Raw genomic sequence first — 59,030 nt, forward strand, 5'->3', positions numbered from 1 at the left:
AACAATGGATATCCATATATCATATTCACTGCCTATGGGTGCAGTATGGGGATGTGTTTTCTGTCACATTTTATCCTGCAGTTGTTTCTGTTAAATAAATAATCATAATAAATCATTGCTCGTGTGGAGACAACCTTTGCTACTTCATTACTTTTGAGGTTTTGACAGTCTGACGGTTCTTTTTGAAATGGTTATATAACAAAACACAACGTAATAATCTTCAGGTGTAAACATTTCTTATCAAACACATCAGTGTGATTTTTATGTCTTTGGATTTTTATTTCCACTTTTATTGTTCATTGCTGTTTTGAATCCGCTCTATTTCTCCCCATTTCTGTCAAACTGGCCTTTTTGTGTCGATGCAAGAGTTTATTTAACCACACCCTGCAAGCAGGGCAGCCCACTCTCGCCTGTTGCTACAAGTTCCTCTTTCACGTTGCACAATGACAGCAGAATACAGGTTTTGGCTACACAAACATTAGGAAGATGCTTTTATTGTCATTTGTATGCAAAACCTTTTTCTTGTTACATTTTGTTTCCTTGGATCTTACTCAAGTTGGTCGAGGTTGAAGCGACAATATTGCATAGAAAGTTAAAACAATTTTACGACTTTGTAAATATACTTATTTGATTTACTACAAAAGATATTAATTTAGGATCTGGACATAAAGTATATTTCTTATTTATTATATTACTGTGAGAGAAAACAACTGTAAACACTGATAATCACAAATGATCAGACACCTGACAATTATCCTTCACTACATCACAAGAGGAAGGTGACAAATAGCACATACAATGATTTGTCTCTAATGTTATGGACTTAAAAAATAATAAAATGAACTCAGCAAAATCTAAAACTTGTCACTAATTAAATTCTGTGGTCATACTTAGGATTCAGTTACACTTTATTTGCTTGTTTTGGAGCATTTTGTCACTGAGGATCCGAGTTTGTCAGCCAGCAGAAATGGGTTGAGGTGGCAGAACTGAGGAAAAAATAAAGAAGATCACTTTCACACCAGACTGAAACAAATCTTCTATTACTATCAAAGCTTACACTGCAAAGAGTTATTATTCTGTAAAAAAATCTTAAATATTTGAAGTTGCACATTAAAAATTAAAGTATTTCACGGATTTTTAAAAAAAGGCAACCTGTGCTTAATTGGATTCTTCCATGCAAACGTCATTTCTAACTGCAGTCAGTAGTTAACCTTTCAAAATTAAAGCATTTTCAGCTACCTGTGTTGTTGACCCTGAGCTGGACTCTGGTTTATCCGATATCTGGATTTGGAAATCCGGAAAGAAACGGGAACTCTGGAGGATTGCTGCCATCTCTCCATTTACGTCCACAGCCACATCTTTCTGCGTGGCACACAAGAAAACATTGACCTCATATTAATTAATTATAACAGATTATTTTTAGATGTGAATATGCAGGATTTTCTTCTCTGAAATTGAATTTTCTTCTCAACACATATAGACTTACTTTTCTTCTTACTGGAACAATAAGCCACAGGTTAGTAAATAACCTGGGAAACATTGATGAAGCAATTCAGTATTTGCTTCATTCTCTGATGACTTTTATTATACCTTGAAACAGTGGGAGGAATCAAAGTCCAGCTGATCTGGGAAATCTGCCACAGTCCCTTTATAGGTCACTGTTGCCTCAGACAGGACTGGATGTTTGGGCAACTTAAAGAGCCGGAAAGTGCCCGAAGTATAACTGATGTCACCTGCAAAAGAAAATGAAGCTGTGGCTCATTTGCAGAATGAAAATGATTTGCACACGTCATCAAAAGTCAGCGTTGCCTTTTGGTACCTGCTTTTGCTTTGAGCTCACTGTTGTAGATCACAATGTGGCTTGCTGAAACAAGGTGTGGCGTGCTGAAACCGACGCTGTGGGCCAATGAAATGAGATCCTGCCAAAACAGAGAGCCGCCCATTCCTTCACCTGGGCCCGAAAACAAAGAGGTCACAGCCAAAGGATACTGTAAATCTGTGATGCAGGGATTCTGTATTCGTGCCTTTTACATTTAAGTTTTAGATGATAATATAATGTTATTTTACCCCACAGGACTGGATCTTGCTTCATGTGATCGGGAACGACTTTGCTGGCATACATGTCACTAAAGTACAGCTCACCTCCCTCCTGTGTAAAATGAGAGTGTGATGAGAACCATGAACAGTACGTTCCTGTACATCTTTCTCTTTAATGTAGTTGGTAGAAATTCTTCAGACTAACCTTTAGGACATTGTGAGCTTGCTGTAGCACGGCTCTTTTATCAGGACACAAACAGATTACACAGTTGGATCTGGATATATTAGAAGGAAAAACTGCTCATCAAATCTGTCTTATGTCCTGTCATGTAGAATCATATCCATGCTTTAAACCTACAGCACAACATCCATTGAGTCACTTTGAATGCCAGCTTCACTGAGCTTCTCCATGTACCCCTGGACAAAAGAGACGTTGGGCTCCTGATAGCCACACTTGTTTTGATGATACTCAATGTACTCACGAGACGCTGTGATCTAAAGAAATGCACGTTGAGTCAGTGGAAAGAACAGAAATCAAGTGTCAAATGGTGTGTGTGTACAGGCATGTGTAATCACCAGCTCCTCTGTCATATCAATCCCTGTCACGCGTCCGCTCGGTCCAACGAGTTTACTGAAGGCATAACAGTCTCTGCCAGAGCCGCTGCCGAGGTCCAGGACTCTGCAGCCCTCAAGCTTCGCTGGAAAGGGAAGACCACAGCCGAAGAATCTGGAGGAAAATACTGTTAGCGACAACGGAGCATAACCACAACATCACTGTGCGATGGAGGGAGGCATACAGATGTTAGAGAGATAGGTCTGTGCTGTAAAGGATGACCGCAGACTAAAAAAAGACATTTTAAATCACTACATTCAAGCGAATCAGTTATATATTCGAGTAATGTCTGAATTGCAGTGCCCTGGACAACACAGGTTTTTTCAGCAACATCTGTATGCTTTCCGGTGTGTTTACAGAGAGGTTCAATAAGGAATTTATCGGTGAAGCTGTGGCATGATCATGAATTGATTTTTGCCTGACATGTCTGCTTCATGTAGACAGCGACAGTGTGTGTGTGTGTTTGATTTGTATGTGCTCTGTCTGTGTTTCGTGCTCTTGTTGTCACTGAGTAATCAAATAGTACATGTAGTAGTCGTTTCAACTTGACATGTGCATGAGAAAGTTGTGAGCCTTGTGGAAAATATGAAAAAACTAAATGTTCAGTTTTTTGCTGAAGATGATGCAAAACTAAAAGGTGAGACAGGCTTGCAAAAACGTACTTTTTGATAACCTCCGGGTGAACCAGGCTCAGTGCGTCCGTCACACTTCTTGGCACCGGGCGGCAAGACAAACTGCAGGAGGTAGCACTTGTTTGCAAATCACAAGAGGACTCCAGTCGACTGCCATAGTACTTCTGCACACATGACAGACAACACACATATGGTCAACAAGTGTCTTTACAAACGCTTTAACATTGAACTGCGTTGCTTTACATGCTGCCGTAGGTCATTCCACGATCACATTGAAACTAGTATTAGAAAAATCACATCGTCAGAGCTGCTTTTGAAGATCACCGCTCTATAAACTAAACAACAAACTAAATAAAACTGAAAGGTGTCTGATCCAAACTGAAGTACCTTCACATTTTCCCGCACGTCGTCACTAGTCGCCATTACGTCCTGCAGAGTTATAAAAACACACAAACAAGTGCCTCCAGACTATATGAAAGGTAAACGCTATGTAGTAACAATGTGAAGCAATTTTTTCATCAGACCTTCGACTCTTTCATGCCCAGCGCAATATACTCTTCCGGTCAAGTTTTTTCAGAATAAAAGCGTCAGTACTCACTCATTTACAGCATAAAAACTTGTACAATTCTAAGACAAACAAAAAGTACAAAATAGTACAAAAAAATGTACAAAACATAAAGCAAATACTTTAGCAGCAAAATGTATCTATTTATTCGGCACGAAGTTTATCTATGATAACTGTAAAAGGCTCAAACAAAATATCGCATTAGTTCTTACTTTTCAAATAAATTGAACTGTTCCTTTCATATTAACAGGTGTAGGCCTGCACTTAAGCAGCAAATTAAAATGAAGGCCAAAGTAGTTTAAGGAAAGCAGGAAATAGCAGCCCTTCTAGAGGCAGTTGTAGTATTCGTAGTATTCACTTCAACAACTGCTGTCTTTTTTGAAAGGGATGTATTAATTCAGCCAGGTGGCTGTGATTTAGCTGTCAAAATTAAGCTAATATTGTGTCAAAATAGCCCATGGGTCTACAGGGTTTGAATTATGAGTTATTGCAGCAGATTAAAAGAACATTATCACCCAATGTCTGAGATATTTGCTGTTTCAAAGGTGTTGCAGTTGGATGGCAAACTTCTACATTTTTAATTGACACAAGAAATCAAACATCTCAACATGCTGGCTGAGAATAAGGAACCTGAGGAATATTCAGGTAAATGTCAGTAAAAGTAAAACATATTTGATATTCCACTTGGTAAGGCTACTGATAAGTCTACCTACTTGTCTAAAGAAGGAATGGGCTAATATGAAACCTAAAAATGCTTTTAAACAGTATGCTTTTATGTTTGTCGTTGAAACCCTGTAGGCTACACCCCAATACTGCAGGGGGCAGTAGTGCGCCGGAAACGGGATCATCCGGGTATTTGCAAAATTGCGCTTGCCCAACGTTTGCGTATTTTTCGACGTAGAGCCCTCGCTGTTTAGTGGTATGACGTACTTATATCCGGCGTACCGATTGTCTGTGATTTCCGCCTAACTGCGTTCATCGTGTGGCCACCGTCGTTCGCCGTGCGTGATGCAGCTATATGAAGACAAATCAATACAACAGTGAATCGGAAAAAGGAAAATACAGTGTTGAAAGAGAAATGTTGTGATAGCTGACTGTGTGTGGAACAAAGTTGTCTTCAACGTTGAGAAATTACCCTGGGAGTTAAGGTAGCAAGGTGTGTGGTGTTGCAAGCGTTTTCGTTTTTGTTACTTAGCTAACATTCAGTCGTTAGCTGCAATGCTAGTTTTAGCATTTGGCTAGCTTACCGCTTCATGCACGCTTGACTTAATCAACAACTAGAGTGCCAACGTCGGCTTAATGTTTTGCAAACTTGTTGTAAAGCACCAATCAATTGTAATTTAAACTGTAAAGTTGATCAAACGGGTATTGAATCTGCCGTTAAAGTTGTGCGCAACGTTACAGTTTGTGCCGCACGGGAAGCCATGTTGTTAAGCAGCTAGCCAACCGCTAGTTAACTATCGGTGTGGTAATGTTAATATAACGCAGCCAAGTTAATGTGAAATATCTGTATTGTTACCTATAGTCGCATACATTTACATATATTTAAATTTAGTCTAAAGCGATTTCTCCAACTCTGCATGGTTTACAGAGTATTTGTGTACAACGTGACATGTTGGGGAATACGCAACTGCTAAAGTAATAGAGTTGCCCACCAATTTAATGTAAATATTGTAAATTAAATTTTTTTGTTTTGACTTTGACCCCACTCCTCGGTGTTGATAACAACTAAACGCATACAACACATTTAGGGTTACTTTTATTTTGATTTCTTTGTTTGGTGTTTTTGTTTTCAGTGGTGAGGCGCCATGGCAGCTACCTTCCCCTACAGAGGGGTCCCTGCAGGGATGCCTCCTGGTGTACCCCCTCCTGCGCCGGTCCCTGACTACATGTCTGAGGAAAAACTGCAAGAGAAAGGTATGTTGGCTTTCACACAATGCAGCACATCCATCCTCAATGTTCTATCACAAATGGACATGATTAATTTTGTATTAAATGTTCTTCAACTCTACAGCAAGAAAGTGGCAGCACTTGCAGGCAAAGCGCTACTCAGAAAAGAGAAAGTTTGGCTTTGTGGATGCTCAGAAGGAAGACATGCCACCTGAGCATGTCCGCAAGATCATCAGGGACCATGGAGACATGACCAATAGAAAGTTTCGCCACGACAAGCGGGTGTACCTCGGGTAAAAATATGTCATACAGTAGTAAACTTGTTTATTTTAAATAGAAGCCAGTGTATTTTATTCTAAGCTTTGTAACGTCTTCAGATGTACTCTAGGTAGAATATAATGCACACACCTTTGTGCATAATTTCTTTATTAAGTTTTGTTACTTGTTTACTCATTGGTTAAGAAGACGTATCACCACTGCTGTAGCTCATCCTGTATCTTTCTTTTTGTTGAACAGTGCCCTCAAGTACATGCCCCATGCAGTGTTGAAGCTGCTGGAAAACATGCCTATGCCCTGGGAACAGATCCGAGATGTGCCTGTCCTCTACCACATCACTGGAGCCATTTCCTTTGTGAATGAAATCCCCTGGGTCATAGAGCCAGTCTACATCGCCCAGTGGGGGTAAGAGAGAGTGTGTCATTGGATGATGCTAAGCACTCCACTCTGTATTATTATCATGTTTGTAGTACGTGGTATTTACACATATGAGAAATACACATGGAGTGCATTGTGCTCATTTGTATTTCTAAAATATTCATAATCACGGTGTCCCTTATCCTCCTCCCAGCACCATGTGGATCATGATGCGTCGTGAGAAGCGTGATCGTCGGCACTTCAAGCGAATGCGTTTTCCACCTTTTGATGACGAGGAGCCGCCGCTCGACTACGCTGACAACATCCTTGATGTGGAACCACTGGAGGCAATCCAGATGGAGCTGGACTCTGAGGAGGATGGTTCGGTTGTGGAGTGGTTCTATGAGCATCAGCCACTCAAAGACACTGCCAAGTAAGTCATCGCGTCACTCTTTAAAGATACAATTTTAAGTTTTATATATTCAGTTGATGTGCTGCTGGCAAAATCAAACAATAATTCTTTTGTGCTCTCCAGGTTTGTGAATGGCACCACCTACCGTCGCTGGCAGTTCACGCTACCCATGATGTCCACACTGTATCGCCTGGCCAATCAGCTGCTGACAGACCTGGTGGATTTCAATTACTTTTATCTGTTTGACCTCAAGGCGTTCTTCACTTCCAAGGCCTTAAATATGGCCATCCCTGGGGGTCCGAAGTTTGAGCCACTGGTCAGGGACATCAACCTCCAGTAAGGACCTCCTGCCTTTTTAATCAATGATAGACCTACAAATGTTCACTATCAAGTAAGAACAGATGCGAGTTGATTTGTGCCTCAGCTGATCTCTCTGTTTCTCCCACAGGGATGAAGACTGGAACGAGTTCAACGACATCAACAAGATCATCATCCGACAGCCTATCAGGACAGAGTACAAGATTGCCTTCCCGTACCTGTACAACAACTTGCCGCACCACGTCCACCTCACCTGGTAAAGAATGACTGAATTGATTGTTTTTTAAAGTTGCAGTTCATTGTAAAGTAATTGAAATTAATTGAAGAAAAAGTAGTTCAGAGGTAACTCTAGTTGCTAAATCTTATACTTTGGCTGTAAGAAATGAGCAGATACTCATGGCTTTACCCTGCAGGTATCATACACCCAACGTGGTGTTTATCAAGACGGAGGATCCTGATCTCCCGGCGTTCTACTTTGACCCACTGATCAACCCTATTTCTCACAGACACTCTGTCAAGGTAAGTGTGGATGATTGTGGCTGATTATTCTTCTTCTACATTTTGGCAGCTGTGAAACGATAAATGTAATTCCCTCACAACAAATCATGTGAAGTTTTGAACAAAGTCCTCTTACAAAGGCGCACTTGCATTGGTCTGCTTGCCTGTGCGTAAGAACTGGAGGAATATTGAAATGAATGGTGACTTTTATTAATTACTGGCTGCAGTCGCAGTTGGCCCGTTACCATTCAGATATTGCTTCTAGTTATTTAAAGGTTAGAGTTTAAATTGCCTTGTGGAAAAACAAACAAAAAAAATGAATGGGACCCCCTTTCTTTACATTTAGCTGTTTTATTTACAAGTCAATATTCTTTAACTTCATCTTAAATTCTTATTGTAATTTCCTGCACCCTCTCAGAGTCAGGAGCCTCTGCCTGATGACGATGAGGAGTTTGAGCTTCCTGAGTATGTGGAGCCCTTCCTCAAGGAGACCCCACTCTACACAGACAACACAGCCAACGGCATTGCTCTGCTGTGGGCACCAAGACCCTTCAACCTCCGATCTGGACGCACAAGGCGTGCCATTGATATCCCCCTGATCAAGAACTGGTGAGTAAACATGTTGGAACAAGACTAAATGTGTCATAATTTACTGATTGAAAACAGAACTGTTGGTTTTGTGGAATATTTTTGTTTTATCTCATTCAGATGTGTAATGATCATATTTGAGAAATTCGTAATGGAAGGTGTTAAATTATTCTACAGGTACCGTGAGCACTGTCCAGCAGGACAGCCAGTGAAAGTACGTGTGTCATACCAGAAACTGCTCAAGTACTATGTGCTCAATGCGCTCAAACACAGACCACCCAAGGCCCAGAAGAAGAGGTGAGTAACATCATTAGACACCACATTTTGATTTCAGTTGAAGCTGGGTTTTTTGCTAATTGATAATTTTTTTCCTGTTGTCTTTCAGGTATCTGTTCCGCTCCTTCAAGGCCACAAAGTTCTTTCAGTCCACCAAGCTGGACTGGGTGGAGGTGGGCCTGCAGGTTTGCCGACAGGGCTACAACATGCTCAATCTGCTTATTCACCGTAAGAACCTCAACTACCTGCATCTCGACTACAACTTCAACTTGAAGCCTGTCAAGACACTGACCACAAAGGTACAATCTCTAGGGCAGATCCACTTGTTGTTTAACTCCTTTGACATTGTATTGTGTTTAAATGAACAGTAACATAAGTTAAGTGTTGCTCTGAACTTACAATATTCCCATTATCCTTTTGTTGAAGGCTTTAAAGACTTCAGAAGTTCAGTCTAAAATGTGGTTTAAGCTCTGTTTTTGTTGTTAAAAATGTCTTACTGTATTCTTCTGCCAAGAGCTCTCTGTAATGTTTTCAACAGTGTTGACCCACAGCTGTGTTCTTGTTTCTGCCCCCCAGGAACGAAAGAAGTCCCGATTCGGCAACGCCTTTCACCTGTGCAGAGAGGTGTTGCGTCTCAGCAAGCTGGTGGTGGACAGCCATGTGCAGTACAGACTGGGAAATGTCGATGCCTTCCAGGTTAGTTCTGCAACACATTTTGCACAGATCATCCCATCTGTAGCTAAGCTACACTAACCTGCATTCTTCCTTTTCCTTCTGGAAGTGTAATTTCATAAACCTTACTGACAACATCTCAGTGTTGTCTGTTGCAGTGGAAGCGAAAGGGCTATTCCACCATTATTTAGAACAAGGTTTTACTTTCACAGGGCAAGGTTACTAAGACAACTTAACTCTTTGTAATGTAGAGCACGAGGACGTACTTTAATGACATTACATGTTTTTTAGGAAGGTTTCATTTCTTTAAAGTTGGTCCTTTGTTCTTCACACAGTGTGATCAGTTTTTTTGTATTGGTTTCAGTGGTGGTTATGTTAACATTAGTTGGAAGTGATTTTTAAGATTATTTGACTTCACACTTGACTAATCCCTTCACCTCTGTGTTGTAGTTGTCTGATGGGCTGCAGTACATCTTCGCTCATGTGGGTCAGCTGACAGGCATGTACCGCTACAAGTACAAGTTGATGAGACAAATCCGGATGTGCAAAGATCTGAAACATCTCATCTACTACCGGTTCAACACTGTAAGTAAATTAACTGTTTGTGTATAAGATATTATAATCAATGTCCACAGAAAGAATTTTTTTAGTTTCCCACAAATTATACAAAATGCGGCGACACACCATTTTAATTCTGATTTTTCCGTGTTTTTGATCAGGGTCCTGTGGGTAAGGGTCCAGGTTGTGGCTTCTGGGCTCCCGGCTGGAGAGTGTGGCTGTTCTTCATGAGGGGGATTACTCCGCTGTTGGAGAGGTGGCTGGGGAATCTGTTGGCCAGGCAGTTTGAAGGTATGCATGTTCACCATTACATCATTTTTGTGTCTGAAACAAAATGGTATGATGCACAGAGGTTTGCATCAGCGGGAACTATTCTTTTTTTAACTGTTTTCGATTGCCCCAACAGGACGTCACTCCAAGGGCGTGGCCAAGACGGTGACCAAACAGCGCGTGGAGTCTCACTTTGACCTGGAGCTGCGTGCTGCTGTGATGCATGACATCTTGGACATGATGCCTGAGGGCATCAAACAGAACAAGGCCAGAACCATCCTGCAGCACCTCAGTGAGTCCTGGAGGTGCTGGAAGGCCAACATCCCCTGGAAGGTCAGTGCAGAGACCGCTTCCACACAAGGATTAATCACAGAGCCCTTAAAGCGCTGCTCCATTTGAATTTAGGATTTGTCTCACTCTCAAGTGCCTCAAGTACAATCTCAAGTGCATAAAGTGCTAGAGTCAGTTATGTCACAGAGCGCTTAAGCGTTGAAGTTGTATTCTGGTCTGTTTTTCTTTGCCTTGCACTTGTTGACTAATGATAATTTTGGCTTAGGAGACCGCTTACTGTGAAGTTTTGGCATATGCATTAGTTGTGGTTAGAGATGTAAATGTGCAATATTTTCCTTAATTTAAGACCCATGCAGGAACATTTTCCTTTTTAAAATACAGCAAGTTCACAATGAGAACATAAAAACTAACTGCATAATCGTGGTTGCAACAATGGTTCAATTTGTGCCACTTTAAGTTGTGTAAGAATTAACAAAATATTTATTATTTCCCATCATTACAGGTGCCAGGCCTGCCCACTCCCATTGAGAACATGATTCTGCGCTACGTGAAGGCCAAAGCTGACTGGTGGACTAACACTGCCCACTACAACCGTGAGCGAATCCGCCGTGGAGCTACTGTGGACAAGACGGTGTGCAAGAAGAACCTGGGGAGACTGACCCGTCTGTACCTGAAAGCTGAGCAGGAGAGACAGCACAACTACCTGAAGGTAACACAGAGAGAATATTAATTCAGTAATAACTGAAAAGGCCCTTTCCATTGAATAAAAAGCTGTATTTGTTTAGTTTTTTTGCACTGTAAGTATTTATAAACTGCCCACATTTGTATTTATAATGAGGATCACTGAGTGTCAACCTGCTGCCTTTAACAGATGAGGAAAGATAAATATAATGTAATATAAAGTTTTGAATGAAGTCCTCTTACAAAGGCGCACTTGCATTGATCTGCTTGCCTGTGCGTAAGAACTGGAGGAATATTGAAAAGAATGATGGCTCTTATTTCATCACTGGCTGCAGCTGCAGTTGGCCTGTCACCGTTCAGACATTCCTTCTGAAAATTCATACTATGATTATACAATTCTAACATTTACATTTTTCTTGTCTCGTTCTAATTGCTCACATCTGTATTTCCTAATGACGATCCATGAACACTAAATTATAAAAATGAGTGCCATTGCATCTGTACATAGAGCTCTTCACATTTGTTATATGTTTAATGAAGTGTATATATTCTGTCTACAGGATGGCCCCTACATCACAGCTGAGGAGGCGGTGGCCATTTACACCACCACTGTTCACTGGCTAGAGAGTCGGCGGTTCTCGCCCATCCCTTTCCCTCCCCTGTCCTACAAACATGACACCAAGCTGCTCATCCTGGCCTTGGAGAGGCTCAAGGAGGCGTACAGGTAAATGCAGTTTCACCATGACCAACTTTATCAGCAGACGTTTATTCACACAAGGCAAAACAACTGCCAGGAAATTTTCTTTCAAGTCATTAGTTTGTGTCTGTGTCCCCTAGTGTGAAGTCGCGTCTGAACCAAAGTCAGAGGGAGGAGCTGGGGCTGATTGAGCAGGCGTACGACAATCCTCACGAGGCCTTGTCCAGGATCAAACGTCACCTGCTCACCCAGAGAGCCTTCAAAGAGGTCAGGACCAGGATGTGCAGATATTTTGTTGAAAATCTCATTCAAAATCCAAAGAAAGTCTTGAATTTCCTTAATGTCGTTGTTGTAAACATATTTCTTACCCATCATATTGGATTCCTGTCTCTGAACTACTTCTTCTTTTGCAGGTGGGTATCGAGTTCATGGACTTGTACAGTCATCTGGTTCCCGTGTATGATGTCGAGCCCCTGGAGAAGATCACTGATGCCTACCTGGACCAGTACCTCTGGTACGAGGCAGACAAGAGACGCCTATTCCCACCCTGGATCAAACCTGCTGATACTGAACCACCACCACTGCTGGTCTATAAGTGGTGCCAAGGTAAGGCTCTGCTCGGGCTTGTTATGATGGAAAAGAACCAATAATACCTGTAATGTTGGCAGGGCCAAAAGTCAAACATTATCTGAAGGCTTTTTGTTAATTGTCCTCAGGCATAAACAACTTGCAGGATGTGTGGGAGACTGCGGAGGGAGAGTGCAACGTGATGCTGGAGTCCCGCTATGAGAAGATGTATGAGAAGATTGATCTGACCCTGCTCAACAGGCTGCTGCGTCTTATTGTTGACCACAACATTGCTGATTACATGACAGCCAAGAATAACGTGGTCATCAACTACAAGGTAAACACACCTGTTCATTTTAGATCTGATTTATTCCTGTAAAATCTTAACAGATAATTCCTTAGAATCTCTAGCTCGGTGTATAGACATACTTTAATTTTATGTACCATCGAGTAACTGCTTAAGAACCCATTTTGATGCAGTTAAGTTTTTATTGGTATTTGATCCAAACGTTCCTCTTTGTCTCGTGTCCATCTAGGATATGAACCACACCAACTCCTATGGCATCATCAGGGGGCTCCAGTTTGCCTCATTCATTGTGCAGTACTACGGTCTGGTGATGGACCTGCTGGTGCTGGGCCTGCACCGTGCCAGTGAGATGGCCGGCCCACCTCAGATGCCCAATGACTTCCTCAGTTTCCAAGACACGGCCACAGAGAGCGCCCACCCAATCCGACTGTACTGCCGCTACATCGACCGCATCCACATCTTCTTCAGGTGGGATCAAAATGATGAATTACTGACACTTTTAACACGTGGCTTTGGGAAATAATGCTCCGATGGACAGCATGAGCTTTGCTGATAAATTGAATTTGTAAGTCATGTGGCTTTTTCATGGGTCCACCAGGTTCTCTGCTGACGAGGCCAGGGACCTGATTCAGAGGTACCTGACGGAGCACCCAGACCCCAACAATGAGAACATAGTGGGTTATAACAACAAGAAGTGCTGGCCCCGCGATGCCCGCATGAGACTGATGAAGCATGACGTCAACCTGTGAGTTCCACCTCAAGATTTAGACTCTTAAACTAGTAGTTTATTTATTACATCTTGTTCTGTGTTGAATATTATACTTATTTTAGCAGATTTGTGAAACAAATAGCGTTTGTAACGTTACTAATCTTATTCTTCCCAGTGGACGTGCCGTGTTCTGGGACATCAAGAATCGCCTGCCCAGATCAGTGACCACCGTCCAGTGGGAGAACAGCTTTGTCTCAGTGTACAGCAAAGACAACCCCAATCTGCTGTTCAACATGTGTGGCTTTGAGTGTCGCATCTTGCCTAAGTGCCGCACCAGCTATGAGGAGTTTACTCACAAGGACGGTGTGTGGAACCTGCAGAACGAGGTGAGCAACTGTTATGCTAACGATTTCCCTTTGACAGTTTTAGACTACTAATATTTGATATGTATCTGATTACAGTACTGACACTGTCATCTTACAGTAGCATAGCTGCTGTCTTTCTTCAAATGGTCATGATCACATTCCTGTTTTTAAGTTCTCGTATTGCGTTTGCATGTGTAGGTAACCAAAGAGAGGACCGCGCAGTGTTTCTTGCGTGTGGATGATGAATCGATGCAGCGCTTCCACAACAGAGTGCGTCAGATCCTCATGGCTTCTGGATCCACCACATTCACAAAGGTCAGCAGACAACCTTCTCCCTAAAAACTAGAGCCTTGACATGTAATGTTAAAAAAAGGAAAGTGGGGATAATTACCATGTCCGAATATTTCAATATGTCCCGTCTTTATCTTCAGATTGTGAACAAATGGAACACGGCTCTGATCGGTCTGATGACGTACTTCCGTGAGGCTGTGGTCAATACCCAGGAGCTCCTGGACCTGCTGGTGAAGTGTGAGAACAAGATCCAGACACGTATCAAGATCGGCCTGAACTCCAAAATGCCTAGCCGCTTCCCTCCTGTGGTCTTCTACACTCCCAAAGAGTTGGGTGGCCTTGGCATGCTGTCCATGGGCCACGTGCTTATTCCACAGTCAGACCTGCGGTAAGTCTGCATTTAGGCTGTTGTTGTTGTCTTGATCTCTTGTCAGTAAATCAATTCAGAAAACGGGGCTGATCACTTCTCCCTCTCCACCAGGTGGTCCAAGCAGACAGATGTGGGTATCACTCACTTCAGGTCTGGAATGAGCCATGAAGAAGACCAGCTGATTCCTAACCTGTATCGTTACATTCAGCCATGGGAGAGTGAGTTCATTGACTCCCAGAGAGTTTGGGCCGAATACGCCCTCAAAAGACAGGAGGCCATCGCCCAGAACAGGTATTGATCATCACCTTAATCAGTTCAGCTTGCCAATGATAACATATGTTTGCAACTTCTACAAGAACTAGGATTCATAGGATCTGCTGTTCCACACTGATCTATCAGTATTTATTTTAACAAGTGTGAGCTGAAACTAGACAAGGCAAATACCAGTGTGCTTTCTGTGTTTCAGGCGTTTGACCCTGGAAGATTTGGAGGACTCATGGGACAGAGGAATCCCCCGTATCAACACACTTTTCCAGAAAGACAGACACACACTGGCCTATGACAAAGGCTGGAGAGTCAGGACAGATTTCAAACAGTACCAGGTATGATGACGACACTACTGACATGTTGATGGGCAAAAGTATTTTGACATAACAATTAAAAGTTTAAAGCCTTGCTTGTGACTTGCCTTTGGAGACCCCTTGAGGATTTTACAGGGCAAAACCATGTAATGTTTGGGGCCAAAGGAAAGACCGTGATTTTAGCTAAATAAAATTGGCTAAACTTTTGCAGCCCCAGATGTACCAGGGATCAGTTGTCTTGATTTTAATTTTAACATTAATGTATAACGAAGCTTACAGTTCGGTTGTTAACATACTGAAATTTGTCTCTTAATATATTCAAATGTTGCATTTAACATTTTCCACCAAAATGCATATATCTATCGATGTCTTTGTCTTGATTGAGTGCAGGTGCTGAAGCAGAATCCGTTCTGGTGGACTCACCAGAGGCACGATGGCAAACTGTGGAACCTGAACAACTACCGCACAGACATGATCCAGGCTCTGGGCGGTGTGGAGGGCATCCTGGAACACACGCTCTTCAAAGGCACTTATTTTCCAACCTGGGAGGGTCTCTTCTGGTAAGGGTTTGATAATTTTAGGGCTCAAACAACACTCAATTAGAGAAAGTACTTCAACCTTGTTCTCTGCCCCAAACTGTGGAAATGAACAACCAAAACAGTGTTGTTTTTTTTTCTTCATTTGGAACTGCTTTTTCAAGTTCTGCATTTGCTTTACATGTAATTCCTTGAGTTAAAAAAAGCATTGTCTGAATTTCTGGACTTTAGGGAAAAGGCTAGTGGCTTTGAGGAGTCCATGAAATGGAAGAAGCTGACCAATGCCCAGAGGTCGGGTCTGAACCAAATCCCCAACCGTCGCTTCACACTTTGGTGGTCACCCACCATCAACAGAGCCAACGTCAGTACAACCTGAGTTTTATAATCCTTTTTTATATTCCTGAAAAACAATCTTAATGGTTTAAAGATTTCTGTCTTGGCCTAATTTTCTTTTTTCTCATCTGTCTTTAGGTGTACGTGGGTTTCCAGGTACAACTTGACCTGACAGGAATCTTCATGCACGGCAAGATCCCCACACTGAAGATCTCCCTCATTCAGATCTTCAGGGCTCACTTGTGGCAGAAGATTCATGAGAGTGTTGTCATGGATCTCTGTCAGGTAGGTTTTATTCATTTAACGTCATTATGGACTAACTTTTAACTCTGCAAAACAGCAGAAATATAGCAACCTGAAGTTGGTTCTTGAAATTGCTTTTAACCTGGTTTATTATTGACTTAATGATAACAACTTCTAACGTTCTGCTTTTGTTTTCAGGTGTTTGATCAGGAGCTGGATGCTCTCGAGATTGAGACAGTGCAGAAGGAGACCATCCACCCCAGGAAGTCGTACAAGATGAACTCCTCCTGTGCGGACATCCTCCTCTTTGCATCATACAAGTGGAACGTCTCTCGACCATCTCTGCTTGCTGACTCAAAGTAAGACTTGTGAAGCTACATTAGCATGACTCATATTTTCAAAAACCTCACTGTCTTTAGAGCAGCTCGCGTAACTTTAATATATTCAGTGTGTTTCCTAAACTCTGTCATCATTGAAGCATTTTAAAAGTCCTTCATGTAGTCTTTTATGAATTACAATGTGCACCTCCTCCTACAGGGACGTGATGGACAGCACCACCACACAAAAGTACTGGATCGACATTCAGCTGCGCTGGGGTGACTATGACTCGCATGACATCGAGCGCTACGCCAGGGCAAAGTTCCTGGACTACACCACCGACAACATGAGCATCTACCCCTCGCCCACCGGGGTGCTCATTGCTATTGACCTGGCTTACAACCTCCACAGGTTAGGATTGTTACAAGCATAGATACATGACCAGTATGATGGCCGATATTAGCTCATTGATGTAAAAGACAAACATGAAAATAGGGTGCCACAATTATTTTTGCTTAATTATGTGATCCAACGAGCTAACAGTTATTTTGGGTGCAGGTAACAAAGTAGAATGAATTGGTGGTTGAAAAAGGCAAAGCAGTGTTTTCTTCCTGATTTAAAGTGAGCCCATGTTTTTTTAGGTGTGTCTAAAAATAAACTAGAAAATTGTCAGGCAAATACTTGACAGCATTGCATGGATTTTGGCATCCACTCGTTCACGTCAACAAGTATACTCTGCAGTAGCTTTTGAAGTCTTCACACTAGCTTCCTAACTTGTTTTACATGAACGCAACTGTCTGCAATATATACATCAGCTCAAATGGTGTTGTTGTGCAGACTAACTCTGACCTCCCTGATGTGTTTTTTTTTTTCTGGGTATCTAGGAAATCTGAATACAATCTCAAGTTAGTATTTAACTCTATATGTCACTTAATCTGCTCCTCATAGTGGCTATGGTAACTGGTTCCCTGGAAGCAAGCCTCTGATCCAGCAGGCAATGGCCAAGATTATGAAAGCCAACCCTGCCCTGTACGTGCTCAGGGAGCGCATCCGCAAAGGTCTGCAGCTGTACTCCTCCGAGCCCACTGAGCCCTACCTGTCCTCACAGAACTACGGTGAACTCTTCTCCAACCAGATCATCTGGTTTGTAGATGACACCAACGTGTACCGAGTCACCATCCACAAGGTGAGGACTGGCTTTTTTTACTCCTCAATATTAATTTAATGAAGTCGTTATGTCCTAACAACGCAGTTTGTTTCTGAATGACTGCTTCTTAATGGTGTAAATGAAGTGTCTGAATATGTTGCTTTTGCAAAGGAATATAAAAAGAGTATCCTTTTGAATTTAGTCACATGTATTCTTCTATTGCAACAGACCTTTGAGGGTAACTTGACCACAAAGCCCATCAATGGAGCTATATTCATCTTCAACCCGAGGACTGGCCAGCTCTTCCTCAAGATCATTCACACATCTGTGTGGGCTGGACAGAAACGTCTGGGACAGGTACGGTGCTGCTCTACCACTTTAAAATCACCAGCTTGGCTTTATGTATTGATTTATTCTGACTCCTTTTGTGTTTAGGGATTTTATTTGTAGTACAAACTCTCTTATTATGGTTATTTAATTCTGTGTTAAGGAAAAAGTCCTCTTACTATCATTGCATTTTTATTTTTGGTCTATTTTGTTCCACATTTGTTTTTGCTCATTTTTTTCATATTAAAGAAACAATGCAGCTCAATTACATGAAATTCTTAATTCCATAGTCCCTAACTAAGTGACACAAGCGCACACAAACACCTTCCCACCCCTTTGAAATACATATTTGGCAAGAACACTGAAGTTCATTCCTTCCTGAGTGTCCTTAACTCTGTTCTTGCTTTATCTCTATAGCTGGCCAAATGGAAGACAGCTGAAGAAGTGGCTGCCCTGATTCGCTCCCTCCCTGTGGAGGAGCAGCCGAAACAGATCATTGTAACCAGGAAGGGCATGCTGGACCCTCTGGAGGTGAGACCCTGTCATGTTAATAACTACTGTAATAATTACAAACCTTGAAGGAAGTTTGATACATACTCAAGTGCTTTCCAGTTCTAATGCCATTGTTCTCTCCATGCAGGTCCACTTGCTCGACTTCCCCAACATCGTGATCAAAGGTTCTGAGTTGCAGCTGCCCTTCCAGGCCTGTCTGAAGGTGGAGAAGTTTGGAGACCTGATCCTGAAGGCTACAGAGCCTCAGATGGTGCTGTTCAACCTCTATGACGACTGGCTCAAGACCATCTCGTCTTACACAGTGAGTTTCACACTCCCACAAGGGCCTCAGACTAGGATTAACTCGATTGCTTTTTTTGATTTCCCAATTAAACTCTTGTGTGCGTTTATTTTTGTTGACAACTTATTCCCCTGTGTAAATAGTTTGTTTGGTGGTCTGCTCCATCTCTAGGCCTTCTCCCGACTCATCCTGATCCTCAGAGCGCTCCACGTCAATAACGACCGTGCCAAGGTGATCCTGAAACCCGACAAGACGACCATCACTGAGCCCCATCACATCTGGCCCACGCTCACAGACGAGGAGTGGATCAAGGTGGAAGTGCAGCTCAAAGATCTCATTCTGGCAGATTACGGCAAAAAGAACAAGTAAGTATTAATTCATGGGTTGAATATTTTCCTGAAATAAATACACTATGTTGTAACTTAATAGAACAGGATAAAGCCAGACCTGTATTTAGTAATCAATGCTTCCCTCGTCTTCCTCCAGTGTGAACGTGGCCTCACTGACGCAGTCTGAGATCCGTGACATCATCCTGGGTATGGAGATCTCCGCTCCGTCACAGCAGCGCCAGCAAATCGCTGAGATTGAGAAGCAGACTAAAGAGCAGTCGCAGCTCACGGCCACACAGACCAGAACTGTTAACAAGCACGGTGACGAGATCATCACCTCCACCACCTCCAACTACGAAACCCAGACCTTCTCCTCTAAGACCGAGTGGAGAGTCAGGTATGCAGACATGAGTCTTAGCTTATTTTAGTAAATGCCTAACTTGTTGAGTGAGTTTCCATCTCATCTGACTTGTTCTTCACCTGTCAGGGCCATATCTGCTGCCAACCTCCACCTCCGAACCAACCACATCTACGTGTCATCTGATGATATCAAGGAGACGGGCTACACCTACATCCTGCCCAAGAACGTCCTCAAGAAGTTCATCTGCATCTCAGATCTGCGTGCACAGGTATGTGGGGGATTCATTGTACTACAGTTTATAGACAAACTGTTTCCTTTGACTTAAATCAAAACTATTACATTGATTCTTACCATGACGTCTGTATTTGAGGGAGTCCCTGCATCAACCAACTGCGTCTGTAGATGTTGACAGTGCACTGTTGTTCCAGATTGCAGGCTACCTGTATGGCACCAGTCCACCAGACAACCCCCAGGTGAAGGAGATCCGTTGTATCGTCATGGTGCCGCAGTGGGGGACACACCAGACTGTCCACCTGCCCAACCAGCTGCCTGGTCATGAATACCTTAAAGTAAGAGTTTCAGCTCATTATTACCATTTTATAATGGTTGCTTGTTACTTACAGTGTGCTTTTTGTTATCCCAGCAATTTATAACTTCATTCGTTTCCTTCAACAGGAAATGGAGCCCCTCGGCTGGATCCATACCCAGCCTAACGAGTCGCCTCAGCTGTCTCCCCAGGACGTCACCACCCATGCCAAGATCATGGCTGACAACCCCTCTTGGGATGGAGAGAAGACCATCATCATCACTTGCAGGTAGGTTTCATAACAAGACACCAGCTGTCTGTCTATTAAAATCAATTCACTGCTCATCATTAAACTAATCATGCTTTGTGACATGCTCTGCTCCTACATCTGTGTGCTGTTTCTTTGTTTAAGAAATATAATGTGTTGCCGTTATAACCACATAATAAAGTGATGGTTGTCAGTTGAATGGTACTAATTTGCATTTTACCTCCTGGTTTTCAGCTTCACCCCAGGCTCGTGCACGCTCACAGCCTACAAGCTGACACCCAGTGGCTACGAGTGGGGTCGGCAGAACACGGACAAGGGCAACAACCCTAAAGGCTACCTGCCATCCCACTATGAAAGAGTGCAGATGCTGCTCTCTGACCGCTTCCTGGGCTTCTTCATGGTGCCTGGCCAGGTGTCCTGGAACTACAACTTCATGGGTCAGTAGCCATAGTTTCTTTTATTTATATTAGATGAACTTTTGTTTTATAGTTTTATTTGAAGAGCTGAATGATTCTCCTTTTAACACAGGCTTTAAATCTGTGTGGCCTCTTCTGGCATATCCTTATGCATTGATATTTCCGCTCTGTCCCTGTGTCAGTTTGATTGATTTTACTGTGCAGTTCTGCTTCACAGCTCCAAATCTATTACCATCATGTGGAAATTCAAATAGCTTGTTCATTTCTCAGACTAATACACAGTATCTTGTTGTTTAAATGTTATAAACAATTGCTTATTAAGGCAAGACTGTCATACTTAAGTCATGTATGTCACAGTACTTAAACCACTGACGCCAAGTTGTAGAATACATACATGTTTGGCAGAATAGGTGAGTTCAAATAACCATTTTATTAACTTTGTGTTGTTACAGGTGTGCGCCATGACCCCAACATGAAGTACGACCTGCAGCTGGCCAACCCCAAGGAGTTCTACCATGAAGTCCACCGGCCCTCGCACTTCCTAAACTTTGCCTCACTGCAGGAGGGTGAGATCTATAATGCGGACCGCGAGGACATGTACGCCTGAGAGCCGACGTTCTGCTCTCAACACATTTGTAAATCATGTGGAGTCGGTCCAGAAACAGCCCTTGTAATATTTCTACTGAACATGTGTAACTCTGATGTTTGGAAATTCTTATGTAAAGGCTTTAGAACCTTTTTTAGTAATCTGTTATTTTTTTGGATATTTTCTACAAATGTTTTGTTCCCCTCTTTGTGTCCTCCTTTATTACAGTAAGGCTTCTTCATTTTTGTGGCTTCTGGTACATCTAAGTGTGTGCATTTGTGTGTAGTTTTCAGTACACAATACTTCGGTGTAATATTTGATAATTAACATTCTTTCGAAAGGGTAAAAACTTGCCCTTAGCCCTGTGAGAAATTAAACTGAAAGTTGTATTTTCATGCCAGTAATGCCCTGTTACTATGTTGTACTGTACATCCTGTGACATTTTAGCTTGGGTTTAAATAAAGATCACCATTTTTACAAACATTTGTCATGTAAAATCTGCTGTTATTCTGAACTTTAGACTGTGAGACTGTGCCAGACGTGTAACCAGAAGAGAAGTGACTTTACAGGGGAACTTTTTTTGGTTTGCTTCCCTCTTCAGAGTGGCCAGAGGTCAGCTCCGCCTACAGTAAAGCACTCTGGTTCCTGCTCAAGCCTCAGCAATTTGGATACCAGGCACTCGATAATAGCGACTGCTCTTCAAGGACTGTCTCTTACTGTTTTTTTTTATTTTTTATTCTGGTATAAGGAAGTTATACAGTAGTTTGTCTTGTTTTTAGATGTAGTTTTGTGTCTCATGCAACTGATTTTATTTTAGTCATGTGATTGACATTTATTGGACAGTTGTAGGTCAGCATTTCTGACTGCAGATGTGAAGAGGAAATTCAACGTTCACGCTCTGGTGCATGCATCAGTATGCTCGACCTGGCAGGCGAGTTTCTGCATGTAGTTGTGTGTGAATACTCGAATTACATTGGTCAGAAAAGTAGGAGGATCTTGCAGCGAGTAGGCTGCATGAGCCCTGTCCTGCACAGTCAAGCCTTGTGCTGCAGTGCATTATAGAGTACTCGATGTACTTGTATTTTTGGAAGTCTGTTAATGTGAATACTCAGTTAAGATGCATGACGTGTTGTTGGAAGAGGAGCAGGTCAAGTTCAGACGTGTCGATAGCTTGGGCTCAACAACGTACCCACTTTAATGTACGCAGCTCTAGTGTGTTGTTTTCACTTTTATAATCATCCGGTTTTACGGCTGGCTGTCATGAGGCGCTGACGAGCCACTGTCGGTTTCGATAGCTGGTACAGAGCATGTGAAGTGAGCTGCCCGGACTCGAGACATGGAGGCACCTGAAGCACATTCAGAGACCAAAAACGCCGAGGGCTGTTTTGACAGGACCTTCTCGGCTCTAACTGTGGACGATGTGTATGAAATTGCCAAACTGATCGGCACCGAGGTGGAGAAACTGATCGATGGCTGTGGCAAAGAGAGCGTGGTGGGTCTGGTGCCGAAAATAGTGAAAGTGCTGGAGCTGCTGGAGAGCTTCGCGTCGAGGAACCATGCTCACAAACTGAAGGAAGAAGAGCTGCTCAAGACCTTCGAGACGATACAACTGCAACAGCAGAAGAAACGTGTTGGGAAAGAAAGCGAGGAGGGAAACGATAAAAATGAAATACGGGTGAGAAACATGGGAGCTTTTAATCATCCCGGTATTTTGTAAACAATATATCAACGGCGCAAATGCCGTTTACCCACTCTGTGTGTGTGTGTGTGTGTGTGTGTGTTATACCAACGTTACAACTGTAACAGTGCTTCATGGTAGCATGAACGTTTCGGCTGTATTTCGTGTCGTGACAAACTGTTGACAGACAGACCAAAGGAGGAGACTAGCTAACCGAACGTTATAGTACATGGCCGACGCCTTCCAAATGTAGTCAAAACATATAACGTTAACGTTACCTGAAAGATACAGAAGACTTGTATTGAGCCTATTAAGTCAGCATGAAACGGACATTCTTACACTGTAATCAGTTTTGATTGTCTGAGTTGTTATTTCATGTAAACTGTACTAGCTTAGTTTATTCCAACGTTGACCTGGCATACCATCCCTGCCGCACTGTGTCGTCAAGGCAACCGCGGCATGCGTGACAGTTATTTGGCTAACGCGGTGTTGTAACTGAAATGCTAACAGTTGTATTTAACATTGTTAAACGTGTACGTTAACATTTTTTTACGTAACGGTGTATAGGTTACCAATGGTGTATGCTAGGTAATGCGACACAGTAGTGAATAGATAGCTAGCTTTGGTAGGATTATGTAGAATGTTTAACTAAAGCGAACGTTAGCTACGACGTTAGTTAAAAAGAAGCTAGCTAGCTAGCTAATCAGCAGTGCTTCCTATGGGTAGTCATACATTTACTTAAGTAGCATATTAGCAGTAGCCTAAATCCACTTGGTGTTAAGTGTCAAAGTTAAAGCAGACTACTCATTCTTTATTAATGATAAATGTGGATGTCCAACAATCATTAATGATAAAAACACTATTGTTTATGAGTTAGTATGGTACAGCATGAACTATTTTAACAGCTCATTCTAAGTTGTACATAGGACAACCAACAGAGCAAAGTGGGCCACTGTGTAGCTAGGTTAAGTGGTTTGTGGCAATTCAGTCAACAGAAATGTGAATGTGAATGTGCACTCTAAAGCATGGTATCAGGGGTTAATAGAGCCCCAGTAGCTTAATGTTGCCAGGGGCCCCCCAAGCAGGTTAATCCAGCCACATATGTGTTCCACATTGCTTAATATGTAAAACCTCATTCTACAAAGTAAACTAACAGCCACATGGGTGTCAAATATAGCTTACTATTTTATTATTGCTACTTGAATACTCTCCATCTGTGGTCATGTTATATACAGGTCATGCTACAGTGTTATAAAGTGTGAAATTCATATAGTTTGAACTAGCATGCTGCTGTGACACGAGTACAGTACACACAGAGGGAAGTTGGTACTGTGCTTCCACAGCAGGAGCTTGCCATTGTAGTAAATGTGTTATGGTTTATTAATACAACAATGAACTTGTTGTGAGATTGTCTGATAACCAATCTTTCAAATGGTTTTGTGAAGGCAGAGCAATTGTTTGAAGTATATTGAAGTTAATAATACCATTAAAGTCTTATCAAAGGATTTGTTGTATGCTATTTAACCTACATTGTTGCCAGTTCTCCATCATATGAAATCTCTTCAGCGTCCATCAGCATGTCTAACCCTTTAAGATTAAGATAAAATAGACTTTATTAATCCCACAGCGGGGAAATTTACAAGTCACAGCAGCAAAGACAGAAAGGTGCAGAAACACACAGCAGACAAGCACTGTGTCAGTAATAATTAGAAGTATTTTTAAAAAAAAGGAAAACAATATACAAATAATAAATACAGATATAAGAAATATGGGGGACAAAAATAAATATATACACAGAAAATATAAAGTATGTACAGATTGTGCAGATTAATGTGCAGTTAAACACTTTCATCCTTAATATCAGTGTATTCTATGGCTCTGTAGACAAGACAGCGTTGTTCTAATCATTGCTGAGTTCGTAAATGAACAGGTGTGGTTCTCAGAAGTCAGAATTTGCTGTTGAGATGTCTTGGAACCATTTCAACAAAACATCTGTTGTAACTTAACAACAAAATGACACACCCGCCTGGACACAACCTATTTTGCTGAAGCCAAATTCCTACATGCTCAAGAGATTTTAACAGCGCAAGAGGCAGTTACATCAGATTTTGTTTTGTTTTCCCAAAAATTGAATATCCCATTTCTGAGGTTATGGTTTTACAGTCTGTCTCCTATTGTCTCAAGCAGGAGCTGCAACAGAAGGAGGAGCAGTGGAGGAGGAGGTGTGAGGAGCTGCAGGTGCAGGTACAGCAGCTCCGGGAGGACAGAGAGGAGCTGAAGAGCAGGCTGAAGGGCAGTCATGCACAGGAAGGTATGTCCAAGGAATCGTTTTTTGAAATCTGCGTTTACTAAATTACTTCCCAAATCTGTTCCAAAAGACTTTGGTTCATTCCAAAAGCTACATACTGTTTACAGTACTCACATGAAAGTTTAGATCCCTCCCAAAAAATGGAGATATTACCACATAAACTGTTCCTAAAGCCTGAGGGAATCATAGGGATTTTTTCCATCCATGATAGTTGAGTGGACCCTGGTGTTTTTAGGATGGCTCTCAATCCTCAGTGTGGGTTATGATACATTTTAAATAACATAACACTATATAATAAGTGTGGATATCACAAAAACAACATACTTTATACCTCACTACATAAGTAATTCTCTAACTTAAACATAATTGGATAATTATGTGTGAGTGCCCTGATGATCCCAAGAACACCCCAAAGACTTATACAGGGTTGTTATTAGCTCTCCTTTTAAGAAGCAAACAGACCTCAAGGCCATTTGGTTATCCAGTTTTCCTACCAGGTTCCTACTCCAGATTCAAAGCAGTGGGTTTACAGTCATAAGTACTGAGGCTGAAAGCAGTTGAACTGGTTGTTGCAATGTTTATAGTGCAGTTATTTTGGGTGGAGAAGCAGCTGAAGTTCTCACAGGTAGGAGAGGACTCGGAGGAGGGTTGTGCTTACCCTGCAGATATAAAAATGATGCACTAAAAAAGATTTATTGTAATGTTTTTCCTTTAATCACAAAATTATTGTGTTTTCACTTGGTAGATAGTGAATATTTTGTAAGAAAAGCGTAAATGATTGTAATGCTAACTGGCTGCTTTGTTGGTGAACATAATTTACATTTGACTTGATCAGTTTTGTTTGATAATTGGTTATACAAAGTGAAACAGAAAATATATCATCCCATCTTCTCTTGTGTTTGCTGATACATTTCAGCATGTAGAAAACTCACCACAGTAATGTGAGCCAGAGGGGGGAGTCGCTTTGCTGACTCTTGTTTTCTTGTACAGACAGGAAAACATAATGTCCAAATACTCTTGTGATTTATTTGACAAGAGGCCATGTGGCAGGTGAATGTGATCATTCATTTTATGTGATGGATGTGACTGTTATCAGTGCTTCATTCAGCTGATGTGAAGTTCAAATGTGCTGTCGAGTATTTCAGTACAAGAATTTAATTTTGTGGGATTACAGTACATGGTGTAAAAGACACACCTTATTTTTTTGCTGCAGCGCCAGCATGTCTAAAGGCTCAGTTTTTCAAATTCAAATCATTAAAAAAACAAAAAGCATCTTGCCATGAATGGTATCTAGCTGTGCAAGGTTTCTCACACAACAGGTTTCTTTACCTGACCCTGTGTGTTTGTTTATGTGTGTGTGCGTGTGTGTGTGTGTGTGTGTGTGTGCGTGTGTGCGTGTGTGTGCAGACCGTGTCCAGCGGCAGGAGCGAGAGGTGATGCTGAAGCTGAAGGAGGTGGTGGACAAGCAGAGAGATGAGCTGAGGGCCAAAGTCCAGGAGATAACCACCATCTCCAAAGAGGTGGAGGCGGTAAGGAGACACGAGCGCAAACGTGTGACTGTTCGTCTGCCCGTGCACACTGACACATCCTCATTAGACTGGAGAGAAAAGTAGAGAGAAAGCCACCCGTCTTTGCTGGCGTGCTGTAACATGTGGACTATAATATTTATGGCTGTCGCTTCAAAGGCCGGTTTCCTTGAAGGCATGTTGGCTTTTCTCTTAGAAACAATAGTGTTTATTATATTACTGTCATGCATGTTTTTTTATATACTTGTACACGGAGCCTTTTAACACAGACACACATAATTACACAGTCTTGTATCACATGTAGCATTAAAAAGTTACATCATGTAAACCACACCAATAAATACACTGGAAGACAGGAAGTGTGCCGAGATTATCCACATAGTCACTGGTTGAGGATTATGCTTCACTTAAGACAAGTCTGGGCAGAGTTTTCACCTCCACACAGATACTGTGTGTGTGTGTGTGTGTGTGTGTGTGTGTGTGTGTGTGTGTTCTTACATGAGTGTTTGCACGTGTCTGTTTGTCTGTCAAGGCACGTGTACCACATGATTTAAATAGCAGCCATAACTGGGTGTGTATTTGTTAATGCTTTGCAGTCAGTTGACTTGAGTGAAAGGCAGAAAAAAAACGACTCATAGTCAACTGAACTAGTTTCTCTGTTTGCCTGGATGCTTAAAATGTTTTTCTTTTCTATAATGAATGCTACACTTGTGTTGACATTGTGTGGTTACATTCCTTGCTCTCTCCTTCCCCCAGACTTCTGGTCCAAATCCCATGCATGCAGGACCGCCCCCCCCCCCCCCCCCCCCCCCCCCCCCCCCCCCCACATCTGCACTCTCAGATGCAGATAGATTGTCTTTTTGGTTCAGTCCTGACTTGTTGGTTTTGGGTTTAACTATATGTCTATCTGATGGGAAATATGGACTTTAAACCTGAGTGGTAGATCTCCTTGCTAGCGCTCATAATTGTTGTCCAAATGTATCTGTGTGTGTGTGTGTGTGTGTGTGTGTGTGTGTGTGTGTGTGTGTGCAGCTCCAGGAGCAGTTGGAGCGCTTCATGAAGATGAATGCGGAGCTGCGGCACAAGCAGAATGTGATGCAGGCGCAGCTGAAGAGCACAGTGGAGAGGAAGGCCGACATGGAGGCCGACCTGAAGGAGAAAAACAAAGAGATAGAAAACCTCCAAGCACAGCTGGACACAACCAACAGCAACAGCCCAGTACGCATGCCTCTTACACATGATGGATTAGATTCAGGTGTCAGTTTCAGGGCTGAGCTCCAGGTCAAAATAAATCTGGCACTTTCTTGGTCAATTAACTTGTTCTGCTGCTTTTCTGGACAAGAGCTAAAGATTTAGAAAGTAAATTTAATCAAATAACAGTTGCTTTCAAACCTATCCTAACCAAAACAAGAGACCTGATGACGCTCTGTTCTCCCATCAGTCCAGTCCGAGTCAAACAGCTCGCGTGTCAACGAAAAAGTCGGCGGTCGACCAGAAGGATCCCGATCAGCCGTGTTTCACCAAGAAGGAGGTGCGTGACATCATTTTCGAGAGGAACGAGCTCAAAACCAACCTCTTCCTGGTGCAGGAGGAGCTCAGCTACTATCAGAGGTGTGTGTGTGTGTGTTGTTTTTCTGTCCTTCTGAGAACACGTTTTATTTGAACATGTTATGAAGTTGCACATTTTAGTAAATTGAGGTCAGTTTAAATGCAGATGTATCGACTGTTCAGTACGTGAGTTACATTGGATTTTCAATTTTAAAAAAGTTCTGAATGATGTGACGTGAGTGAAAACGATTGTGTGTCTCTGCAGGGAGATCCTGAATGAGGAGAGGTGTCCAGGTTTCCTGTTAGAAGCCGTCCGCTCCGCCATCAAAAAAAGGAGAAAGCTCATTAAGGCAAAGATGCTGGGAATTCCTGTGAACGAATGCAGCAGCAGGTCTCTCTTACACACACAACAACACACAACACACATTCATCATATCAGGAAATAATGGGCTGGTGCGTTCAGAAGAGAACACAGTTTTTTTTGTTGTTGCCGGCAGTGACGAGGAGGAGAGGAGCTCTCTGTTTGGGCAGACAGAAGTTGATGGTGCAGAAGTTGACGGCACTGACAAACCAACTGAGTCACGCATTCGAAACCTGTGAGTACAACTTTGATCAAACTCTGCTACACTGCACCTCTAAGACTTGGAACCACATTCATGCATGGTGTTTGGAAGTGGTGGTTTGGTATTTGTGTTTCAGCATCTGTCCCAGCTTATGTCTTTGCAAAGACATGGATTTGAAAGTTAATTTCCTTGCATGGCTTTACAGTGTTGATTAAACAAAAGAAAAATAACTGAAGTGACCTGAGACCTGTGTCTGGCATGCTGTTGGTGCATCTTTCCGTTAATATGGAACCAGACATTTTTCTGGTTATCTTTAATGTTCATGTGAGCGGCCAGACAAAATGTACACGTTGTGCGCGCTGTGTGAATTTCTTCAAGGATTTGTCCAAAGATCATCATTAAATATGCCAGTAGATATGTTTCAGTTTTGCTAGTAATTGTGTACTTGATGACACAGAGATCAGACTGATATTACAGTGGATTTCTCTTGACAGGCAAGCTCAGGATTATCTTAATGCCATTTGCTTGAAGCCTGAGTGGGAGAAAGAGAAACGTCTGACATGTGACCAAAGCTGTGAGATGGATGTGATTTACCAAGTGAAGCATGATGCCATCATTTAATTTCAGTTCTTGCAGTGTTTTATTTCAGTAATACCTTTTATACTAAAACACAATTTAGAATTCATTTTCCAGGTCATAATTAAGCAAATCAACAAAATACATTTTAAGTGGGCTTGTTACTCATTTAATGTTTTTACCCTTAAATTAACTTTGTCTTCTTAGAAATGTGCTGAGAGAATTACCAGGAGCTTAATCTTACTTACCCAGTAACTTTGGGAAAGTACTTTTCTCTTGACTGAGAATTTGATTAAGTAAAGAATGTCTTTGAGGACTGAAAATACAGCTGGGTTAAGATAAGTTGTGTTGTGTCTTTTTTTGCTTGATTAGACAGCCAGTCTAATAATTTGCATTGTCACTTCTGTTACAGATTATCTGAAATAAAATAAGAAACACAAAAGGATATATTTTTTAGCCGAGTCTCCAAAGAGAAAGATAGAGATCATTTATGAAGAATGTTGAATTAAACTCTAACAACTGTTGCACTTTGCACTAAAACTCTCATTAAATGCAAAGCAAGAGCAATAAAAATAAAAAGGCCCAAAACCGCCTCTGCTATAAAAACTACTGCAGACATCATCTGTGAATCAAAGCTTTGGTTTCATCTCTCTCTCTGCTGACACTGTCACTGTCCTGAGATCTACGTCAATCCTGGACTATATTTAGCTGTAATCCCTGGCTACAGATCTGACCCCAGGCCTGTCTTTTCTACTCTGTCGGCTGCAGCTTTGGCTTCCTGACGCGCTCGGGCAGCGGCCGGAGCCCCACCCACATGAGCAACTCCGCCTCCAGCTGGGAGATCATCGGCGACTCAGAGGCCACTGACGAGAGGGAGCAGCGACCGTCTCCCTGAGGCCGGTACTGACGCCAGAGGGTTCTCCAAGTTTGTCTCCATCTGAAACAGACACCCTTGTTCCCTCAGTCACAACTTCTCCCTCAGCTTGTAACAGAAAATCTGGTTGGACATTTGAACGCAGCCCCAGTGTGTATAACACAAGTGCACTATGTGAGAAAGTGTGAACCTTTTTAAACAAACTTTCTTTTTAGCTGTGTTTTGATCGTAACTAATTTCAGTTCCCCTTTTGTTTATTTCACTTGCCCTAAGTCCCCTTGTCTTTCCATAGAAGTGATAGAGGAACACTATTATATAACTACAGTATACATGGTACAGTGTTCTGCAGTATTAATAGGGATATTTTTAACTCACCTCAAAAAAGATACTTCTTTTTCTATGATTCAAGTATTAATACAGCAATCATGTTATTCCTCATAGTAAGGAGAGTTGTATTGTTAGTAAATATTTAAAAATGGGTTATTATGCATATATATATATATATATATATATATATATATATATATATATAGAGAGATATTCAAACATTTTTAACAAAAACCAAAGACATTATAAAGGTAGATAATCTGAAATGAAACACTGCCCTCTGGTAATATGGAAAACAGTATATTAAGTTCACCTCTGTTCCACTAGAGGGTGTCGGTTCATTTTATGACTAATAATCAAGATTTTACCGCAAATTTATCATGAAACTTTTACCTCAGTAGGGGAATTTAAAGCCATGTGTTTACTCATGTATTTTCATGATTTGAAGTTGCAGTCATATTCCAGCAGTGAGTGCATTTAACCCCTTAAGCCTTAATTTACCGCCTGTATTGTTAGAAATATATTTTTTAGATTTTAAGTCATTGCACAGAGCCAAAGCCTCTGTGTTTGTTTGATGGTGGTGCCATAAATGTGCATGTGTATATATACAGTATGTGTGTAAGCACATGTGTTCTGGCTGCTCTGCAGATTGGTTACTTCACTTTAAAAGGAAGCTATGAGCATCCTTGTGGAAATGAGAAATGCAGTAGGGTTTTTTTTTTTCGTTCTCACCACAATTAGCTGACGAGTTACCATGAAGTCGCCACATTTACCCTGACTGACCCCTCTGTTCCCTCTAAATGTCTGACCATAGCACTACTCAGACAGTGACAGACCAGTGGTGTTGTATTTGTTGAGAGACAATGTATGACTTTCCAATCAGATCATGTTTTCCTAAAATTCAATCTATTTTTGTAAGCATGTCTTTCACGTTTTTGCTGCTGAAAAACAGATTAAAGATGTCAATTCGATTGATGAAATGTGATACCAACTATTCAGAATGTGGATTTTCTGTGATATTGAGGTCTCAAGATTCAATAAAATCCATTAAATTCAGAATTGTATTGAAAATTGACTTGATCTCAATACATTTATTTTACTTGATTCAAGAAAAAAAACAATACTAGATTCAAACTTGGTATTGTGCAGCAAATGTTGCTGCTGTTGAGTAAAAACACATTTTCACAGGAGCTCAAAGTGATCACGTCATTATCTTTGTACTGACTTATGAGGAGGACGAAGGCATTCTTCATCATGTCCTGGAAGACTGTCAACAATAGATTCTGGGAAATAGGTGTACATCGGGTGTGTGTTTGTGTTTGCGCGTGCCCTGCCAGTGTGTGCGGCGAGTTTTGTGTATTAGTGTTCGACCATCTTTAAAAAGCTCTCTGTCTGGCTGAATAGAAGGAAGTGGCTCTGACTTCCCCAGGAAATGAGAGGAGGAAACCCGGGGGCTTCGACCTCTCTGGCTGAGGAGGAGGAGAGAAAGAGAGGGAGAGAAGGGGAAGGAGGGAAGGGTGGAGGGTAGACAGAAAGAGAGATTCTGCCTCTCATTGTGTGCCCTCTGACTGGAAGGAGAAGTCAGGAACAGCGGTTTCGGTTTTGGACTTGTGTGTGGAGATGAAGCTTCTCCTCAAGGCCCTGAGTGCTCTGCTCTGCTGCTCGTTGGCCTCCTCACACACACTGGATCCTGCTGGGAGGAACGTCTGCCACAATATCAGGTACACTTCACTCTCACATTTTATCTTTTTACTGTTTCACTGTCAAATGAGGACAGCAGGTTACAGAAGCTTGTGACCAAAAGATTTTAACGTCCTTCGATGCAAATCACAACATTAGAACTATTCCTCTGACAAATTGTTGGCGTTTCTCAAGGAGCTCCACCTTCTCAAGGACTGTGGACAGCTCCTTGTTCTGAGTACAGGCTAATTTCTATAACTTCTTTTCCTTTGAATTATTTCCTTATGACATTGCTAGTGTTTTAGTTGAATCTTCCTGGTTAGATACCACAGAGTATCAGAGTTTTATTTGCTAAGTTGATTATTTTCTGTACATTCAGGGACCCCTCCACCCTGGTCTGTTGCACTGGATGGCGTCAAGAGGGAAAAGAGTGCACTATACGTGAGTTTAACTGCTCTAATGGGCAGTGACTTGCAGGAATACGCTTTTACTGTCTCCATATTTGCTTTGTTTTCACTGGTGTGCTATATGTGTGTGTGTGTGTGTGTGTGTGTGTGTAGCTGTGTGTGAGGATGAGCAGGCCTGCCTGAAGGATGAGATCTGTGTGTATCCTGGAGTGTGTCGCTGCCCGCCTGGCTACTACGGAGCTCACTGTAAAACACGTGAGTCACAATAAACAGCAGGAGCCGTTCAGCATCAATTACTTGATGTGTGTGTTTGGTCAGCTTGATTTACAATGCACAAAGTGCAATATATATCTCAGTTTTATTGTATAAAAGTGCCACAAAGATGATACTAATATCATAAACCTGTAAAAGTTTCTCATAAATTGCATGTGACACACTGTGCAATGTGGCTCATTGATCCCATTTTTCTAAATGTAAAGAATTTTAATACTAAATCACAATAACATTGTCACTGTGGCCAAGTGGCTATAAAGGTCCTTTCTTGTATGAAACCAGTGGTGGAAGAAGTATTCAGATCTTTTAACATAAAAGTACCAATGCAACAATATAAAAATACTCATTCATAACAAGTAGAAAATCCTACTAAAAGCACAGTATTATCAGCTTAATGTACTTAAAGTATCAAAAGTACTCATTCTGCAGACACATTGCCCATGACTGATATATTATAATCTTATTAGATTGTTGTTATTGATACATGCATAAGTAGCATTTTACTGTTGTGGGTGGTTTAGGTAGAGCCATTTTTTAAATATAGACAAATAGCTATTTTAGTCCTGTGGTTCACAACCTAGGTGTCGGCCCCCCTCAAAAAATTGTACTTAAGTACAGTACTTCAGTAAATGTACTTACATTCCATCACTTATACAGTGTTTCCACAGTTTTTTTGTACAGAATAATGCATTATATGTCTTCCCTGTGTTTGTTTGGTTCTTTCCAGGCTGTCCTCCTGAGTTCTGGGCCTCAGATTGTCGCCAGGTGTGTCAGTGTCACCCACATGGCCGCTGTCACCCCGCCACCGGTGAGTGCACCTGCAACTCTAACCGCTGGGGTCCGCTGTGCCAGTACGCCTGCAAGTGCGCCTGGCATGGCCACTGCCACCCTGTCCACGGAAACTGCACCTGCGACGAGGGCTGGTGGACGCCGACCTGCTCCAAGCCGTGCCAGTGCGTCAGCGGCGGATCTGTGGGCCCCGGCTGCGACCAGCTAACGGGCCGGTGTCAGTGCCGCAGGGGCCACTGGGGGCTGAAATGTCCAGTCACCTGCAACTGCTACCTGTCCCAATGTAATCAGCGCACCGGCGTGTGTGACTGCGAGGCAGGCTGGTGGGGGCCCAGCTGTGACCGGCGATGTAACTGTGACCTCACACACAGCAGCTGTGACCCAGCCAACGGGCAGTGCCTGTGCCACCCGGGGTACCAGGGTCTCTTCTGCAACCAGCCCTGTGGAGCCAGGAAGTATGGCAGTGGTTGTAAAATGAGGTAGGTGTAAGGTAGATAGACTTGTTTGTTTAAATACCGGTGTGTTAGTGGTAACTCTCTTGCTCTCTCTCTGTTTTTGTTTCCTGTCTTTAGTTGTGGTTTCTGTAAAGACGACCGGCTCTGCTCTGCCACTGATGGTGCCTGTGATGCCTGTGAGCCCGGCTGGAACGGTACACGATGCGACCGCCCGTGCCCGTCTGGTTATTACGGTGACGGCTGCCAGGAGAAGTGTCCACGTTGCAGAAATAATGAGCCCTGTGACCCAAAAACTGGGAAATGTTGGAGGTGTGACCCCGGCTGGACTGGACCCAGGTGTGCATGCGTTCATTTATGGGTTTTTCATGTTTTAGACTAATACATAACATACACTTTAAATTACAACCAACCATTTTACAAAGTAGATTCATGAGACAAGGTTTCTCAACCTCTTAGATCCCAAAATTCTCATAATTCCAGCAACTACAGAGTTGGCAAATTGTCATATGTCATGTCTAAGGCATGGAGGAACTTCCAAATTGAGTATATTGAAATGTTAATATAATTGCAGCCTACTTAGAAATAGTTTTATTAAAATATGTCAAAACAGTCTCACTAGCCTTTATCAGAAATCTCCTACGACCCGTCAGCATGTCAAGCGACCCCTTACTGGGTCCCAACCCCAAGCTTGAGAACATCTGATATATAAACATGTCTATAAACATATCCTGTGGTGAGGCAGGTGAGAACCGGGAACTGCAACTTCATACTGTATGGAAATGAATGCAAATAGCTGCCTGGAAGGAGAAAAATCAGCCTTAAAGCAGCGGACAGCGTGGTTTGGAAAAAGTTTGCTGTAACATAGTTTATAGTTAATGTGGTGATACATGCAAAAACCAGTGGTGTGATCCTCGTAGTCTGCGTAAAAATGCTTTTTGATCTTGTCTTTGCTTCACATTTCTAAAGTAGCCAGCATTATAAAGTGTGTGTACAAACATGTGAGCGACAAATATCCACATAAAAGGGTAAAGATCAGTTTAAATAGTTATTATACATGTCGTGAGATTGAGATGATGACTTTGGTGCCCTTATGATTTGTGCCATCGCTCCCTCTGGCCAGGTGTGAGGAGGCCTGCTCTAACAGGACGTTTGGAGACGCCTGCAGCTTCCTGTGTGGCCCGTGTTTCCATGGTAACTGCCATCACGTGACAGGAAGATGTGTCTGTCAGCCAGGCTTTCAGGGAGAGAGGTGAGCGAACTAAAGCAATCATTCTCCCTGGACAAAGTTATATAAAAAATAAAAAAAACACACTCACACATCATTTCACCAGCCACATCAACACAGCACTATTCTTGTGATACTTACAACAGAAAATGAAACTGTTTCATTCGGTTTCCTACAGCCTGAAAATGGCCGTAGTGCCAGCAGATTGATAAGGGCCTTTATTCCTGACCCTGGAGCATATGTGATACATTTGTGTGCAAATATTTAAAATATGAATACACAGTGTTTAACCACATTGTTAGCTAAACAGACCTAACTAGGCCAACCCGAAAACAAATATTATTTTATTCTATGAGGCTGCTAAATGATACGTACACTATACTTTTGTTTTGAAAGGTTTCACATGTGTAGGAATCAGTGCACTGGGACATTACTGTTTTATTTTTGTAAAACTTTCATTACCGTCGCGTACAGCAGTAATGTAGTTCGTACTGCGAGCATGGACTGTTTTGAAAAATGCAAAAATGAAAAATTCCTTGTTGGTGCGTTCAAGGAACCTCAGCACTTTAACAGTCGGTCTCTAAACAGCCCTGCAGTCACGAACTGTGTTTCCACAACATCAAGGCCAGAGGACAAATAGTCAGCAAACATGACTTTTCAAACCAAGGCAGTCGTATGATATAAGCAAATAAGAAAAAAAGTATGCTTTGGAAAATAGTTGGCAGTATCGTTGTTCAGTAAATGCAATTTGAGGTTAAACATGTTCCCTTTAATTTTCTTCTCTACGATGCCACATTGTTCATTAGTCACTACAGTATGTGCTCACTGTTTGCTAAAATAGATCATGATTCAGTGTTCATACACAGGAGTTCTTGTTTGCTGTGGTGGTGTAATTGCGTGATTCTATGTTGTTGTTTTTTTCCAGCTGTAATAGCAGCTGCCCCGCCCTGCAGTTCGGCCTCAACTGTTCCTCCGCCTGTGACTGTGGTGAGGGGGTCCGCTGCCACCCGGTCACTGGCATCTGCCCCAACAGTACGTCCATCCATCCATCCATCCATTAAATGCATCTATGTATGCTGGTACGTTGATTAGTGTACGAGTCTGAAGGACATCACGTTTTTATTGACGTGTGTGTTTGTGTGTATCAGGTGTCAGAGGCTCTGTACTGGCAGGCGTTCTGGTTCCTTTGCTCCTGTTGCTCCTTGCTGTGCTCTGCTGCTGTTTGTGTTGTGGAGGAGGCCCTGTTGATGGCAAAGACAGGTCTGTACCTCACGTCCCTCTATCGACATTATGTCCACTTAGCATTCTGTATAAGCCCAAACACTACTGGACTACCTTGAACTGGACTGGAGGCAGTGTGTACTTTTACTTTCAACTTTTATAATATTTGTCATTTGTGAAATTAAAGGGCCACTCATACAATAGAAGAAAATATCTTTTGTCCTGTCCCTCTGCAGAACCATATTTATGTTACCCAATCCAGAATCTGGAAGTATTAATTTAATAATTCCTCCTTAAACTTGGTAATTGTGGTGTTATCATGACATTTTGGGTGGAGGAAAGGCACCGTGCAATAGTGCGAAATTCTGACTGTATAAACCGTTGTAATCTTCTTTTTTCCAGGGCAGCTGTGGCTGAAGGAGGCTTGTCTGTTCGGATGAAATATCATGTCTACAGCGTCCTGGCTAACATCGGTGCTGCACTTCCCTGTATCTCTGACTGGTCCTCTGGCCTGCCTCGTGTCACTGGTCAGTCCCACAGCGCAGTGTAATACAGTGATACATTGTAATTTAGAGATTGCATACAAACTGCAAAAGTTGGACATATATGCAATGATGAGGGCAAGACAGACCATTTTGTAATTCACCATGAATTACTTATTCTCATGAAAACTTCATTTACTTTTCAGACTTATAAAATCAATCAAATTTAATTACACAGCTTCTTGGGAATTAAATGAAATAGATATGTTCGAACTGTTGGATTATTTGAAGAAGGAATTGCTTCAGTTATTAATGCAAGATAATGGAGGTAAAAACACACATTTCCTCCCAACATATCTCACAACACGGGCCGACGTATTTTACATCAAATTCAATATGTAACATTACAAGTGCAAACAAAAAAAAAGTTTATCATTACTAATTACAAATAAATTAAAATAGAATTAAAGGAAATGTCTCTGAGCTGCTCCATGTGTCTCTTGAAACCTGACCTTTACAACCATTATCTTCTATTATCTAATCTCACACAGTATCTCACCATGACCCAGAGCTGACGTTCAACCACAGCTTCATTGAGCCTCCTTCCTCTGGCTGGGTGACTGAGGGGTCATCCTTCGACAGTGATGAGGAGGAGGGAGAGGCGCTCTACTGCGTCCCTCCAAGAGAAGGTACGAACAGGGTACACCAAACTGTACATTGCCCTCTTTTGGTGGTGAGTAGAACTGCCACTGCAGACTCGTCGTCTGTCACTAGACTTTTTTGTCTCCGTCTCCTTGGCAGACATCCCGGCAGTGGCAGGTGGCGAGTTCCAGGAGATGAGTTCGAAGTGTAACATGTTCTTAGACCCGTCCGGCTTCAGCTGTGAGGACATCACCTCCCCCTTCAACATCCCCCGCACCTCCAGCATCGCCAAGTCCAAGCGGCCGTCTGTCTCTTTTGCCGAGGGGACCCGCTTCAGCCCCAAGGAGAGGCGTGGCTCGGCTCAGGACCCAGGCGCTCTCCCTGGACACCCACGCAACAAACCCAAGTCACCCTGGGGGGTTTTGATGCTCTCCGCCCTCCAAAGTCAGGGAAGTGCAGCTCGAACTGGGGAGGAAGACCAAGCTGAGGGTGAGGAGAGGGAAGATGAAGTGGATGTGCAGGAGACAGAAAATCAGGAGTCAAGCTGTGAGGTAGGGGACCAGGAAATAGACAGAACACCATCCCGGGCCACCCTGCAGGTCCCCGGGGCATCGGGACGAAGACGGACTATGTCTAACACAGCTGGTAATAAAGGGACCCAGCTGCCAACATCTGTCTCTGATGCTCAGGTCTCAAATAAGGTCACCACAGTGTACGTGACGGTCGGTAAGGCAGGTAGGCCCGTGTCGAAGTTGGAGTCCAGCTCTGAAGGCCCCGTTCAGGCCATGCTACGGAGACTCGGCAGCCTCCAGAGACAAAGGGAGCAGGAGTCTGGCAGGCCCAAGGCTAAAGCATCTGAGGGGATCACCAAACCACCCAGGAAGAAGCTCGGAGCTCGGGCGAGTGTGTGGGAGCAGGGAGGGCCACCTGGAGGGGAGGTTGGTGTGTGTAAGCCAATCAGGAGAAAGCATGCTTCTCTCAACTCTGCCGACACAGCCGGTGCTAATGACACTCCATCATCAGAGAGCGGCACTCCGAAAAGGCCACTGTCGTCCATTTTGCAGAGCGTGCCAGAGGTGGCTTCAGCTGACTCAGGGCCAGATCTGAGGGCTGAGGGAGACACGAGGCCGGGTGGTGACCCCAGTTCAGGTAGACTTGAGAGCAGCTACCTGACTGTGGGACCAGCAGGAGACGCTGCAAGTCTCACTGAGGTCATCGCCAATGAAGGTGCAGTGGTCAACGTGAACGATGAACCCTGCTATGAAAACATCCTGATTAAACACTCATAACCTCTAAGAGACTAATATGTCAGCAGGACTGATCCAAACACAGCTGCATAGTTATCATCCTGCAGTTATAACGTTACAGGCACACAGGGAGTAAATTACAGGTCTGTGATTCTTGAATTATTTGCAACAGCTTGCATATTGACATTTGTGCAGCATTTGTGATAAACTCTACAGAATATAGATGAGACACATGACATTTATATTTTTAGGTTGGAAGATAAATCAAACAGAAAAAATACAGAATATTTTATATTAACAATTTGCTCCAGTGATGATGTTGTATTAACTGTATTCATGATTGTACTGTAATATCTGTGTCTTGACTCAGAAGGGATGAACAGACATAAAGACCGGAGCATGCTCTTTTATGGAAAATAATTTTGAACATCTGGGTTGTACCAGGAAGACTAGAGCATATCATAGTAGTTGTAAAGCATTCAAGCAAAAACAGATGAGAATAAGAGTCTGCTGCTGCACTGATGGTTTTATTTGTCATGGATGAAAATACAAGTAATAACAGACTGTAACAGGTTGTGAATATGCAATCAAATATGACTCACTTTGAATCCGTACACAGTACAGTCTTTAGACGTCTGTCTAAAGCTGCTACAATTCAACATGCTTTGTCAGTTTGTCAGTATTATATTTTGCCCTCTTATACCAGTCAGATGTCAGGAATTGTAAGAACGTTTTAACATCTATGAATTTTAGTCAAAGTGCCCTCGAGCATGAACTCACTGCCCTCTGACCTCACATGATGCTGCTGTCGGGTAAAAACCACATTATTGCAATTTAGAGATTTCTCTTTTTATTACTAAAAGGAACATCTGTGACTGTACATCAAGATTTTATGGTGCATGAAACCTCCATCATGTCACGAGTGTTTTATATTTTCCTAGTTACTGTATATGTTCACAATTAATAATGAAAATATTAAAAACATTTTGAAATTTGTAGATGCATGATTTAGAAAACATCACTTACATCACAATTATTGTCTGTGTTGGTCTCTGAGTGTATGTACTTAAGTAAAAGTAGCAATACCACTATGCAAACATAGTAAAAGTACAATAGTATTATCAGCAAAATGTACTTAAAGTATCAGAATTAAAAGTACACACACAAAGACCATTTGGGAGTGATATAAAGTATAAAGTAGAAGTAGAATTATAAATCACTCAAGTAAAGTACACATACCTCAAAAAGTAGAGTAAATGTACTTGTTTGATTCCACCACTGATGCAATGTAACAAACTGCTTAATTATTATAACACTGAAAACTAAGAAATGAGAAGCAGAGAATCTGTAAAACATAAAGCCTTATAACTTTTGCAAATGAGCATTTAAAAAATGCTGTAGTTGTGTTTTATAAAGCAGGTCAGCTGTTGTTGACAACAGAAAAACTGCAGATGAACTTTGGTCATGATGAGCAGTGTGTGGACTTTAACTGATCTCCAATATTTGCTCCAGTTGATGAGCTGCTTGTTGTGTGTTACGCTGAACATGTTTGACACACTTGTTGTTTTTTACAGCCAACACTGCCTGTTTCAGTTCAAATGAATCATCAGTTATGTACAAATTTAGTCCAAATGATCATCGTAAAATACCTAAAATATCTAAAACTACTTCTCTGCCCCAGTGGTGTCCGAACAGCCGAGCCAGTACTTGGCGATGGATCTGGGATATGGAGGCGCGGCAGGGTCCACTTTCTTGGTCCTGAGGTCCACTCTGTAGTATTTATCTAGAAAACACATAAAACAAGACAGTCATTCATCTTCAGCTTCGCTCTCAGCCGACAAAACCTTCACACAGTAGTTTGGAGCTGTCATCACTGTCAACATGAATCAAAACACTCCTTTATTCATGTCTTGTCTTTGGTGACTCATAAATCAGACAACAGTATTAAATATCACTGAAAGGTGAAGAAATACACAAGGAGTGAGTGTAAAGGGGGAACTGCAGTGATTTTAGGCATCATGTTTCTTTGTCACGTGGACTAACAAACAGCATGTGAAACTAGTTATAACAAGCCTTCTGTGGCTGGACAGAGCTGGGGAAAGTTTGATACAATTACTGAGTTCCTGTCCCCTCTCCCAGCTGCCCTCGACATCTGTAACTCATCCTACAGAAGCTTTCTGTCGTCAGTCTGTCTGAAAAGCTGAAACATGTTCCTGGGAAAAGACAGAGGTACCTTTTTTTATTTTGAGAACCCAACAGGGTACATACTGGAACATACTGGACGCAGCACCCTGAGATGACGATGTACAGCTTTTCTTTTCTTGCATCGTCTCTATTGTTCTATTTGATGTATTTTTGTACTGCTTCTGTCTTTGCACCTCTGACCAAATGAATTTCCTCAGTTGGATAATAAAGTTAAATTGGATTTGCTCCCATGAGGATTTGACAGCATGCCAACAGAAAAGTTGGATCATCCTGTGGTCTAAAGGTTGAATGAATGAATATGCTGTTAAATTGTTGTGTATGACTATTATTAGTCTAAACTGCACTGCTAATGAATCTGTCCCTGCTGTGTTACCTCCTTTGAAGAAGTAGACGCTCTGCGTGGGTAGACTCCTCCTGATGGTCTCCCAGAGCGACCGGTCATCTCTGGAGTCGTAGTTGCCTCTATTGTTCTGGCGGTAACCGTCTCTCCGTCTGTCCTGGTCCCAGTCTTGATCCCACCGTCTGTCCCAGTCTCGTCCGAGCCTCTCCTCCATTTCCATCCTCCTCTCTGCCAACCTCAGACCCATTTCCATCCCTCTTTCCGCAAAGTCCTGACCCATGTTCATCCCCCTCTCCGCCATGGACCCCCAGAAGGGTGACCGGCTTTGCCTCCTGCGACCCCACTGCTGTCCGTACTGCTGGTACTGCTGATTCAACTGCTGGCCTTGCTGTTGACCCCACTGCTGGTCAGGCTGGTAGTCGTTGCGGCGTTGCGTGGACCTCCAGGGAGGGACGTACATTCTGCCTGTCATGACAGCATCCACTGGAGACTTGAGGCCCTTCCAGTCCCTCTCAATGAAGTGGTGTTTGTCATGATGCTGAGGCCCTAAAGAAGGTTAGACAAACATGAAGCTGCTGCTGAAAACCTGCCTCCACCCCCAAACTCATACAAATGATCTATGACACTACAACTCACAGTCAGAGAAGAGCTCGCTGAAAAAACGTTCATAGTTGTTGTAGTATACGTCAGTGTAGCGTCTGAACAGTGTGGACGGAAACCTCTCAGACATGGTGATGCACTCCTCATGGGACGGCTGGTGCAGAAACTCGTACGTGTAATACTGATCGCCTGGAGAAACCAACAAGATGCCCCAAATGAAAATCTTTTTTATGTCCACATTATCACATGTTCAAAACACCAAATATTCTACAGAAATATCTGGAAATATTGTGTAATATCTGGCTATACCTTTGAAAAAATAGACCCTCTCTTTTCCGTTGTGGCCAGGAGCAGGCAGAGCAAACGCTGCATCTACATGATCAGGAATCTTGTCAAAGCCCACGCTGATATCTCGAGGATAGTCCTCCTCCAGCACACCATTATCAAACCTCCAGTACTTGTTCCCCTAGTGAAAGTTTAGATTCGATTTTTATCACAGCGGGGGTCTGACACACCTGTAACTGGTGTAGTTAATACAGGATCATTTCCTGTGTCCCCACCTTGAAGATATAAGTCTTCCCTTGACAGTTGACGCGGGTGAAGGCAGCATCAATGGGCCCGCTGATGCCCCACACGTCCTTTATGAGCTTTGGATAACCAGGAAGCACTGACTGCTGGTCCAGTTCAAAGAAGTACTCCCCTAGAAAAAAAACAAAAGTTCATAAGCAACAACAGAAAGATCTTTTACTTTATTATATTTACTCTACAGCAAAAGGTAGACTTTGTAGAGGAAACCCCAAGTTTTCTTTATCAAATGTCAGATTGCTACATCAGGGGGTTACATTGCCATTACATTGTCGCTCACCTCTGAAGGCGTATGTGGAGCCATTTTTTAGTTGCATAAAGGAGTCAAAAGGCCTCCCACTGCAGGCCACGGCATCTGGGTCGGGAGCCTCAGTGGTGGCTGTTGTGATGGGAACAGTGGTCGTCTCAGCTGCTGCATCAGTCTGAGGGGGTTCAGTCGTGCTGGGCTCCTTCTGTGTGGGTGGGACTGTCTGTGGAGTGTGTGCATCCATCAGTGGAGGGGGTTTGGTCATTTCTAGTGTGGTTTCTGGACGTCGCTGTGGTCTGCGACCAAAGTCTGAGATGGGCTGCTGTGTGGGCCTTGGCTGACGACTGATGTCGGTAAAAGACCGGCTGAGTGCTGAACGTCTGGGGGGTGGAGTGGCACCTTCAAACAGCTCATCATCATCATCCTCTGCAAACACAAACGTGTCTCCACGAGCTGAGGGGGAAAAGGGACGTCAGTGACCCCCTTTCCCTGCACCATTTTGACTCATAACATCGTAAACAAATGAGCAGAGAGCTTTCTTACTCGTCATGCCACACATGACCTCAAAGTCAGAGCAGCAGCTCTTGTAATACTTGCACATCGAGTCACACTGGCACTTCTTCTGAGAGTCGAAGCCATTCTCACAGCGGCCCATACAGGACTCTGAAGACAAAGTGACAGAGAGTTAAAGAAAATGGATTGTTTCTGGCAAAGACTCATGGGATATGTTGTTCGTTGTAATTAATAGTTTTTTTCTATTATTGTAACTAGCTCTGTATATTTAATACCTCCTTATCATATCCTGTTTGCATTCATAATTGTAATTAGTGCTGAAACAAATTGTTAATTGATTAATTAACTATTTTGACACGCTTAAGTGTTCATTTGCTGCCCTTCACAGTTTTATATAGTTTTAAATTAGAATACATTTGGATTTTGGACCACACATCAATAAGTGTTCTGGCCTTTTGTGATGGACATTTTTCACTATTTTCTAAACAGTGAATTGATTAATTGTAAAAATAAATCATCAGATTCACTGATAACACTGGGGAAGAATTTGAAAAAAAAATTCTGTTGAGTTAGATTTTTATGCTGATTAAAACTAAAATTGGCATGCTGATTCCAAAATTGCAGTCAGTTTTTTTCTAGCACGTCAAGTTTTTTCTCCACAGCTTACCCTCCAGATAAGCAAAATTCCACTGATTAGCTGTAGTAAGACTTGCCAGCTGATTGCGATTGGACTCATCTACAGCTACGTGGCAACTTGTTTGTGCAGTCACAATTGAGACAGTGCGGTGAGAGGTGTGTGCAGCTCCCAATAGGTCAGTACTATCACACACATATCTGTTAAGTACAGTATTTTTCATATTTTTTAAGAAAACGGGGATCCTATAGTTCAAAAACTTGACGTGATAGAGAAAAACTGAGATCAGTTTTGGATTCCGCACCCAAAAATGAGTTAAAAACAGCTGTCAGACCTAACTCAACAAAAATTGTGTTCCCCAGTGTAATGAATATAATTGTTAGTAAGAAGTAAGAAGTCCTAACTTTAATACATATGTAGTTTGATACCTCTGATTTGGTCACCTTAACAGTTAAAAGGAACATTAAAGGGATTAATATGTTGTTAAATGTCAATTGCTTTATCTAATATGTCGATAATTGTAGCTGCTGACATGCAAACTCTAAATCAGGACACATTTGACACACAGTACATTAGTCCCATTATCAAGTCTGACTGTAACATGATGATACTCGACTGAAGGATGGACAACAACCAGCAACACTCCTCTATTTGCTTACTACAAGTATGTTTCTGAACTTTAAAAGCAGATTTTTAAAATATTTTACTTACCATCTGCAGCAAAAGTCTGAGCGAGCAGAGTGAGCAGCAGGACGGCCCACAGCCTCATGTTGCCTCTGTTGTGCGAGAGGACAGAATGAGACAGTAATGACGGGCCTCGTGCTCCAAATCATTGGAAACATGTGTCAGTCACCCCACTTCCTTGTTTACTTTAACCTTATTTGCAAACCTCTTTCTACTCCAGCAAACAAACAGAGGCACGCAGAAGGAAAGAGATCGATAGGAAACAAAAGTTTAAGCCGTGCGCCCTTCAGCTGACCTCTGACCACGTCCCAATACATTTAGTGATCGCAGAGCAGTGACTCTCTCTCTCTGCAGTTTTGAGTGAAGCTACTCACTCAACAACCTGAGTTATTTTATTACTTGCTGTCAGGACAAGACCAGACGTGAATGACTTGAACATTACCTGCTGTCACTGTGAGGCCTCAGTTAAGACAGAAGAACAAAGCTCTGGCCTGTTGTGCGGTCTAGTAAAACAGTTTAATGCAGGGTTATGAGCTAAAAAAGAAGAGTTTACGCAAGTCACTACAGACTTCATCTTTGCCTTCAGTTTTATGTTTCATTATGTCATTTTTCATGAGCACCAGGATGTCAGAAGTACTGAGGTCATGAGCCCTGAAACCCACATTTTCACCACAGACACCAAAAAGACACTCCCTATATTGCTCTAATCATTTGGATTTTTTTATATTTCAATTAACTTTGTAATTAAAATGTTGGTGTTTTAAAAGTTTAAAAATATATCGAGTCTAAAAGATTCAGGAATCAGCGTTTAAAGTACCCACCACAAGTGACCTCCATGATTTCAGTCAATATTTCCTCATGCAATCATGTGATTTTCTCCATGCTTTTAATTTGCTACACTAGTTCCCCAGTTTGTTTTGCAACTCTTGTAATTACTTCTAATTAAGTTATTTTTAATATTCTACGTGGGCTATGTCCTTTCTATTACAACTAAAGATAAATGTAAAAGATAAATACAATCAAATGGGGATCCACTGAAACCTTCTCAAGGCCTTCTAGTTCCCCTTTTACAAGACCAAAAATATGTTATATATGTTATATATAAGTTTGAAAAGATTTCTCTGCATTCTTTCCAACACTTGATGCATTAGTATATATAATTTCACATTTTCTATTAGGGGTACTAAAACACTGCATCTGTATCTTACAAGCATATTCCCTTTTTATATATATATTCCTATACATGTATTAAACTGTGTCAGCCCACTCAAAAGTTGCTCCTTATGGCATTTATTTAATAAATTAAAGATATAGGCAGTATTCATAGACATTGTATACAGCACATTTTAAGAGACAATGGTGGTGTGGCTCAGAGGTTTTTCTCCAGTTCCTCCAGCAGAGGGCCTGCAGTGTTTACAGAAACCCGATGATGAGCACGCTCTGACCGGCTGTGATGCAGGGAGAGGGGGGTTATTTTCCTGTTCTTCCCCAGCAGTATCTGAAGCAGGTGGGCGGTGCAGACCCCTGAAGATACAGACAGCCTGCGGATGCTGACCGAAGGACGCTCCTCGTTCGGGGGATGCTATCGGATTTTGTAGTTTTTGCAGGAGACGAGCCGCTAAGGTGCGTCAGATCAGGTGGAAGGAAGAAACTGTGTGATAGGAAGAGGTCTTCTGCAAATGCTCAATGAATGCAGAAGAAAAGACAGACAACAAAAGTATTTTCTTCTCAGGAAAACACGTGGGATTAGCTTTGTGTGCTTCCAGTTTGAGGTCCAGTGTGCTGAGATTTCGCCTCCTTAAGGACACGTCTACGAACAGATTCTGTGAAGGCATTAGTCATCTATTGGTCGGTGGGATAAAGGAGACAAAGCAGCAGCTGTAGATGCAGGACAGCGCGCAGACACACGGTGACCGGCTCAGGATCTGCTTATGAGAGTTGATGGGCTTATTGCCAGGGATGACATCGAGAGAGGTGATGCAATTTGGTGAAAGCTGTCACTACTGATTTACAACTGAGGCCTTGCTTGACGCATCCCTACAGGGGTGGGTTCTGTTTACAAAGCAGACTGTAAATCACGGAGAGGCATACGAGGCCTTTGTAAACAAACACATCCCAGCATCCACCGAGACTGACGTGTTTCTGCCGGTAGATGCTATTTTCTCTGGCGCTCTTCCTGTGGAGGCTCTACCGACATCTCTCCGTCATGTTCAGCTCAGACAGACTCACAGTCCCGGAGTATGTCAGCCGGCTGCAGAGAGCGAGGAGCGGCTCCGGATCCGGCTCCGCCACCGACCCCAGAGCGGTCTCTCCGGGCATCAGCGCCGACGTCCATTCGGCTTTGGAGACCTCGCTCCCCGCCCTGCGCTCCGCCATCAGGAGGCTGAAGTCATCCAAGGAAACCTCTGATACAGATGAGATCCGCAGGGCCATCGCGGAGATCTTCCAGCTGGTGGAGGAGGCCTGGGTTTTGCCCACCGTGGGCCGTCAGGTGGCCGAGGAGATCTGCAACAGGATCCGGCTGGATGGAGGCCTGGAGCTGCTGCTGCAGCTTCAACAGACACCTGCTGTGGAGATCACCTATGAGTCTGCAAAACTGCTGGAGCAGATCCTGATCTCAGAGAACAGGTGCAGTATGTACAAGGGTGGACAAAATAACGTGAACACCTTTACAGTATGATACAGTAGCTCTGCAATAAACAAGTTACCCCTTTCCTGCTGACATAGTGTCAGAGAGGTGTTTATTATTCTCCAAGGAGTATGAGAGGCCTTAATATATGTTGTCTGTACTTAACTGCATCACACTGTAGTCTGTTTTTCTGTACAGGGAGAGACGAAACAACAGAAGCAGCTTACAATATCATGCAATACAATAAAATATGTGTTTCTGCCATATGATATAGGACAAAATAGATCTCTCAACAAAAGTTTAACTTTGCAAGGCGGTTTTTATTGGGTTGTAAATGTCGGAGACTGTTTTCACGTCCCCTTATATATATCTATGTTGATTTTAGTTTTTCCTGATTGTTCTATTCATTGTTCAGACTATAAAAAGTTACTTGTGTTGTCCAACCAGCAGGTCCAAAGCTAAAATACATTTAACGTACAGTGATATAAAACAGAGAAAGGCAGCCCATCCTCACTGAAGCTGGTACACATGAATGTTTGGCATTTTTAGTTGATAAATGGCTTAAACGTTGTCAAAATGATAGTTGATGCTGTTGATCAACATTAATTGTATAATTGTTACCAAACACACCATGTATGTCTGTTTATGCCTCATTTGTTCAGGAGTATCTGTTTACTATTCACTGATTGTCAAGTTTTGTTACCATAGTTACAAACTTCTGTTGACAGAGATTATTTGGCACGTATGGGTCTGGGGGTCATCCTCAACCTGACTCGACAGCAGGAGGATGCACAGCTGGCTCGCAGTGTCTCTGGGATCCTGGAGCACATGTTCAAACACACCGAGGAGACCTCCGTCCACCTCATCTCTAACGGCGCCCTGGATGCCCTCCTCTTCTGGTGCCGGGGCACAGATCCCACCGTGCTGCGCCACTGTGCCGTGGCTCTAGCAAACTGCGCCATGTACGGAGGCCACCGCTGCCAGCGATGGATGATCGAGAAGCAGGCGGCTGAGTGGCTTTTCCCGCTGGCTTTCTCCAAAGAGGATGAACTCATTCGCTTCCACGCGTGTCTGGCTGTGACTGTGTTGGCCGCAAACCGAGAAATAGAGAAAGAGGTGGTGAAATCTGGAACCTTGGAGCTTGTGGAGCCATTCATTGCATCTTTGGATCCGGATGACTTTGCACGCAGTTTATTGGACAGTGCAGACTGCATGCAGGGTAAGACAGCATCAGATCTGCAGCATCTTTTGCCATTGCTGGACGGCACAAGACTGGAGGGAAAGTGCATTGCAGCCTTTTACCTTTGTGTTGAGACCAGCATCAAGTCTCGTCAGCGCAACACTAAGGTACAATCACTGTCCACCTTTCACATAGCTCAAAATATTAGGTAACACTGTCTGGTAGCTTTGTTGTACTGAGTTTTAATTTGTGCTCCTTTCAAGATATTTCAAGAGATCGGAGCAGTGCAGAGCCTAAAAAGAATTGTCATGTACTCCAGTAATGGCACAGCCTCTTCCCTCGCCAAGCGGGCACTCAGGATGATGGGGGAGGAAGTGCCCAAACGTATCCTGTCATCTGTGCCCAACTGGAAAACCTGTGAAGTGCAGACCTGGCTGCAGCAGGTTGGCTTTAGTGCCTATTGTGACCGTTTCCAGGTATGATTAACAGTTTTATTACTCAACAGAGAGACTAATACGAGCATAAAGATCTACCTATTATACAGCATGTCTGACATTTCTAACTATCTTACTGTATAGGAGCTCCAAGTGGATGGAGACCTCCTGCTGAACATCACAGACCAGGATCTGAGCACTGATCTGGGCATGACTGCAGGCCTCACACGCAAGAGGCAAGTGGTACAAACCCTTCAACACATGGGTCTGAGGCTGAGCAATGTTAACACCTTTGATCTGTCTCATCCTCCAGGTTTTTAAGAGACTTGCGTGTGTTGAAGACTTACGCCAACTACTCCACATGCGACCCAAACAATATGGCCGACTGGTTAGTTGAGGTGGACCCTCGTTTCCGGCAGTACACCTACGGCCTGGTCCAGTCAGGAGTGGATCGCAACAATGTCCAGAACCTGACCGATCAACAGCTCCAGCACGACTGCCACATAGACAACGGAGTCCACAGAGCCAAGATACTGACTTCTAGCCGCAGGCCCTTAAAACCGTGCCACACAGACGCCCAGCCTGCAGGGCCCGACGTGTTCATCAGCTACCGTCGGACTACCGGCTCCCAGCTGGCCAGGTCAGAACTCAAACACTAGTGGAAAAGGAGGTAATACAGGGAGAGAAAATGGGTTAAATTAGAGCCAGGGAAAGTACAAGAGGCAAACTTTCTGTCTTTATTCCTCCTTACTAGTACAAAAACTACATTTTTCACTGACTTTCTCATGTTCCTCCCCGTCCCAAGCCTTCTGAAGGTGCACCTGCAGGTTCGAGGGTATAGCGTCTTCATAGATGTGGAGAAGCTGGAGGCCGGTAAATTCGAGGACAAACTGATTCAGAGTGTACAGAGGGCACGTAACTTCATCCTGGTCCTGTCCGCCAATGCGCTCGACAAGTGCATGGGTGACACTGCCATGAAGGATTGGGTGCATAAGGTCAGACGTTTTCCATTCGCTGCTTGTGAGGGACTCCATGTTGAAATGTCAGGTCTCATTTTATGTCATTGTTGCTTAAAACCTCAAGTCCTTATCAAGGTATTACACATGTATGTTGATACAACAGCTGGAATACATCAGATCAGATTTGTGCTTAAAACCTTCAAACTGTATGCACTGCATTGATTTGTCTTTGGGTAGTGATTTGGTGTTCATAAAGAGAAAGGTGTGGCTATTCAAATGAACGTAGTGATCCTTTTGTGATTGTGGAATACCACTTATAAGATCCTATATGACAGCTGAATTTAATAAAATCATATCAATATATCATGACTCAATTAATTAAACTCAAGCATGAATGTGCTAGGTGAGGGAATGGAAAATCTGGCTGGCAATGCTGTAACATTTTGTTCCTCAGCTAAAAATCCATCGATTTTGACAGTACAGTTCTGATTGTGATAAACTGGCCACATGTCGCAATTAGCTCTCAGCTCTCTCTAGATGTAATCCTGTTGACTACTAGCTACTTTTAACTGTGCAAAATGCATGTTAATGTCATAATTCCTTGCAACAGGATCAGAAAATGTCACTAGCTGTTGTCTTCTGCAGAATGCCTGAAAATTACAAGCTTGTACAATCTATTAGTCCTGTCACGTCTGTTTAAGCTATTAGTTGAAATTATATGTCACATACATATTGTAGCTAAAACAAGGGATCTGATGATTCCAGTCCTTTGTGCTTTTACATTTTCATAGACTAAAATGAATTATCATTAATCTTGCAGGAGATAGTCACAGCCTTGGCTGGTAAGAAGAACATAGTTCCTGTCACAGACAACTTTATGTGGCCCGACCCCATGTCTCTGCCGGAGGACATGAGAGCAATTCTCAACTTCAACGGTATCAAGTGAGTCACTGTATACTCTGAAAACTAAAGCTAGACTATAGGAAAACATAGTTATTGGTTAGCACATCTGTGTAAATGTTTTCACGTTGTTCACCACATGTCTGTGTACCTACAGTAAACTTTAATTAGGAAGGGAAATCCCCTCCTCAACAGCCGATTTGAGTTGCAGTGATATGATAATTACATGGTCCCTTTTCATGCTAACATTATTAATCTCTTAAAGCCTCTTTTATTCCTTTAATGAATAATTTATGAATACGAGGGTTAACTTTTTATTGTTTGTGATAGGTGTTCTGTAACATATACATTAGCTTATAATGCACACCATCAAACGCCTGTTGCCTTTTCTTGACACAGATGGTCGCATGAATATCAGGAGGCATCGATCGAGAAGATCCTGCGCTTCCTGAAAGGACAGCATGACCAAATCGACGGCCCAGACGCCGCCAAAGAGCAGAAAAAGAAATAAAACGACATAAACAGAGTTTGATCCCAGCTACAATAACTTTCAATGATGCCAAATTCCACATACGTATGGTGAACTAGCCGGCAGCTTTCCCTGCTCTGCCCTAACGCATGTGAAGTGAATTTGATTATGTTTAGATTACATGCTCACACAAAGCACTAATATAAATAGACCTAATGTCTTGCAAACAATAAAGGAAATTAAAAAAGGGATTTCAGATTGTATATAATAAACTGTACGCCTTTGATGATAGTACCCTCATACTGCTGTATATGTGTAATCAGGTACTGTATAAGCCTTCTGTCTCTCAGGAAAATAACTGTGATAGATCAGCCGTCACTGGCACCCAGCAAAATCAGCATAGCGATTTCTGAAGCATCCACTAACTCATCAGTCTTCATAAAAGTTATATGCAGTCAACTTATATACTGTACAGTCATACGACCAAAGCAGGTCTCTGATTCTACAGACATTTGTGTTTTGTTTTTATGTTTGGGTTGTGATAGAAAAGAATGCTATGAATCGTTCATGAGTGGTCATAATCTAAGATGGAGGCATGACTTACTGTAGAGAAATAAATGAGCTACATACTGTATGACTGCACCTCTAATTCAACCAAATACAGATTCAAAGAGTGTACAGGCAACGACAACTACCAAAGTTGCATTGAACATTTCCTTGCTTCTGTTAAAGTGGATACACATTTTTACTTTGAGTACATTAACTCACAGTACTCAAAAATGCACTGTTGACTCCTTAAAAATGGTTTCATGAGTGTCTTGTAGACTGCCGTTACAACATAGTGTAATACATCAAACTATCATTTAATACTGCTGACTTGAGGTTTTATTCACCACAGTGTTAAGTTTGATAAATGATTATTTGTCGGCTTTGCAATCCAATTTCATCCTTGTTCCTCTGTGTATTTGCTCCAGTATATTTTACAGAAGCAGTCAAGTAAAAACAAAAATAAATCCAGCAATGATACACTGAGGTTTGTGAAAATATAAAAAGAACCCTGTACACCTGCATAAATCATGATGATGCTGAAATCAATAGTCTTGCAAATTAACCAAAGCAGTCATCAAGATGTGTTGCTAACATATTGTTCTGTAAAATTATATTATAGCCTGAATGCAATCGCTGTTCTACAGGGCTTTTATCTCATCTTGCCTTAATATTGTTTTCCTCTGATGTCCACCTCATACCATTTATTAAATATACTTTGTCTAACTGACATGAACTTTCCAAGTAGTAAAACAGGACTTCATTTTTTATTGTCATGTTTTTTAATGTTCTCAGTGTGACACAAACATAATTTGGTCCCTTCATTTGAAACATGGTAAAAAATAAAATTATTAATTAATTGAAAAAATTAACAGTGAAATTCTTTATTTGAATTACGTGTGACATGTAAACAGAAAATGAATTAACCATCTTTATCCAAAACAATCCAGTTCTATTCCAATAAATAAAATGAATACAACTGATAAATATTGCACAACTGATTACAGATGACGAATAGACAGTTTTGCAGGTACGTCTGCATAAGGGCTTCGACCACATGATCCAACCAGACTGCAGCCCTTAGCCGAGAACAATCTCCATGTCGATCAATCCACAGTAGTGGAGTTAATACTTCACTTAACCTCTAAACTTCCCTTTGTGCATTTTAAAGCTGATTTGGCAGCTCTTGTTCCCTCGCCATGCAACGAGGACCTGACCCCGGTGTGCATGCTGGCTGTGGGCCTGTGCTCTGGGACTATCCAGTGTTCTTGTGGTGGTGGGAGGGGGACTCTTCAGGGAGTTTGGACTGTGCTCTCTGCTTTATGGGCAGAGCAGGGAGGGTCAAGGTGTAACTCAGTAATCCCTGGCTGCCGCTACAGTCTCACTCTCTCTGCTGTGCATTACTGATAGTTGGATGTTTGAAACAGACAAAGTCCTGCATTTAAAATTTTACTACAAAAGTATTCAAAATATACTCAGAATTTCAGAATATGGGCCATTCTGCATATTATATTACTGGATTATAATTATTGATGCATTAATGTGCACATCACTTTAATTCTGCAGCTGGTAAAGATGAGGTTGATTTTAACTCCTTACTATACTGCTGGGTAGCTTGTGAATTATTGGATCAATAAAGTCTTATCTAAACCTATAAAAAACATCAGGATTTAAATAGTAACTTATGTAAGAAGTGAGAAGTACAATATTTGCTTCTGAATTGTAGTGCAGTAGAAGTAGTAGCAAATGAAAATATTCAAGTACTTTCCACGACTGCAAACAGGTCAATAGATAGTGTAAGGGTGTGGTGGCTGAAAATGGATTGATGTTATATATACACCAAACTACCTGTTAGGCCACAAGTGAGGTCGGATATCCTCGCTTGATTGCACTTTTATGTTCAGAAATTACTATTTTCACTGGCCTGGTTGTCTATTGTACATAAATCAAGGAGCAGCAGCATTTGACTAAACAGATTACATGGGCAGAATTACATAAAACACATACATACACAAAACCTCTGAGCTTAAAGGAAAAGTTTGACATTTTAGCCAAGCCACTTATCACCTTTCTTGCAGAGAATTAAAGAGTTATACATACTGTGACAGCTAACAAACAAAAAGTACCTAAACACTAAAGAATTCGAACAAATACACAACATGAACAACAGGCTAGCAGGTTTCACATATTACTGAGCTGGGTATAAACCCACCGCTGTCATAATGGAGCTGTCTACTCGTTGTCCTTATACTCACCATTATGATTTTTGTTCTTTTTGTCATAAAGTAAAGAAATCTGTGAAACAAACACAATCATAAGATCCGCCATGTTGAATGTTTTTGTGTGTGTAAGAAGCTGCATCGTGATTGGGTAGATACGTTCCTGTTGCTGAAGATAAGTTGAAAAAATGAAAGCCACTTTTTTCGCACATAAAAATTCTGTTAATATATTACGATGAAAGGGTTCAATGACGGGATATTGGTTTGAAAAATATTATTAATGTGCGATTAGCAAAGTGTATTTCCCCACTTCTTTCTGTAAGAAGATCTCTGTGGTGCCTTGTTAAGGAAGGCACAATAAGTGTGTCAAACGTGTCTCCCTTATTAATTACTACTGTAATAAGTAACCACACCTGTGTCAGGTGATTCATATGTTGCTATTAACAAATTACCCTCTAAAACAATTTACATTGTGCCAATGCTTGAAATGTTCTTTGAACAACTGAGGAGTTCGGGAATTTCTTCCTTACGGTTAGCACCTTAATCTGTAGTGTGCCATTAGGGCTACTGACGTTAATACATTCAAAATGGAAATGTTAAGGCGCGTTCTTTGGCACTCATTACAATGCACTGAAATAGTATCAAAGCCAGCAAAGATCTGACAAAGCCCCAGTCTCTAAAGTCTAATCATTACGACAGAAGAGGTTTTGCAGTAATGTCAGTCAGGATGTTGATTCTTCCTCCTTTGGTCTTGATCACTTTCGTGTGACTAGTCAGAAGAATCCCATCGCTGAGCTGGCTAACAAAAGTCAGCTTCCCTGTCACTGTGTTAATGTCAAAAGTCTCTCCCGGCATAACAGATGGACGTGCCGGATGTCTCTGTGTCAGAGCTGCTCACCTCATGGACTGACATCAGAATGAAGGGTTAGGGTTCGGGGCTCTCTGCCTCTCTTCAAGTCAGGATGCTGCAGAGTCTCTGTGGTCTCTCCTCTGGTCTAAACACTGCAGGGTCCTAGAAAGACAAACATGAAAATGGTGAATAATTTATTGCTGCTTATTTTAAAAGGTGTTTTGTTTTGTAATGTCATTGTGGAAAATGTCTTGCTTTTGTAACTAGAATGCACTAAACAAAAAAAAACAAGGTCAATTAGGCCAATGAGGCAAGAGTAAACTCACCCAATTATTCCAGCAGGGATGAAGAGGATGATGGCAGCAAAAAGGAAGGGGAAGCCCTTCATGAAGTGCAGTGTGGCTGGGTACAGGGAGTTGAAGACGCCACTGCTCACCAGAGAACATAAGCTCTCCACACAGGCAACAGAGGCAAACAGGGCACCTGAGAGACAAACACATAATTGTGAATACAACCTGCAGGACTTAATTATAATAATTCAAATTCAATGACTCATTAAAAACACAACACAGATTACACACTGAGCTAGCTCTCACTTCCAGATGTGTTCCTGACTATTTGGTACAAATTATATAAGGAGCAAGAAAACAATATACTTTTCTCAATACAATCTTCACATCTTGAAATCACTGTACAGTTTGCTGTTAAACACAAACTGTTTTTTTGCAGTATTTGTACATATTCAGTGACTGACCTTGCTCTGATGGGTCCACCAACTTGGACAGCTTTGACCTGAGAACAGGTGTGGCGGCCATGAAGAGGAAACACAGACCATACCCTGGTGACAGACAAATTAACATATTTGAACTTTGATATACAATGTGGAGCTCAGACAGACAGGCTACAGGTTATACTGTAATATTACTAATACTTTAAATTCTGTTTTTGTATTTGTATGTATGCATTTGTTCTCAATCTGTCATAAGATGGTCCATACATTATTGTAAAACAACTCTACAATCTCTGAAAACCTCACTACATTGCACGGTTAAACCACGGTTTGTGGTTTATGTTAATTATTTCTGCAGGCACAAGCAGAGAAAGTACTTGGTTTTTTATTGCCTTGTATTCAAGGTTGCCAACATACACAACCTGTTCAGTCTGTCACTTGCTGAGCTGTAACAGCATGACAGCTGTAAAGTTAAAGATTATTATCACCTGTGGACAAAAAAAGAGTGCATGCTTTCAAAACCTTTCGGTAGAGCTGGGATAATTTAAGTAAAAAGGACATATTATATCCAGGATAAAAACTGATATTTAAGAGGTATACACTGCAATTTCACTGCATGGGATAATCCAAGTAAAGGATTTTAATTGGTCACATGTCATCATGCCTTACAAAGGCAGAATATCTTTAATAATGCGCAGATAAAATACTGATTTCTGTGCTTAATAGTAGAGTAATCAGACCTTCAAGTCATCTCACTTGTATTATACTTTTGTTTATAACTAGAAAACCTGTTATTAGTTTCAACCACCCAAATAATATAAGAATAAAAATCTGTCTAAGTTCATCTGGAGGTCACTAACTCCCTCCAGATTCTCTCACCTATGAACATGAGCTGGGTGGTGCCAGCTACAGAGAAGACCACCAGCCCAGTGATGTTGGAGGCCAGACCCACGAGAGCCACCCAGGAGTCCTCCAGGCAGTGCTGCATGATCTTCAGCCCCAGCAGACTGGTAAGGTAGGCCAGGTGCTGAGCTGCTGATCCGTAGCCAATGAGGGCCGGCCCCCAGCACAGCGGAGAGCTCAGCTCATACAACACGTACAGCTCCCTGCTGCCGAAGTGTACAGTCACCACCAGAAAGAAACACAGCGTGTAAAGCCACAGCTTGCATCTGTGAAGTCTTCCACCCGCCTCACTGGTACTGCCTCCTGTTGAGAAGAGGTGCCAGACAGCTTTATGATGGTGAGAGGTGAGGAGCTTGGCACTTGGGTCTGGCAGGACAGACTCACGTACAAACAAGTAAGCGTACAGAGCTGCCGCCAAGTTAGTAGCCAGGACCAGCCAGAATGGGTTGATGTACCTAAATACAGGCATAAAAATAGACAAAGATATAGATTTTGAGCACTGACGTGAATAACACTTATCTAGATACTGTGATTGTGCAAAAACACACATTTCTTACCCTTGTGCCCGCCGCCACTGCCCTCCGATGATGCTGGCTAGCATCCCTGAAAGGCCCAGACAAGCCTCCAAGACTGCCACCCTGAAGGTGCGGGACTTTCTGTCGCTGGTGTCAGCCACATATGAAAAGCAGCCTGCCAAGATGGCGTTGAAATCACCACTAAGGCCACTAAGCAGCCTGCCCAACAGAAAGTAGACCACAGGCAGCTTCAGGTACATCACCACCAGGTAAACCACTGCTTGGAGGGCCAGGCCCAGGTTGGGTAAGATGAGGACAGGCCTACGGCCAGCGAGATCACTCCACGAGCCCAGGAGAGGCACCACCAACAGCCCTACAGAAAAGCCCCCAAGACTGATGTACAGGTTCCAGTGGGCTGTCAAGGTTTCCACCTCCTGCGACACAAAAAATGTGTCACCAAACTTATCAGAGAACAGGATAGAGTTGTTATCAGGCTGTGATGGCACATAAGGCAGTTGAGGATCCTGCTGAACAGGACTGAAAAACTGCTGATCTATCTGCATGTTCATCACATCCCTGTTGCTTAGCTTCAACTTGTGACTGCTGTTCCTCTTTGTGGAAACTGTCACTGGGTTAAATGCTGTGATGATTTTAACAGGAAGCGTTTTTTTCTAGTGCACCTGCATTTTAGGCACAGATGATTCTGCTTCTCTGAATCTCAATATTGTCACATTTTGCTTTAAAAAAATGTACCTGCAAGCAATGATAAATGTTTTGTTTTTACTTTTTCTTATATTCTTTTTTCGGGTCATCTCTGCTGGGACTACAGAAGAAAAGCAGCATTTTAACACTGCCCCTGTTAATAAACCAATATATAAAATTCAGCCTATTAACCCACATTTGTAGTGTTTGTAATTGTGATTCCTGTACCACCATTCACAAGGTGTTTACATGACTTTGTCTACAGCCCCTGATAACTTCAGAAGAAACTTTCCCCCTGACAGTTAATGATCCACACCTGGTCTGTGTCTAATTAGCATACCTGACACCAGCTGTGGCTACTGGACACAGCTAACAACATAATTTGCCTATTAGCTAGCCCGCTAAACAGAACCCTTTAAATGGCTGTTCAGTAGATCGGCTAAATGAGAATAAATAGCTGGCAGTTACTGTTATGGAGGTGCCTTTGGGCAAGGCACATAAAATTACAGATCTGGTCAGCAGCAGCAGATGTGCACTGGGTGAAATTTGATGAGTATTTTGAATACGAGTAACCGTGAAAAGCCGTTTGGTTTGAGTGACCGTTAAAAGACGATGACTAGGTTACCTTCTGAAGGGGGTCGGGGGGCACGGAGCCGTTGTTACACTCCGACCTCTTGGAGCCGTTGTAGCCGAGATCCTCACTAATGCGGTCCCACAGATACTGTGTGGACAGAGGCGCCTGCAGGGCCAGAGAAAACATGGAGAGGAACAACACTGGCTCCACAGAAACCGGCAGCGAGCATGTAAACGGAGTTAGTACGGAGCGGGTGGTCGGTACGTCAGCCTCCTCTTTTTTGTGGCCAGAGACGTTGGTCGACATTTCATCGCCGGTTGATGTGGCGTCGAGCACATCGCCCGAGAGGATGGCTGCGGTGTCCGACTCGTCCATGTCGAACCGACTTCACTGTAAACATTAACTGTACTGACGTTACTAACTTACTACTTTAGTATTCATAATATCTCAACACAAGCGAAACATTAACGTGCTCTCCACTCCTTTCTGTAACACCGCAGCTGACTAGCTTATCATGCTAACGCTAGTTTGTTTACGGAGCTGGTGTTTCTGTTGGGTGAAATAAAACGAGCTCGAAGGTAACTTATCTACCAGCTCAGCTAAATAAAGGAAGCGAGACTGGTGCACATTAAAGCGGGAACTTGGCAACCCCGTGTGGACGAAGAGGTGAACTACAAGACTAACTGATGTAACGCTATACTATATCAACTGGCCACCTCAATTAATAATTAATTTATTAACATTAAGGTATGACCGTTGTCCTAAAAGTAATCCACGTTATATTTAC

General features: G+C 42.4%; 7 protein-coding genes across 9 annotated transcripts; 4 read left to right on the forward strand and 3 right to left on the reverse strand.

The window, feature by feature from the left end:
• Positions 1 to 478: 478 nt before the first annotated feature.
• Positions 479 to 3,783, reverse strand: LOC139285597 (arsenite methyltransferase). 2 transcript variants are annotated; one of them, XM_070906187.1, is made up of 10 exons: positions 3,670 to 3,783; positions 3,313 to 3,446; positions 2,614 to 2,764; positions 2,396 to 2,454; positions 2,243 to 2,312; positions 2,068 to 2,149; positions 1,820 to 1,951; positions 1,591 to 1,733; positions 1,240 to 1,362; positions 479 to 986 (listed from the first exon to the last, which is right to left on the reverse strand). In XM_070906187.1, exons 1-10 carry the CDS (start codon positions 3,703 to 3,705, stop codon positions 909 to 911), a joined length of 1,008 nt encoding a protein of 335 aa, XP_070762288.1. In that variant the 5' UTR covers positions 3,706 to 3,783; the 3' UTR covers positions 479 to 908. The 2 variants fall into 2 exon arrangements, with proteins under 2 accessions (XP_070762288.1, XP_070762287.1); XM_070906186.1 differs by having other exon boundaries at positions 2,396 to 2,532.
• A 1,152-nt stretch (positions 3,784 to 4,935) lies between these two features.
• prpf8 (pre-mRNA processing factor 8) lies at positions 4,936 to 21,479 on the forward strand. Its single transcript, XM_070905683.1, has 43 exons — positions 4,936 to 5,003; positions 5,644 to 5,764; positions 5,862 to 6,030; positions 6,254 to 6,418; positions 6,585 to 6,803; positions 6,906 to 7,118; positions 7,231 to 7,356; positions 7,514 to 7,619; positions 8,017 to 8,207; positions 8,364 to 8,483; positions 8,572 to 8,761; positions 9,039 to 9,158; positions 9,585 to 9,719; positions 9,854 to 9,983; positions 10,099 to 10,295; positions 10,756 to 10,962; positions 11,495 to 11,658; positions 11,772 to 11,898; positions 12,045 to 12,237; positions 12,348 to 12,535; positions 12,735 to 12,973; positions 13,104 to 13,250; positions 13,390 to 13,600; positions 13,778 to 13,894; positions 14,011 to 14,258; positions 14,352 to 14,531; positions 14,707 to 14,842; positions 15,212 to 15,381; positions 15,589 to 15,718; positions 15,829 to 15,975; positions 16,132 to 16,292; positions 16,471 to 16,662; positions 17,200 to 17,437; positions 17,627 to 17,755; positions 18,143 to 18,256; positions 18,366 to 18,539; positions 18,690 to 18,883; positions 19,005 to 19,244; positions 19,335 to 19,476; positions 19,637 to 19,777; positions 19,884 to 20,023; positions 20,237 to 20,439; positions 20,871 to 21,479. Exons 2-43 carry the CDS (start codon positions 5,656 to 5,658, stop codon positions 21,023 to 21,025), a joined length of 7,017 nt encoding a protein of 2,338 aa, XP_070761784.1. The 5' UTR covers positions 4,936 to 5,003; positions 5,644 to 5,655; the 3' UTR covers positions 21,026 to 21,479.
• A 587-nt stretch (positions 21,480 to 22,066) lies between these two features.
• rilp (Rab interacting lysosomal protein) lies at positions 22,067 to 30,437 on the forward strand. 2 transcript variants are annotated; one of them, XM_070906243.1, is made up of 8 exons: positions 22,067 to 22,679; positions 24,867 to 24,993; positions 26,398 to 26,519; positions 27,549 to 27,734; positions 27,958 to 28,127; positions 28,330 to 28,455; positions 28,562 to 28,660; positions 29,972 to 30,437. In XM_070906243.1, the coding sequence occupies exons 1-8, from the start codon at positions 22,341 to 22,343 to the stop codon at positions 30,096 to 30,098; spliced, it is 1,296 nt and encodes a 431-aa protein (XP_070762344.1). In that variant the 5' UTR covers positions 22,067 to 22,340; the 3' UTR covers positions 30,099 to 30,437. The 2 variants fall into 2 exon arrangements, with proteins under 2 accessions (XP_070762344.1, XP_070762345.1); XM_070906244.1 differs by having other exon boundaries at positions 24,870 to 24,993.
• A 1,587-nt stretch (positions 30,438 to 32,024) lies between these two features.
• scarf1 (scavenger receptor class F, member 1) lies at positions 32,025 to 38,867 on the forward strand. Its single transcript, XM_070906250.1, has 11 exons — positions 32,025 to 32,125; positions 32,464 to 32,525; positions 32,645 to 32,746; positions 33,492 to 34,032; positions 34,126 to 34,344; positions 35,129 to 35,257; positions 36,159 to 36,265; positions 36,382 to 36,493; positions 36,857 to 36,981; positions 37,488 to 37,625; positions 37,738 to 38,867. Exons 1-11 carry the CDS (start codon positions 32,025 to 32,027, stop codon positions 38,865 to 38,867), a joined length of 2,766 nt encoding a protein of 921 aa, XP_070762351.1.
• A 1,622-nt stretch (positions 38,868 to 40,489) lies between these two features.
• On the reverse strand, positions 40,490 to 44,718 carry vtna (vitronectin a). The gene is made up of 8 exons (XM_070906218.1): positions 44,661 to 44,718; positions 43,346 to 43,465; positions 42,836 to 43,255; positions 42,531 to 42,670; positions 42,280 to 42,436; positions 42,007 to 42,159; positions 41,404 to 41,916; positions 40,490 to 40,608 (listed from the first exon to the last, which is right to left on the reverse strand). Exons 1-8 carry the CDS (start codon positions 44,716 to 44,718, stop codon positions 40,490 to 40,492), a joined length of 1,680 nt encoding a protein of 559 aa, XP_070762319.1.
• Positions 44,719 to 46,785: 2,067 nt separating this feature from the next.
• sarm1 (sterile alpha and TIR motif containing 1) lies at positions 46,786 to 51,246 on the forward strand. Its single transcript, XM_070906436.1, has 8 exons — positions 46,786 to 47,261; positions 47,991 to 48,609; positions 48,706 to 48,918; positions 49,021 to 49,112; positions 49,190 to 49,516; positions 49,682 to 49,871; positions 50,656 to 50,777; positions 51,135 to 51,246. The coding sequence occupies exons 1-8, from the start codon at positions 46,786 to 46,788 to the stop codon at positions 51,244 to 51,246; spliced, it is 2,151 nt and encodes a 716-aa protein (XP_070762537.1).
• A 3,680-nt stretch (positions 51,247 to 54,926) lies between these two features.
• On the reverse strand, positions 54,927 to 58,618 carry slc46a1 (solute carrier family 46 member 1). Its single transcript, XM_070906517.1, has 6 exons — positions 58,295 to 58,618; positions 57,010 to 57,401; positions 56,429 to 56,907; positions 55,574 to 55,657; positions 55,146 to 55,302; positions 54,927 to 54,981 (listed from the first exon to the last, which is right to left on the reverse strand). The coding sequence occupies exons 1-6, from the start codon at positions 58,616 to 58,618 to the stop codon at positions 54,927 to 54,929; spliced, it is 1,491 nt and encodes a 496-aa protein (XP_070762618.1).
• Positions 58,619 to 59,030: the final 412 nt, after the last annotated feature.

Source organism: Enoplosus armatus, chromosome 5 (genome assembly GCF_043641665.1).
Source record: "Enoplosus armatus isolate fEnoArm2 chromosome 5, fEnoArm2.hap1, whole genome shotgun sequence".
In the NCBI taxonomy this organism is placed as follows: Eukaryota; Metazoa; Chordata; class Actinopteri; order Centrarchiformes; family Enoplosidae; genus Enoplosus; species Enoplosus armatus.

Coding starts and splice junctions, on each gene's coding strand:
- rilp (XM_070906243.1), top strand. CDS start 22,341: ATGGAGGCACCTGAAGCACATTCAGAGACCAAAAACGCCGAGGGCTGT. Junction 27,735..27,957: donor CAACCAACAGCAACAGCCCA/GTACGCATGCCT, acceptor TTCTCCCATCAG/TCCAGTCCGAGTCAAACAGC. Junction 28,661..29,971: donor GAGTCACGCATTCGAAACCT/GTGAGTACAACT, acceptor TGTCGGCTGCAG/CTTTGGCTTCCTGACGCGCT.
- prpf8 (XM_070905683.1), top strand. CDS start 5,656: ATGGCAGCTACCTTCCCCTACAGAGGGGTCCCTGCAGGGATGCCTCCT. Junction 15,976..16,131: donor TTGTCATGGATCTCTGTCAG/GTAGGTTTTATT, acceptor TTTTGTTTTCAG/GTGTTTGATCAGGAGCTGGA. Junction 18,540..18,689: donor AGACCATCTCGTCTTACACA/GTGAGTTTCACA, acceptor CTCCATCTCTAG/GCCTTCTCCCGACTCATCCT.
- scarf1 (XM_070906250.1), top strand. CDS start 32,025: ATGAAGCTTCTCCTCAAGGCCCTGAGTGCTCTGCTCTGCTGCTCGTTG. Junction 34,345..35,128: donor CCCGGCTGGACTGGACCCAG/GTGTGCATGCGT, acceptor CCCTCTGGCCAG/GTGTGAGGAGGCCTGCTCTA. Junction 36,494..36,856: donor CCTGTTGATGGCAAAGACAG/GTCTGTACCTCA, acceptor TCTTTTTTCCAG/GGCAGCTGTGGCTGAAGGAG.
- vtna (XM_070906218.1), bottom strand. CDS start 44,718: ATGAGGCTGTGGGCCGTCCTGCTGCTCACTCTGCTCGCTCAGACTTTT. Junction 43,256..43,345: donor GGTCATGTGTGGCATGACGA/GTAAGAAAGCTC, acceptor TTTCCCCCTCAG/CTCGTGGAGACACGTTTGTG. Junction 41,917..42,006: donor CAGCGAGCTCTTCTCTGACT/GTGAGTTGTAGT, acceptor AACCTTCTTTAG/GGCCTCAGCATCATGACAAA.
- LOC139285597 (XM_070906186.1), bottom strand. CDS start 3,705: ATGGCGACTAGTGACGACGTGCGGGAAAATGTGAAG. Junction 3,447..3,669: donor ACGTGCGGGAAAATGTGAAG/GTACTTCAGTTT, acceptor TCATGTGTGCAG/AAGTACTATGGCAGTCGACT. Junction 1,734..1,819: donor TGAGCTCAAAGCAAAAGCAG/GTACCAAAAGGC, acceptor TTTCTTTTGCAG/GTGACATCAGTTATACTTCG.
- sarm1 (XM_070906436.1), top strand. CDS start 46,786: ATGCTATTTTCTCTGGCGCTCTTCCTGTGGAGGCTCTACCGACATCTC. Junction 48,919..49,020: donor CCTATTGTGACCGTTTCCAG/GTATGATTAACA, acceptor CTTACTGTATAG/GAGCTCCAAGTGGATGGAGA. Junction 50,778..51,134: donor CTCAACTTCAACGGTATCAA/GTGAGTCACTGT, acceptor TTCTTGACACAG/ATGGTCGCATGAATATCAGG.
- slc46a1 (XM_070906517.1), bottom strand. CDS start 58,618: ATGGACGAGTCGGACACCGCAGCCATCCTCTCGGGCGATGTGCTCGAC. Junction 55,303..55,573: donor GGTGGACCCATCAGAGCAAG/GTCAGTCACTGA, acceptor TTTGTCTCTCAG/GTGCCCTGTTTGCCTCTGTT. Junction 54,982..55,145: donor ATCCCTGCTGGAATAATTGG/GTGAGTTTACTC, acceptor TTGTCTTTCTAG/GACCCTGCAGTGTTTAGACC.